The sequence below is a fragment of the Macrobrachium rosenbergii genome, chromosome 55 (assembly GCF_040412425.1).
Source record: "Macrobrachium rosenbergii isolate ZJJX-2024 chromosome 55, ASM4041242v1, whole genome shotgun sequence".
NCBI lineage: Eukaryota > Metazoa > Arthropoda > Malacostraca > Decapoda > Palaemonidae > Macrobrachium > Macrobrachium rosenbergii.
Window position 1 is genome coordinate 65,181,218 of NC_089795.1, and position 67,500 is coordinate 65,248,717.

The window sequence follows — 67,500 nt, forward strand, 5'->3', positions numbered from 1 at the left end:
CGCAGATAGGCAGCATAATGGCCCCAGGGATGGTTCCATGGATCCTTAAAGCTGCCGGTCGCTGGTTTTATGGTAACCCCAGGATTTTCCGCCCTTTGGCCACGAGACCCTCATTTGACTTTACAGAACAGAACCATGAGGATAACGTGTTTACAGGTTTGTATGACACTGGAATGAAATTTTACATATAAGCAACCAATAGATTCGTGAGAATGTCTGCAGAAAATGAATATGCACTATCAAGCTTTTCCTTGTCAGTATACATCTGGAGACAGTCGCTTGCATGACTAATGTAACTAATGCTAATGTTTTTCTCTTTTGAATTTCAGAAGCCAACCGTATTTGAATATACAAATGGAGGGAAAGGATAGACTGGACGAATCTGTTGGTTATGCTAATGATCTTGATGCTCATTGCCAGACATTACTTAAATTTCACAGATGTTTTGGTTCCGAGTGATTGTTTTGGGAACAAGGACAGAAATGGCCAATGGGATGGTATGGTCGGAGTTCTTCAGCGCAAGGTCAGAGTACTGCATTACAATAAAAAGAGATCAGAAGTTCTACGATTCTTGTCGTATTTAATGATGTACATATATACGCAAACATACATTATACACACACACACACACACACACACACACACACACACACACATATTATATATATATATATATATATATATATATATATATATATATATATATATTAGTAAAACATTTTCATCATATTGTATGAATTTTTCTTGACTAATAGATTACATAATTAGTATTCAATTTTTTCTTTTGCCAGTTTCCTGTAACTCACGTAAAATTCTCACAGAAAAGTTGTCATTAAATTACTAACAGCCATGGCAGCCCCATTGCATATAACTCTTCAACTGCGTTTGCATTATGGCCTGGAGAAAGCTTGTCTGGATGGCTACCCTGAACCATTGGTTAGCTTCGACGTCACAAATTATCGCCCGCCTGGCTCACCCCCCAATTTACCTGCGTGTGGGTAGACTCCCACTTTTCTTTTGGACATTTAATATACTGAGACAGTGGACTGATGGATATTAAACGTCATTTTTGGTAGAATATTTGTGATATTAAACTTGGGGTGAGCCAGGCTAGATAATTTCAGACGTCAGGGCTGTCAGCTGGTCTGAAGGGTAGCCATCCAGAGACAAGCATTTTATTTTTCAAGCCAAAATGCAAACGCAGTTAGGGATATATACATTAACAGTGCAGCTAATAGCTGTTAGTGAGTTTTGTGGTTGAGAGAATTAAACTTTCTGTGAATTTTAACATGGTTTATAGGGAACTGGGCAAAGAAAAAGGCGGATATAATTTATGTAATCTGTCGATCAGTAAGAAAATTTGTACAGCATGATGAAAATGTTTACTGATACATTTGTACGAGATGCCATAGAAATATGTCAAATACCCAAATGAGACAGATTAAATTCCTATATATATATATATATATATATATATATATATATATATATATATATATATATATGACTGCAGATTTTTTTCATAACTATACATAAAATATTTAACTACACACATGTACATATTTACATTTCATTATGGTTTACATTTACACTTAAATATACAGTTTTTGCAGCTTATTTGCAATGTTCTTCCTAGAGGAGGTAATTTCTCTGTTCAAAATGCGTAGCCTGGAAAAAGTACGCAACGAACAACATAAGTTATTGCAGATTCAGCAAGGGGATAAAGTGCCCAAAAATAAGAGTATAGCCTTTTTATGATAATCACCACGGTTTAGTCCTTTTCGCCGTGATAACATTGTGACTTATTTTCCATTGTTTAAGATTGTCTCGAAAATGTCTTTAATGGTTTTTTTCTTTTAACTCTCCCTCTTTCTGCGTATTCACTTATCCATGTTTTCTCCCCGTTGGCGAATATATATGTGCTAAGGAACCTTTTTCAGAAAAATTTACGGATAAACCCAGTGTATTCTAGACCTTCTTCTTTCTATAGCCTCCCCAATCACTGGTGACGGTTACAAATCGCAAATTGGCTTCTTACACCTTGGGCGACCAGATTTTCACAGTCTGCTACTTGCGACTTTTTGGGCTACTTTTGATTTGATCTCAACAGATATCTATTGCAACACGCAAGTGAAGTAAAGTTTGGTCCGACCGTCCGACGTGGTATTGCTTTTCCGAGTTTTTTATTCGATTTGATTACCCATTTATTATCATAATAATAATAATAATATAATAATAATAATATAATAATAATCACAACACCACTGCAATACATTGGCAATAGTTTGTTCCACTCGTACGTTACAATCATGTTGATGTTCGTAGTAACTTGCAATTCTCAGCAGTATGTATTGTACCACGCAAGTGAGATAATGTTTTGGTCCAACGTGTATTCTAGCAGTCTCAGCTTTTCCTAGAGTAAACGCTTGTTTGCCCATTACCCGTATCATGTCAATAGCTTGAGCTATCAGTGATCAGTCACGGTGTTTGTGGTTGGCAAGATGGTAGTTGACCAAATATGACAAAGTTTTTCAGCTCATGGCTAAGAGACCCCCATTTTGAGAAATGGCTTGAAGAGGTTAAAAGTGATGCAACTAAAGCCTATTGTAAATCAGCAAAGTGAACTAAGAGTTCACAAAGGTGATTTAAGAAAACATGGTGATATTTGAAAGTAGTCTGAAACAAAGTCGTTTAAAGTTTTCATGGCCTTTTTTCAAAGAAGACAGCTTCACTAAGCTTAAAACCATAGCTGTCGTTTATGTTGGGTGTGTCACTCATCAGTTCATTCAATTGATCATTTATGTGGATATTCTGAAGAAAGATGTGCCTTGTACCTCGAGTTCTGAAAATATAAGGATTACAAAGAAGAAATGCATTAATTAAGAAAAGTTTTGTTCACATTACTTTTAGAGAAATAGTTTCAGACCTTAAGGATTCTTCATTTCCCTAATTATTGATGAGTCAACGGACATTGCATGTATAAAGCATTTGTGTGTTTGTGTTCGTTTTTACAGTTTTCATACAAGAAGGTACTTTCAGTCTAGATCTAATCCCCAGTGGACGAGTACCACAGCAGAAGTTTTTATTTCACACATTAAAAGATTATTTTCGAGAAGCTGAGAATTCGAGTCATTGTTTGCGATTTGAACTGAGGTGTGTTTCAAACTTGTGGGCGTCACCATTCAGTGTATGTGTTGATGAAGAAAGATATTCCAAATCTTAATCTTTTGAAGTGCACCTGCTGTTCTTTCATTTAGCATGCTCTCATGCATCAGAAGAATGCCATCGTGCATTGTTTATTTGCTAAGAGAGACATATAATTGGTTTCAAAGATCAGCTTTGAGAAGAGAGAAGAATATTTGGAAATCTATAGCTGAGTTATGATGGACAGAACTACTGCAGCTGGTACCTCTATCTGGCACACGTTGGCTAGCTAGAAGTAACTGTGTCGGGCAGAGTTTTGATCAGATGGACGCGCTTAAAACTCACTTCCAGAGAGCTCTACTCAATGTACCTGGCCATAAAAATGAACTCCTATTTTCTCTGACGTTTCTAATCCATCTAAATGGATTTTGAGGGGATTAATTTACTTTTTCAGAAAAGAGATGCTGGGCCATTGTAGCCTACTTAATGGAGCTTGAATGCTTTACCCTGACAATGTTAAGAAGAATTTTACACTCTGATTATGTAAAGATTGAAGTCGATATGAATGTATCTTCAATTTTTCTCCTCTAGCTAAGGTTGATTTTGGCTATGAATTTACTTTCCTTGCAACCATCAAGAAATAGGCCAATTTGATTTCGGAGGAAGAATTGCACAATATAGAGTCAAGATGCTACAAATTCTATTAAGAGCATATAAAGAACTACTTTCTAGCATTCCAGAAAATGCTGAAACTTGAAAAATAAAGAACCTTTTCACTGGCTGTTTCTTTTGCCACCACGACCCCATTTTTCTGAATTACCTCTAGAATTAGCTGATGATCAGTCTAAGATCGCAGATATTTGCGAGTCAGTGGCGAAATTTGTTGAACCTAGACTGGAGCAATATTAATGGGAAAGTCCCAACATCAGGAACTGAGTTTTGGACAAAGGCAATTGATGTAACCAACGCAGGAGGTGAATTAGTTTTAAAGGATATATCAGAATTTGTATTAAAAGTCTACAGCCTCCCAGTAAGTAATGCTCTAGTTGAAAGGGTTTTCTAGAGTTACATGCAAGTTAAAACCAAGTTGAGAAATCGAATGGGCTTTAGAGCCTTAACCTCAATATTGAGAATGAAGACCAGCCTGTAATTGAATGCAGAATGCTGTTCAGCATTTGAACCCAAAAGATCCATGCTGAAATATGACTCTTCAATCTATACAAATGAGAAAGATGATGATAATGCGTGGAAAGCCTACTGAATAACTTCTGATACCTAGTTTATTATGCTATAAGTGTGTGCATAGAATATACATATATGGATATGATAAATAGTAATTTGTGTTATGCTATAAATGTTTGTAGGCTATACAATATATATATATATATATATATATATATATATATATATATATATATATATATATATATATCTAGTAATATGATAAACTGGGCTACTTTTACCTGAAATTCGCGACTTTTTGTGAGTGTTTGTGCTGCTTTAGCCAGAGGCATTTGGCAACCCTGCACTGGTCACCTTAGGTCCATGGTGCATGTGATGTCATTTTCTTCCCGACATGTCAAAGCAGTGGTGAGGTGAAAAGTGAGGTTTATTGTCAATACCACCTCAAACTTGAGACTTGTTATTGTCAACTTAGATTGTTTCAGTACTATTGTACAAACTTTCCTTTACGTCTGATGGTTTTGACATTACCGGAATATTGGTCAATAATATTTATCGTCTACTGTACATATTGCTTTCGCCCTCCCATCAGTTCTGTAAGATAAGGTGCTAACTAATATTTTTATTATTAAAACCATAGTGAGGTTTCTAAATTTTGATATATTTTACAATGATCGGACAATATGTATATTTTGGGCCAAACATAATATCAAATGTGCACATATCCTTTTGCATTACACGGCATTCGGTATTATTTACAATAATGCAGTAACAAATTTTACTCGAATAAAGAAATAATTCATTCACACTTCCCTTCATGTTGAAATAACATTGTATAGCTAGACGTTATTACTGTTAAAAGTAATAGTTTTATAATAATAATAATATAGATTACAGCCTCTTTCTACTCACGTTTTCTCGCCAGACCACTATCACTTCCACTTATGATGGACCAAGTTCCTGTATGAGACCAGAGCCAGACGGATGTTCATTTACAAAGTTGATCAGCTGTCGTCATTTGAAATATCTATGAATATTTTACTCTGTTTTTACTACCTTTAATTCACTGCTTGAATTTCTCCATAAAAGAGTTTATTGTCCTGTTCCATCATCGAATAAATTAAAAATCAATTCTGTTTGGAAAATAAAATTCTATTTAATTTGTATAAATTTTATGTGGTCTATGCTTCATATTTACATTATTTCTGTTATGCTTCATATCCCAAATCTGTGTATTTTCAATGTTTTGTTTCCTTATTTTTGTTGAAAAAAAATGCTCTTGAAACAATATTCACTCGACCGAAGAATTTTTGCGCTCAACTGATTCCAGATGACAGTTTTCTGCCCCGAAACGCCTAAAACTCATGGGTAAGTCTCCTCTCGGAATCATTTCAGTTTTATTTTTATCTATATATATAATTTTGTGTCAGTGCCGAACCAGTATTAGTTCATTTTGTTGGCAGATTAGCAATATATCGGCCTCTCATTATTTACAATACTGTGCGTTCATATAGTTCGATTTTATTTATTGTATATATTTTTTCTTTCTTTGACTGTCTTTATGTTGAGTGGTCCTTGGAAAAGGACTGTTACATCGGTTGTCGCCGTATTTACCCCAATTGTGTTCTTAGTATTGTTGTATATATTTTTCTTGTGCATTTGTTTTGACACTTATAACACGGAGTCACATTCACTTCAAATTGCAAATCTAGGTCCGTCACGAGGTTTGAGAGACTTGATGAAAATTATATCCGTAGGGCACGGTAAGCTACAAGGACGAGAAAAAGTGCTTCATGTAAAATTCCTGAAACCCATGATTCGGAAATTGTGGAATTTGGCAAGTCCACAGCCCGAAATTTCACATCGATTTACGAAAATGTTCAGGTAGGTGTTCTCTGGTCATTAGGGCTATCCTGTTGGTTGAGATTTCATACCAAGATGGTAGAACTAAGCAATAGCTCTGCAGGGGTAGCCTATTACTTTGAAGTTGATTTTTCCTATAGTTTTATGGTTGCTTATCAAGAATTTACTGTTATTTTTTGTCGGTCAACAGTAATTAACATGTAATTACTCGAAGCTATATGCTGGCCAGTCTGGAATGCTGTTGCTCATGCACAGTGTGATAGGGGAGCTTTTGCAAAACGTGAAGTTTCGCCAAGTAACACGGGTCTACTAGGTTAGGTTAGGGTTAGGTAATGGAGGTTAGTATAGTTTCTGGTAGAACTAAGCAATAGCTCTCAAGGGGTATTACTTTGGAAATTTATTTTTCCCTAGTATTTTGCTGCATATCAATAATTTATCGTTATTTTTTGTCGGTCGGCTGTATTTAACCTGTAATTAACTTCAGAAGTTGTATGCTTTGCCATCCTGAATTCTGTTGCACATGTGCATTGTTATAGGGGAGGTTTGCAAAAGTGGAGTTTCCTTGGTAGAACTGTGGAACAAACTGTGGTAGGTCTCAGTAGTAGCTCTGCGATGGCGATTTCTTCAACTTGACTTTTTCTACAGTTTTTTGTTGCAAAATGTAATTAACCTGTAATTAACCCTGAAGTCCATCCAACAAGGGGTTTCTGCACGCGATCTTCTTTGAGACAGAGCACGGGCATGTCTGTTTCAAACGGTTCATATCCTGTCCGGCAAGTGCATAACTTGTTAACGTGGGTACTGCCCCGGAGCCAGTACTAAACACGGTGAAGGGATATTCCATTTGGCCGACAACAAAGAAAATGCACTGCCAATATCAGAAGCCCTAAAAGTGTAGAAAACCAGTTTCCCAAGGTAAAAACAGGCGCAGAGCCAATACTTAAAATTACCTAACTGTGCATGGGATTACCCTGGAAATTGATTATGGTAAAACTTTACTATAGGCCCAGTTGCGCTGCCTGATTCCCTGCCAGTCACCGACTCGACAGGTTTCTCATGCATAAAAACATGGTATTCTGGGTTGTTGTCCCGTGAGTTAGACTGTGGCAATTGGCGTTTTTTATGTTATTTTACTTGCTTTACAAGAATTTAAAGTCATATTTGTCGGCCGGCAGTAAATATAGTCAGACTGACCTTGAAGACCACACGACATTTAACGCTGAAAGGTCAGATCACACAAGCCCCCACCCTCCCTCCATACTACACACGGCAAAAATTGCAACCAGTAAAACACCCTAGGTACGTAGGTTGGCATTTTAGGGGCTTACTGTTGCATACTTGCCGATTAGCTAAGTGGAGGTGGGGGGCTTGCCATGAATGTCATTTAGACCCACCCCACGTTAGGTAATACAAGTCGCGGTAGTCTTCAAAGGTCAATGACAGCTTAGTTACAGCCGGCCAACAACATATTACTTTAAATTTTCTAAAGGAAGCAAAATAACATAGAAAACGTCAATTCCCTATAGTCTAGCTCACCGCTGGGACAGCCGGTTTAGAATTACCAATAACATAACCTGCCCTGTAATGCCGGGTCCTGACCTAACCAGATCTTACCTACCTTAACCAACTTAGGCAATGTGCCCTGACCTGGCCAGGGGCAAGGCCATAACCTGCCCCCAGTCAACAACTGACAGGAATCAGGCAGTGCGAGTCAAGCAAAGTTTTACCCTGACTTTTGTATTGTATTTTGCAGAATTTACTGTTATTTTTTGTCAGTCGACTGTAATGAACCTGTAATTAACCCTAGAAATGATAATGTTATTGTATGCTGGCCAGCCTGGAATGTTGCCATGTATGTGTAGGTTATAGGGGAACTTTTGTAAAATGTGGAGTTTTTCTTCACCGAGTGGAGCCCCTGGCTAAGTAACATGACCACTAGGTTAGGTTAGGTTAGGTACTTTTAGTTTAGTATGGTTCCTTTTAATAGACCTTAGCCATTCCTCTCCTTTGAACATATGGCTCTCAATGACTCAGAATGCGTGGAACCGTCTCCATACAACCAACATGACAGTCCAGTTTTCTCCTAGTGTATTTCCCCACCCAAAACCCTGCTCCCACTGGGTCCTCAACATTATTGATAGAATTGTATGTTAATAATAGTTGACTGACAATAAACAACACCACTTACTTCATCAGCAACACTGAAAGCATAGGAAAAATTAATTTCAAGGTAATAGTTGGTGCGAGCTGTTATGTAGAAATACCATTTCCCTTCATGGGGGTTCCATTGGGCTCCACCTCTAGCTAAGTAACATGGCCTGCAGGTTAGGTTAGGTACTTGAGGTTAGTATAGTTCTTTTTATAATAAGTTTCCTTAGCCAATCCCTTCTTAAACATATGGCTCCCAATGACTTGTAATGCACAAACCATTCGTAGCAACAACACAGCAGTCCGGTCTTTCTCCCAACATTTTTCCCCAGCCAAAACCCCGCATTCCCAAAGGCCTCAGCCATGTTGGGTAGATATGAGGTTAATAATAATTGACTGACAATAATCACCATCACGTCCTTCATTGGCAAACACTAAAAAGTATAGGAAAATCAATTTCAAGGTAATAGTCCATGCAGAGCTGTTGCTTAGATTTACCTCAAGGAGAAACTAAGGTTACCAGGTTTAAGGTATTTATCGGTGAAAATGTCGTACAGTGACTGTACCTAAGATGATTCCTCACAATCGTGAAGATTATCAGTAGGCCTATTCTCCCCTGCTTGCTTCATGATCATCGCAAGGATTGATATTTGGGAGAGTTAAGGGGAATAAATTGCTGAATTAGAAGAGAAAGATAGACCTAGGAGAGAGTAAAAGAACAATCTTGAATCTAGGTATTCTTCAGAATTAACATGGTTATTCTATTGATTCATCCGAGCCAGATAACTGATTGCGATCTATTGTGAGTGCAGCCAAGGTGCAAGGCGCCACACCTGCCAGGCACAAGGCACCTCACCTCCCAGGGTGCAAGGTGCCATGCCTCCCAAGGTCCAAGACGCTGTGCCTGCCAACGCAAGGCACCACCATGCTAGCAAAAGGCTTCACTCCTGCAATCCCATGGTGTCGCCCTGCTTCCATCATTAGCATTCCTGAGTCTGTAGGTAGCTCCCTCATTCAGCATTCGCACTAGTTCTCCCTTTATCGCCGATGGTCCAAGTTTGTTTTGACTTAGGCCATTTTTATGTCAGTTCATGTTCTTTTGTGGTTTACAAACTTAGGCTAACTGTGCCAGATATTGCTTTTGCCTGTTAGTCTGTGAGTTTCCGCAAACGGCGAGAGTCCGTGACTGTTGTCTGCAAGTACGCTGGGTGTCTGTACGCATGGCTGGTGGTGAGTCCGAGCGGTTTTGCAAGTCCTCAGGAGTCTGCATGGCTGGGTGGTGAGTCCGACAGGTGTCAGTGAGTTTGCCTCTTTGGCCTACAGTGAATCTGCTCAGGTGTTGGCAAGTCCGCATGGTTGGTTGCGAGTCCAGATGCCTTGCAACAAGTTTGAACGGTTGTGTATGATCCCCACTTTTGTCTGACTCTGCATGGGGAGTTAGTGAGTCGAAAGTCAATGAGTCCACATGACACTTCGGTGAGTCCTGCAAGGAGTCTGCGAGTCCCTATTAGTGAGAAACCTTTGACTTTAATTTCTGTCAGCTTGATTAGAGGAACTTTAGCCTTTGGTCTTGGGAGACCAGAAATAATAATTCTCTGTCAGCTGGATTAGGAGAATTTAGCCCCTGGTCTTTGGAGACCATTTATGTGTTCAAATACCTTTGTTCTTGCCTTCCTGTCAGCATTCTCCCTTTGCCTCCTTTTCAGGAAGGGGAACATTTATTCTATCCTCAGTTTAAAGGAATTAGTACAGTTGTGCTTGGACAAATTCTCAGTCGTTCCTTTAAGTCGTGTTTCTGGTACTTTGGAGATGCCTCAGTGGGAATGTTTGTCTAAAGATTCTCCTTTGAAAGTCCTCTCTCTTGTCTCCCTTGCCATCTGCTAGGAAGACTATGGTGTTTGAGCAGGGATTTTTTTCCTTTCCTGATCCAGCTGTTAGGGTCCATGTTTTTTCCACCAAGAGAGGCGCAATTGTGTCTGCTAAGCCATTTTTCTCATTTCAGGAGCCTGAGATTATTAAATTTGGCTAATGCCATCGATGCTATTCAGTTTGGGGACATCCTCCTTAGGCCAGGATCCTTGATAAGCCCCTGGAAAGTTTTTGTTTCCCAAGGCCTTTTTTGGGATGGGATGGGTGAACTAGCTCATGTGTCAGCTCTTCCTTTGAAAGGAGTAGACAACAAGCTGTGTTGTTGATAGCTATGGGGGTAGGGAAGGAGACACTAAAGACTGAGTTAGTACTTTCCTCCTTTCCCAGTCAACTGAGGACAGTCTCCTCTTCCTCTTCAATAAACATACCTTGGCATTTCTACCGCCTTCTGTCGGCCTTCCTTTTGGGCTCAGCAGGGAAGAATTGCCCTTTTGGCACTAAGGATCTAGTTTTCTTACTAAAGGGGTTGTTCATTTCCTCCACTATATCAAGATTCCTATATCTAATTAGTTCTGTCGAGCCCTCATGGGCCGGTGGTTCCAGATTGATGCCTCACCAGTGAGGGAACACTTGTTGTAGACTTCCTGGTAAAGCAGTTCTTTGGAAGGTTTTTTTGCATTCCTTTCAGGAATTCACCCTCTTGCACCTTTCAGTCATACAGAGCATCCTAGAGAAGAGACAGGTGTTTATCAGGAAGTCTTTCTCCATTAGAGAAGGCAGCATTAGAGGAAGTAACAGCTAACTTGCTGGCCTTTTACACAGGATATTCCTAGTGCCTGCATAGAAGTTTGATGATGTTTGTTCCTAGACATGTACAGGCTCAACCACTGTGGCTCATTGTTTCCCTTTTCCATGCTGTCAACTGCCACAGTCTTTAACCTCCATGGAAAAAGGATGTGAATGTTTACAGTTACATAAATGATGCATACCGCTGCGGTCCCCATTCACCAACTTTCTGGAAGTGCCTACGCTTATCTTTTGGGGAAGATATATCAATGTCGAGCTCCTGGTTTCAGGCTCAGCCTTGCCAAGTATTTGCTGGGCGTTATCCCTTCATGTATGTTTTCTTGTTAGAGTAAAGTTACTTCTGTATTGGGATGACGGGTTAACTTTGTGAAGTCCAGGGGGTTTATGGAAGGTAAGAGAGCCTGTAATGTGAGCTTGGCAAGGCCCTATTCTTACTAAAGGTCTGAGGTCATCTCTCTAACTCTGTGCAAAGAGTGACCTACCTGGGCATGGGGATTGATTCTGTTCTCTTCAAGGTTTTCCGACACAAGCTCGAGTAGACGATGTTATTAATCATGAGAGATTTCCTCCTCCTCAGGGTGCATGCCCCCAATCCTGGCTGTTTCTCAAGCCACTTGTCTTCTGTGGAGTAGTCTGTTCCGAGTACTTGACTTTGCATACTTCAGTTGCATTGGCATTGGGAGAGACTTGGCCAGACCTTGAGTTGCAGCACAGAGCCAAGAGTGGATCCTTCTTCATTGGTCATTGCCTTAGTATTGTCTCGCAGGGGAAGTCCCTGATTCCCTTAACCCAGACCTCTCACTGTATGCAGTTGCCTCAGACGAGAAGTGGGATGTGATTATCGGGAACCAGTTGCTTCAGGGGTGTGGTCACCAGTAGAAACGAGTCTTCATTAACTGCAAGCTGTTGGCTAGCCAGAAGGGATTTAAGTAATTTCTGTCTCCTGAGCATGCCTCTCTAACTTATATTAGAAGGCAGGAGGCATAAATTGGAACCCTGGGAGCCATCATCAGAACTTTAGCCTCTGGACAGTGGAGAGGAATATTGTACATATGTCTGTGTTTCCTGGTTGACTGTATGTTTGATGGACACATTTGTCATCCAGGACAGGTACTCTCGCGCTTGATCTTTCCCCATATGCTGCATGGCAATTAGGAGAGTGTTCTGGTAACCCTCGTTGGTCTCTTTGATGCTAAGTTGAATCACAGTCTCCCAATTCTAGAGCCCTCAAGCCTGGGCAGTAGACATTGGGATTCAGGATTGGACATACCTATTTGTGTAATCCTTCCATGTTTCTGCTGTTGAAGGGGGCCACTCTAGAGTTGAGGACTAGTGGGAACTCCACTATGTTTCTAATTGCTTTTTGGCGGAGGATGCATAGGTTCCCAGTCCTTTCATGTTTCAGTAGAATTCTTAGGCATTACCCATAGTAATCTGCTTCATCAGGCAGGGAAGGAAAAGCCTTACTCCATAGTAATCTGCCTTACAGAAATATTGAAATGCTTTGACTAACCTCATGGAACTGTCGTCTAGCTCCTGAGCTCCAAAGACTTTTCTTAGTCATCTAGGGACTTTTCCTTATGACAAAAAGAAAAGTATATTAATTTTTGTTCAGTATAGCTGGAGCTGTATAGATTTTGATGCAAGTCCAGAGGCAGCCCCTGTCTGCACTCCTATATTAACAAGATTAACAGTGTTTAAAGGTCTGCACTTCTTGAGAAATGACAGGATTGTCTGTTTCTTACATCTGTAAAGTGTAAAGTGCAGTAACTGGAGTCCTTTTCCCTTATTCCCTTAGGAGAAGTATCCAGGCAGAATTACCTGCTAGTCTCAGACAAGTTACATTTTGGGTTTCTGTTCTGTGTTTGGGATAAGGAAGTATATCCTCATCCTCTCCTATAAGGTGGCATGATCGAGTTAAGTCCTGAACCCTTTACAGGCAGTCCCCGGTTTACGACATGGTCCTGCTTTACGACATTCCAAGGTTACAAGCTTTTCAGATATATTCATCAGAAATTATTTCCGGTTTACGACGCATGTTCCGGGATTACGAGCGCGTCATACGCAGATCCGACGGAAGAAATGGCTCCAAAACAGCAGAATAATCAAAAATTTGAGGTGTTTTTGATGAAAACTCAATAAAAATGCAGTTTACATCGTTTTCAATACACCCAAAACATTAAAAGTAAGGTTTTCTTAAGGTTTTGACGAGTTTTCGGTTTATGAAAAACGGAACCCTGTCACAAACCGGGGACTGCCTGTACTTGTAATAGCCAGAATTAAATGTTTTCTGACATGCAGTCTCTTACTGGAGACATGTGGTCCTCCTAAAAATTCCTAACTTGTGTAACCCTTCTTGCTTTAAAAGCAGCACTCTGACCAAGGGCCCTACTACTCCCACCAATTATTTTGCAAGACCAGTAGGAGGTTACAGGAGTCATGTTTCCCTGCTTGCAATACAACAACTATGATCATATCGATTCCATGGTGACTTCAGCTACTAGTCAGTTGTCAGGACTGACCTCCCACCCAAGGGGCAAGTCTCCTCTATAAAAGGCAGTGCCTTGTATTTCCATAGAAGCAAAAACAAATTTAAAAATGTATTTTTCCAGCCTCCTACATAAAATGTGATGCTTTGTATTCCCATAGAAACAAATAAAAATTTAGAATATCAGTTTATATTTTTAGGTATACAAACGAGAACCTTTATACTTAGTTCCACCTGAATTGCCCACTCAGTCCCTACAGCCATAGGAATGATGAAGGCGTCAGTCATTGAGTGAGGATACTCCCAAACTCATCCCCATCTCGATGTGTTAACCACCTGTTTAATTACCTTGTTATCAACTTTCGACTGGCTTGGGCTGAATGATACAGTACTCCTACATAAAAGGTTCTGGGTTTGTATACCTAGGAAAAGTACAAATAGAATTTATCTTAATTTTATTTTTATTCAGCTAGAAATATTTATGCTTGTAAAAATAACATACAGTAAGGTCTTGGGCATTCAATACCATCTGCAGAAATTTTTACACGTATATGGTAACATTTATTATCATGTTATACAATACAGTTTTGTACATATAACTTTACCTGGTAATTTATATATATATAGCTGTAGTCTCTGACGTCACGGCAGAAAATTGAAAACGCTGCAGCGCTAATGAATGGTCACGTGATACCCTTCCCACCGCCCTCTACAGGTGAGTGGAGAGGAACCATAACCCAAACTCTTCATATGTTTCTGTGTGGTACCGGTAAGCCGGTTCAACTTAGCAGAGAATTATCGCTGATTCTTTCGTTGGACATTGTTGGTGATGTACAATTGTTTGATTTGAATCTTTGGCAGACATTGTTTGTACTTAGCTTTTTTCATCCCAATCTTCCTTTATTTAGCATTATGTCGGACACTGGTCCTCGGTGTATAGGTTTTGTAGCAAAGGGCTGCAAAACTAGATTAGGAAAATTACCATTGACCCTCATTCTGTGTGTTCGGGGTGTAGAGGACAGGTTTGTTCGGTATCGTTAACCCAAAGAAGAATGTAAGAATTTGTCAGGGAAGAATGGAAGATTTTAAATGCTTATCTGAGAAGGGCTTCAAAGAAGAGCTAGGAAAGCTTCAGCTAGGACTTCTCTTTATCCTCCCGTGATAGTCAGGATGTATCTTTTTCGGTTATTAACCCTGATATTCCTTCTTCTAACAAATCTCCTATCCCAGACCCGTTATTCCTGAACCCGATACCGTGGCTAGTCTTAAGACGCAGATGGATGCGCGCTTTAGTGTTATGCTTGCTGCCATGGAGCGGATGAGTAAGTCTTTGGTGGTACGAAGTGCAGTGTCTTGTGATAGTGCAGTGGAGGAGCTGGCTGCCTGGCCCACTCATTCTCCCAGGCCTGGACCTCTGTCAAACTCCCCAGCACCAGGAGGAGGCAAGTCGAAAGCCCAAGGGAGGTGAGGACCTGCCCCCGAGCAGTTGGCCCCTCAAGCAGTCCTGTTGCTGCTTCCCAGGATGCAGATGTTAGCCATAGAAAAGGCACATCAAGGAGGTGTATGTCTTCGAGTATGTCGAGTGAGGATTCGCCTAAGAGAGGTTGGCGCCAGAAAGATGTCTCGAGACCATTCAAGAGGTCTAGGTTGGCATCTCCTTGGCAGTTCCCAAGAAAAGAGTGGCGCTTCAAGATCAACCTCCTTCGTGTAGTTTTTGGGAGGAGCCTGAATGTTTTTCGCATTCCGTGGATTGGGAGAGACAGAGGCAGGTGTTGGAAGCGCCGAGACGCTACGTAAGAAGAGAGTGGTGTCGTCTTCGCTTGTTGTTGCTGCTTCTGGCGTGATTGCTGCATCTAGCGCCACGCCGCCATGCGCCATCCTTCGTTTTCGCCTGGCTCATCACGCCATACGCCACCCCACGATCCTCCTGGCGCCATGCGCCATGCGCCAAAAATTGTTTCTCCTGGTGACTCTCGGTCAAGCCCAACACCTGCGGTCTTCGTGCCTCGTTCTATTCTCATTCTCCTTCTTCCGCCTTGCCTCAAGATTTGTTTTTTGGCGGAAATGAATAGGAAGCTTGATAGCATTCTCGGCTTTGTGGAAAAAGTGATCCTTCCGTGAACGAACTGCAAGTTGCTTGATTTCTAAGGATGCCTTCATCGAATGTGCGCTTCCTACGAGCGATCCTGTGCTGCATTCTCCTAGGAAGACGAATCTTCCTCCAACTAGTTCCTTGGCTCTTTCTCCGATTTCTGGTGGTGATGTTGCTTGGAATCGGAGGCGGAGGTACAACCAGAGAAAGAGAAGCCGTTATCGAGCTATAAGCAACTGCTTCAGTATTTTCTGGAGAATTTTCCGGATTCCTTTTCACCAGTATCCCCAGCTTCTCCGGGGAATCTCAATACGCTCGTGATAATAGGACAGACACTTCGCTGGCTACCAAATTAGTTCTTTCTATTTCAGCCAGAAAGGATTGAAGAAAATGGAGGAGTGGCTTGCAGAGAAGAGGGAACAAAGGGAAGACTGTGTTTTGTTTTCCCTTCAAATTGTCGTCTCGTCGTGGTGGTTGGTACGAGACTGGAGAATCTTTCTCGTTGGGAGTACCTCCTCCCAAGGAGATTTCTCTAGTTTGTAGATTCGGGCCAGGAGGTCGGTCTTAATTCAGCCAAAAGAATTCTTTTCTACATCGGAATTTGATCACCTCTGCAAGAATGTTTTTAAGATTTTGGAAGTTATTAGTTTCCTCGATTGGTCGGGTTGGAGCTCTTGGAAGGAAACTAAAAGCTTGCGCCCTTCAGGACGATCAGTTCGCTTCCCTGTCCGGACGGTTAGCTTGCATCGACAGGAGCATTAGAGATGCGGCTATGGAACTCTCTTCCATGGTTAGCGTTAGGTATTCTCAAGAAACGTGAACTATGGTGTTCTTTCACCACTAAAGGTGTGTCTCGGTCCCAGAAGTCAGCTTTGTTGTTCGCTCCTTTGGATAGGGAAACATCTTTTTCCCAAGGGAAATAGTATCTGAGATCGCTTCGACTCTTCAACAGAGGGCAACTCAAGACTTGCTGGCACAGTCCATCAAGAAGCCTAAACCGTTATTTCAACAGTTGCTCGCCCGACAACGTCGACGGAGAAATCTCAAGGTCAGCCCTTTCGTGGAAGAGCCCTGCTAAATCGTTTCCCAGATCGAGAGGGAGAAGTCGTTTTGTTCCTAAAGCGATCAAACCCTCCGACAAGAAGTGAGAGCGCCTCCTTCACTCACCAATAGGAGCCAGACTGTCAGCTTTCTGGACAGTCTGGGAAGAAAGGGGAGCAGAACCTTGACAGTCTCGGTATTAAAGGAAGGCTATTCAATTCCATTCTTGAAGGACCCTCCTTTGTCCAGGGAACCAGTGGTCTTAATGGCTTATTCTCTAGACTCAGAGAAATGTTGTGCTCTAGAGAAAAAGTGTCAGCTTTGCTAGAGAAAGAAGCAATAGAGAAAGTTCTCCCCCTTTCTCCCCAGGATTTTACAATCGTCTCTTTGTTGTACCATTAAAGGCGTCAGGAGGCTGGAGGCCAGTTCTAGATGTGAGTGCTTTGAACCTGTTTTGTAAAGAAGACAAAGTTTGTGATGGAAACCACTCAATCAATGCTGTCATCCCTTCTTCCAGGAGATTGATGGTATCCATCGACCTCCAGGATGTATATTTCCACATCCCAATCCATCCTGCTTGAGGAAGTCCTTCGCTTGTGTTCAAGGGCTAAGTGTTTCAGTTCAGAGCAATGTGCTTCGACCTCTGACGGCCCCCAGGTTTTCACCAGAGTTTTGTCATCAGTGGCGAAGTGGCTGCATCTGTTGGGGATCAGAACAGTTTTTATTTAGACGATTGGCTCCCGCGTGCGAAGACGAAGGAAAGGTGTGTGAAGGATTTGGAAAAGACTCTTCATCTAACCAAGAATTGGGACTTCTGGTAAATTGGCAGAAGTCACATCTGGTGCCATCTCAAGAATTAGTCTATTTGGGAGTTCAGATGAACTCAGTAGTTTTTCAGGCTTCTCTGTCGGTGGAGAGGGTAGAGTCGTGCCTGTTGAAAGTGCGAGATTTTCTGAAGAAGACCCAGTGCTCGGCCAACGAGTGGGATGAGCCTTCTGGGGGAAGTTGTCTCCGCAGAACCATTTGTGAGTTTGGGGAGACTAGCATCTAAGGCCCCTTCAGTTCTTTTTTAAGAGAAGTCTGGGACAGGAAGAAGAGCCTGACTCTGTTTTGTTTTTCAAATCTCAGAGGAGATAAAGGCAGACCTCAGTTGGTGGAACCTCCAGAGAAACTTCAGGAAGGGAATTTCACTGTTCTCTAAAGAACCCCAACCTCATCTTGTGTGCAGACGCCTTAGATCTAGGATGGGGAGCCACGTTAGCAAGTTGGAAACAGCAGGCCGATGGAAGGGAGAACAACTTCGTGGTACATCAATCTGAAGGAATTAAAGGCCATCTATATTTAGCCCTTTAGAATTTGCGAAGGTGGTAAGGAACTACAGGCAGTGATTGTCTAATCAGACAATACAACAGCTCGCATACATAAAAAGCAAGGAGGGATTCCACTGTTCTCGCTATACCTGGTAGCGAGAGATTCTGTTATGGGCGAAAACGAACCAAACGACGTTGATGACAAGGTTCATTCCAGGAAAGCTCAATGTGAGGGCAGACGAGCTAAGCAGGAGCTTTCTGGGCACTCTCAACAGAGTGGATCTTAAATCAAGAAGTTTGCCTCCAACTGTGGAATCTATGGGTCGTCCTCATAGATCTGTTTGCCACCAAGAGGACAACTCAACTGCCTCTTTATTGCTCTCCAGTGCCGGACGAGGGGGCAGTCTTTGATGCAATGCTGATGGACTGGCAGGTCTGACCTTACGCCTTCCTCCGCTCAAGATGTTGAGAGCAGTTCTAATAAAAATGTTGTCCCACAAGGACATGCGCATGACGCTGGTTGCTCCGTTTTGCCAGCAAGGGAATGGTTCCGGACTTGATAAGTCTTCTCGTAGACTTCCCGAGGCTTTTACCACCGAGAGTAGATCTACTCAGACAGCCTCACTTCTGAAGATTTCACGGAGGTCTATCCGCTTCAGCTAACTGCGCTCAGACCGTCGAACGTTGCCCTCAGAGCAGAGGTTTTTTCAAGGAAGGTCTCTAGAGCCATTGCTAGAGCTCGTAGACAGTCCTCCCAGCAGTTTATCAAGCTAAGTGGTCAGTCTTCAGAGAGTGGGTAGGAAGACTGGTACATCATCTTCTAAGACCACTTTAGAAGAGATCGCAGACTTCCTCCTGTATCTGGAGTGGAGAGGAAGCTGTCTTCGCCGTCGATCATCAAGGGCTACAGAGCAATGCTTTCAACAGTCTTTAGGCATAAGGGCCTGATATTTCAAATGACAAGGACTTGTCAGATCTTATCAGATCGTTTGAAACATCCAAGAATTCCAGAGAGAGATTGGTTTCTGGAATTTGGATGTGGTCTTGAAATGGCTTGTGGGGTAAGTTTGAGCCATTATCGTCTTGCTCTTTCAGAGACCTTACGAGGAAGACAATCTTCTGGTAGCTCTGGCTACAGCAAGGAGAGTCAGTGAGTTGCACGCCCTAGATAAGAGAATTGGGTTTAGGGTAAGGCAGTCTGTTCTTCATTGCTGAGTTTTTTGGCAAAGAATGAGACCAGCCTAAGCCTTGGCCGAGATCCTTTTCGATTCCTGGTCTCTCGGATTTGGTGGGACCAGATGAAGAAGAAAGACTTTTATGCCCAGTAAGAGCATTAAAGTATATTTCGAAAGGACTCAAGCAGTGAGAGGTCCTTCTCCTAATCTTTGTGTTCTGTGAGGGATCCGAGTAGGCTCTTTCGAAGAATGCTCTTTCCTTCTTTTGAGAGACCTGATTGTAGAAGCTCAACAACCAGGTAGAAGACAGCTTCAAATTCTAAAGTTAAAGCACATGAGGGAGAGCGGTTTCAACTCGTTGGCATATAGGAGGAATCTTTCCTTAGATTCAATTATTCAAGCTACATTTTGAAAATGTAGGTCAGTGTTCAAGGCCTCATTATTTGAGAGAGATTGAGACAATATATGATGGATGCAGTACGTTGGGGACCGTTTGTGGTGACTGGCACGGTGTTGTAAGGGAATAAAGGAAGTCGATCCTTCCTTTGTGATGCTTTCTTGCTTAAGGTTAGCGCGTTGTTTTCTGGGATGTCTGGGGGTACATTGTGACTAGGAGTACCTAACAGTCTTAGATTTTGGGTAATATTTTTAAGGTACAGGTTATTGGTGACACCCTTTGTTCTATGTGTTTTTTCATGTACTGCGCCCTGGGCAGGGGCATTTATTTGGTTGGTTATCATGCATAGTCCATGGTGAGCTCGACTGGCATGTAGCCCTCTAGCACTTAACCCTCAGGTCTATATACCTAGTTGGTGCTGAGCTGATAGCAGATTAAGAGGCAGTATCCATCAAATCAGCTACCTCAACAGGTAAGGAACCATCATTGTGTTTTTTATTTTCACAATTGTCTCAGACTTCTTTCATATTAGCTGCCATGGCCCACCTCCATCAAGGTGCCAATCAGCTATATATATAATTACCAGGTAAGTTATATGTACAAAAATGTATTTTTATAATAAAATGAGGTTTTGTACATACTTACCTGGTAATTATATAATCAAAGCCCACCCTCCTCCCCCCTCTCATGGGCAGGCATGGCATAAACATATGAAGAGTTTGGGTTATGGTTCCTCTCACCACCTGTAGAGGGCGGTGGGAAGGGTATCACGTGACCATTCATTAGCGCTGCCAGCGATTTTCAATTTTCTGCCGTGACGTCAGAGACTACAGCTATATATATATATAATTACCAGGTAAGTATGTACAAAACCTCATTTTATTATAAAAATACATATTTGTATTTTCAGGAAGCGGACATATCTCCTCTAGACTTTACTCCAAGCTATGACCGCTCAGAAGTTGTAGAGTTTGGTTATCCAATTGGACAGGACATTGTTCTCATTCTTTCTAAAGCACCTGCAAAAATTACCAGACCATTTCTTTTGCTTCAGATATTTTCCTTGGAGGTAATGCAACATTGAAAGTGGAGGTAATATGACAGTGTGTACAATTTTAAAGCTTTGCTTTCAAGTTTAGTCCATTTAAACACACATTATCTAGGCCTTAGGAAATCCTTTTAACCAGTTAATATGTACTTATACATAGTGCTCGAATTTCACGTGCACCATTTAGCACATCAATATAGGAAGAGCTAATGCTTTTTTAGTGGCTCTAAGTGTATACATGTGCTTCTAGCTTTGCTTTCAAGGCTAGTCCATTTAAACACGTATTATCTAGGCCTTAGGAAATCCATTTAACCATTTAACATGTACTTATACATGGGGCTTGAATTTCACGTGCACCATTTAGCACATAATTATGGAAAGAGCTAATGCTTTTTTAGTTGCTCTAAGTGTATACATGTGCTTCTAGCTTTGCTTTCAAGGCTAGTCCATTTAAACACGTAGTATCTAGGCCTTAGGAAATTAAGTGGATCAAGCCAAAAGATAACTGTGCCTTCCTTTCATACCAATATTCCTCATTTTCCTCATCTAATGCATTGCTTATTTTATAAAAATGCATAGATGAGTTTTATAAGAATGAATAGATGAGTGGAAGAGTAAATAGCAAAACTGAAGATAACTGGATAGTAATTAATATGTTTGGCAACAATCACATTTTTTTTTTTATGTTTTAAGTTTAAAAGGAAAAGTTAAGTTCAGTACTTGTGTACAGAAGGTAAAAAATGTTGTGATTAAGATAAATGGAATGAGAGAAAGCAGATACAGTAATGAGAAATAGATGAACATAATCTTGCATTTGAATGATCATGCATTTGTAGAACAATTGCCACATTATATATTTTTTACTTTTTTGCTGACAGTCATTGTACATTAAATGTCTCCTGAGCAAGCTCTTAGCTGACTTCTGGGGCTTCTCAAGTTGTTTAGAGTAAGTAATTATTAAAAGGTTAATAAGCATGACCTGTGTAATGGGCAAGCATATAGTTCTGAGGCAAAAACAAATGTCTAAAAAAAATTAGAATCCTGTATTATTCAAGGATATGAGGTGTTTTATAATAAAGACAGTATAATTTATAATATATTATTAAATGTTTTTATTTCTCATATTTCAGTATTTTTGTTAATATCTGCATGTTAAATGCTGGATACATCCTCTGACATGTGTTTATCTTTTCTGAATTTCTTTTTGTTGAGTTTAGTTGTATATGTATGTTATAGCCTATCAGTATTGTTGATGTTTAAAAAAAATACAGTACTGTATGTACTTTGGTATGTGAGAATCAAAGTATAGGCTAATGTTTTTTTTACATGAAACAAACACTACACTCGCTGAAATGCTTAGAAAATCTTGGCTCAAAATTTCTTGTGAGAATGATTAAATGAAGATTTTTAAGGATGAAAAACCTGTATAATATTAATGATTATTTTTTGTTAATGTACAGAAACTAGTTTGTAACTTAACCATATGTTTACAAAGATGTGTTTCTGTCCCTGACTAGTGTCCAGAGAATTATATATATTATGGCACCTTGTAAATATTAGATTATGTACACATTGATAACAAGTGTAACATTTTGAATTATTTATTTTAATAATAGATGTTTGATATGGGATAAGATTTTATGCTATATAAAATGGCTGTTATACATTGTATGCCACATTGATTTTGGTCAGAATTTAGAACAAGTTAGAGAAATTCTGTTCATATTTCCAAACTTACAATTTATATTAGAGTATAAAAGCACAAAAATTTATTGACTTAGTACAAATTTTAATAAGATTAGTAGAAATATATTGCATATTCTACACTTAGCAGTGCAGGTTCAGGTATCAGAGGCATTTCGACCTAACTTAATATGGCAGACGGAAGAAAAGTGCCTGACTGGCAGATTCAGTACTGAAATTTTCAAAATAAGAGACGTTGCACTGTATATTGTTATTTATCTTATTCCAAGGTTTGGGCGTGCATCATTGGCTCTGCATTGGTATTGGGTATAGCTTTAGAGATTATAGTAAAAATTGAGTCTACAATGAATCACAAGTCCAGCTTGAAAACTTCGTCCATGAAACAGGTTGAAAATTCTCTGAAGATTTTTGTGTATCAGGGTAAGTTTTTATAATTTAGTGTTCTAAAACAGGTTTCGAATTAGAAAATTCCAAAATTAATTGATATAAGTATTGAAGTTACATGTAATGTTTAGATACGGTAATGGAAGAGATGAAAATCTTTGTGAATGATAATGATTAGCTCATTATAGAAAGTTTAATATATCCTAAACAGAACTTGAAATAGCTTCAAATTATATGTCAGTCACAGTCTAGATTAACTGTAACTTTTCAGGTAGTGATTACTGGCCACTTGGAGTTGGAGGCCGTTTAGCTTCAGTCTGTGGGTTTTTAGTGGCTCTGGTTGTGGGTTCCCTGTATACAGGATCAATCACTGCTTTCTTTGCCATACCATTCAGGTAGGTAATGTGGAAAAACATGTGTTTGAAAAGTGTTGGATACCATACAAAGCTATATGAAAATTAAAAGGAGCCAGTAGTATAACAGACCTGAAGATCAAAATTCCATAAATCAGCCCAGGTTCTCTCTAAGAGGTTTTCAACTCATTTTGGGTAATCGATCTTCACTTTGCTGACCTTATGTTATAAATGTTGTGAAACTTATAAAGGATTATTTTTTAACAGTCAATGTTTGGTAGACCCACCATCTTGCATCCTCCCCTGCTCTTTTTTTTTTTTTTTTTTTTTGCATCCTATCGAAGATTTTTTTGATATGGTTGTGAATGCTATTTCTAGTTTTGTATTTCTTTCATTACAGATTTATTTTAGAGGTTTTTGTGCCTCCATTAAATGTTAAACTTATATTTGTTCCTACACGTATACAAACCTTTGGTCTTTACACATGGGATTTACTTCCAGCGCAAGATGGTTATTGGTAGTTGGCTGCTGACAGCAGGGGAGGAACCTTGCCATCCAGTCGGTAGGCATCCACTTTTTCTTTTGGCCACAGTTTTAGACAGACATGTCTCTTCTGCTGCCTGCCGTTTGACTTAATTCTTCATTTTCTTTTCATTTTTTAGTATACATGAGATATTTTGCTTATTTTGGAAATACTGCAACCTTACAGTATGTCTCCTCTTTTTACATTTTGTTTTATTTGCTCCTTCTTGCTGCATAGTTGTTATCTTGTTTTAGCCTATATGAGCATTTCTCTTTAAAATTCTCTCCAAGTTGTTTTGCCCTTTGATATAACACAAGCTTAACTCTTGTCATAGCCTTGGTTTTTGTTCTTTTATTCTGTTATATCTTTTCTATTATGCATCCAAGGAGATGGAGGGATCTCTTGTCTCCAACTGTTTCAATTTTTACACACCCTCTCAACCTCGTTTTATCGAACATCCTTGTTCTGCATCTTTTCTCTGTTTGTTCTGAAACAAGCAGAGGTTTTATTTTGTCTACACTATTACTTGCAATGTTGTAATATTTTAGTCTTTCAGATGTTGTTTAGATTGAGAGGAGTGAGATGGAAGAGGGTTCTCTTGATGCAGTGTGGTGGTATTGTAACACATAATATGAGAACTCTTTCCTTTGAGCATGGATTCCCAGTTTTAGCAAGTTGTCTCCAAGACCAGTAGCTGTTCCTGTTCCTTTCTATGGTTCCTGTCTACAGTTCTTGCTCCATCTTTTGGAGGGAGGGTTGGGCATCTTACTCTCCCTCCTACTCCTCTTGTTCCTGTTTTGGAGGATGAGAAGTCCCGGAGCAGCCTCTTTTTATGATTTTCATCACCGCCTTTGTTTTCTTCGTCATCGTATGCTGTATCACTGTCTCTCCGGCTTCTTCCTTCCCTAGAAGGTTACTCAGTGACCGTAAGGAAGATGACACTCCTTCAAAGAGTCAGCCTATGACCCACGTTTAGCCAGTTGACTTTGGTTTGGGTGTGTGTGTTGTTGCAGTGTGTCATAGCTTCAAGAGCTACTTCACCCCCTTCAGCATTCGATGTTGGATATGCAGTAGAAGTCGAACCGCCTCATTCTTCTTTTACTGTAGGCCATGCCCAAATTTTCCCCGGGTGTTCCTCCTTGACCGTATGTCTGCTGTCAGTGCAACTCCTGCCCAGGTCGTCTTCCTCCCCTTTCTGTTGTCCTTCAGGGCATGGACGAGCATTTCTTCAGTTCCATGGAGTTCGTAGTGTACTTGTGCTTACTCTTCATTTACTCTTCCCTGCAAGTTTCCTTTCAGGAACAGTTTCTGGTTACCGTTTTCAGCAGTGTCACCGCAGTTTTTCTGACATATTAGCCAAATATCTGCTCTCCAAGGAAGGCAGATGAGCAGGGCGGCTACGCATTTGCATGCCCATGTCTTTGCTTCAAGCTATATGACCGAGGACGAAAGAGAAGGGCCTGAGTAGGCAGAAGTAAGCTTTGCCTTTGACACTATGTTGCATGACCATGACATTTTGACTTTGCTACAGTTTGCTGAACGTCTTTAGCCAAAGTCACTCGCCAAGGAAGAGGTGCGGCCGCGCAAATGTTGCACGACTGTGGCCTTTCTACAAATATTACACGACTGACAAACTACTGTTCTTGCTTGTTTTCGCTGATTTTATCTCCTCCTTAGGCTCTCCCCTGTCTATGACCATAGGCTTGTAGCCTCTTAATTAGCTGAGTGACTGTCAAGTACAGGTACATCCCCATTTACGATGGATTCATTTTACGATAGATCGAGTTTGTGATGGGGTTAGCAGTTCCAATGGTATCAAAGTTATGATGTGACACCGATATGACAGTATTTTGAAAATATTTTAAAATTTTGCGCGCAACGGACGCAGGCAGCAGTGTACTATCAGGCAAAGCTGCATGGTAACATATGTTGGCCCGAGGCCAGGATAAGTCTGTTCTCGCCAGATCTGACCTCACCAAGGCTTCTGTCTACAGTTAAACGGTCATGTTCATGTGCAATTTTTGTGCGCTTGTTCACAGATAAACTTTGTGTAAAACTCAAATTAGTGTATACTGTATCGGCATGTTCAAGCAATGCCCAAGTGAGTCTCCTGCTGGTAAAAGCAAGAAGAGGCATTCCATTACTTTTTGAGCAGAAAATGAAAATTATCAGGCCAAAGCATAAAGTTGAGGAAAAAGGCAGTCATGCTGCTTTGTCATCCTCCTCCTTCCGATTTAGTTACATCACCGCACGCCAACAGTCTGACACCGTTCAAGTACGCTGACAACGGACTTAATCTTGGCGAGTACGGTACACATCTGATTCTTGTTTGTATTATTCAGTTTCTCTGTTTGTACTGAATTATCATAAGTCAATCAGTATTGAACCTTCAAAATTGGCTGATATTAATAGGTATACTGTATATGTAGAGTATAGTGCTGTATAGTGTAGGCTAGGCTATCATATATGTATAGATTGTACCCTGTACTGTACATAGAGTATCCTGTTTGTACTGAATTATCATTAGTCAGTCTGCATTGAACCTCCAGAATTAGCTGATATTAATTGGCAGTTATACTGTTTGTATAGAGTATAGTACTGTACAGTGTAGGCTAGGCTACCGTATATGTATATATGTATAGATTGTACTCTGTACTGCACATACAGTACCCTAGTGTAGGCCAAGCTAATTTCAAGATACATTAATTTCATGAAACGATGGGGTTTTTGTAACCTAACCCATCGTAAATGGAACAGTACCTGTATGTGGAGGCTTCTTCATCCCTGCACATTCTCGATCAGGAATGTTGCCATGGCATAGCATGCCTGGGTCCAAGTCCCCCAACCACGTTCTCGTAGTGGATGGATCGCTCTTCACAGAATATTTACTGCCACCACGATTGTATCGACAGTTGGCTGACATCTGTGGGAAGTCTGTTACAGCCCCTCCCCCCGCATTCACTTTGTTGTGAACAAGATCATCAACATCTCCATGGCACTTTGGGGTGGCGCCTCGGTTATTCGTTCTCATGGAGAGCTCTCTTGCGAACAGGATCGCTCTTCTGAGAGTGTTTTTACCTCTACGGTCAGGCGAGGGTCATTGATGACACTTGCATGGACATCTGGGGCACAACTCCCTCCCACGTTTGTGCATTCTCCCCCCGCGCACATTCGTGATTTTACAGCAATCTCCTGGAGTGGTCAATGTCCATTTCCAATAACGATTACATCTGACGAATGGGATCGTTCTACCAGACTTTTAAGGGCCATCATTGCATGAGTGGTGACCTTTCATGGCCACGTTCATCCTCGGGGATTTTGACATTCTACAGGTAGGATAGGAATCTCCTGGAGCAGCCGACATCTGATAATGACTACAGTCAACCCCTGGTGCGTACCACAACCCCCGCGAATAGCTAAAATCCACAAAATACTATAGACTCCTCTAAAAATGCTTATAACTGCCTATTTTGATAGTTTGAACACCAAAGAACTCCTTTAAAAATGCTTGTACCTTGGTGTTTTAATAGTTTATCACAAGAAGTGCATTTAGTTCCAAAAATTACATGAAAATACAGGAATTTGTAAATATTTCTCTCTGAAAAATACTGTGAATAGGCGAATTTTCTACTAATAATATCTGTATATATTCCACAGAGAAATTCACGAATAGGTGAAGTCGCGAATCCGGAACCGCGAATAGGCGGTGGTCTGCCGTATATCCGATGAACGGGATCATTCTACTAGCTCCCCTTGGGGACATGTGGCATCTCCCTTAAGGTGTATAGCTGCAAAAGAGGTGTGTGTGTGGGACTGGCCTTCTGCCATTCTCTTTTTACCCTTTTTCTCCCAGTGGGCAGAGGTACGGTTAGCAAGAAGTCACATGCTGGACAGGCAAGCATGCAGGTGTTATAGGTGACTAAGTATCCTATCTATAATCTAGTTCAGTTGGATTAATAGATGCAAGTCCTACCCTCTCTCTAGCAAGGAGAGAGAGGAACTGACAATGAACAAACCCGTTGGTTATCTTCAGGTTTATCGTCCGCGACAACATGGGGTCATCCAAGCATCCAAGCTTTTCTTTGAATCAGTGGTGCTACATCCCATTAATTCGAAAGGCCTAGAAGTTGGGCAGTTGAACACTTCACATGTTCAACAGATCAGAGATATGGATCTCCTTCCTTTGCTCTTACACGACCAGGAAGAGGGACCGCAGGTGAGGCAAACTACCTGTCAGAGATTTGCTCAGAATCCTCCCACCAAGAAGTAAGTCTCCCATATGTAAAGACCGAAAGTTTGTATATGTTTAGGAATAAATGACAAATTTTTTTTAAGTAATTTGTATTTTTCCTAACATACAAACCTGAGGTCTTTACATAAATGGCCCACCTCCAACCACCCCTCATTCTGCTACCTGGGCCAAAAGGTAAAGTGAATGCGCACTGACTTGATGGCAGGGCTTCCTCCCCAGTAACCGCCTTGTTTTAAGTTAAACAGCCAGTTCCAGCTTGTGCTGACAGCACATCCCATATGTAAAGACCTCAGGTTTGTATGTTAGGAGAAATAAAAATTACTTTAAAAATTTGTCATTTTAGTTTTGTTATGTAGCACATTTCCCTCTTTGGCATACATTTCCTTAGTACTGTATGTATGTTCGCACTGAGGTAATTGCATGATTTGCTTCCCTCATATATGTGCATTACAAATACTGTACAATACAAACCATTAGCAGTCTAGCCTTCTGGGCTTTTACTATAGATTAAAACTAATGTTTTTAACTTTTTTGTTTTCCCAAATGGAAGAGAAACTGAGGTTGTCCTGTAGTCAGGTGCTTATTGCATGTGCTTCATTGTATGCACTGACCACAGTATGTCTACCAGCCATTTACTTTTGTTTTACCCTCCATGTTCCTTTTGCATTTGTTTTACCCTCCACATTCCATGGATAGTAATGCTCAGAAGTGATGCTACATGACTGCATAGGATTTTGTTGAAAATTCACAAAATGGCAACTAATATGTTGCATATTTCTCTCTCATTTCAATGCAAACACACGATTATTTCATAAAATAAGCCCATAATATGTTTCATAAAAGTAAAATCTGTCATATACATAACTGTAGAAAATATTACTTGAAGCCAAATTTTGGAAAAACAGTGACGAAACGTTTCCAGATCTTTCGGTTTTCCAGCACCGATGTGTTCAACAAAGAAAAGTCTTCATCAAACCTGGATTCAAATATTAAAGTAAAAAGATTTTTTCAAAGCTTTTTCATATTGCTTGCCTTGCAACCATAAACTTCTAATTACTGAAGTTCTATTTAGTTATTTTTACCCCCTGAAAAAAAGATAAAGAAAATAAATATGATAGTGTTACTGTAGCTAAAATGCACCCACTGATATCAATGGGTGGGCGTGGCCTGTGTGACACAACCATTTGATTGTCAGCAGCATGAATCACATGAAACATAGGTCTACAATGTGTAGACAATAATTTTGAAAGTATTTATTTTATATTATCAGAATTTTAGTATCATTAAAGATTAAATTATTTGTCATACAGTATTTCTTAACCACTTCAAAAATAATGGTTTACTATTAAATATTCCGTATGCTGTTACATTTTTGTTGAGGTCATAATTTTGTTCCTAGGCCTAGGCTTGTTAGTTATCTTTACTTGCTAAAAATTCATTAAACTTAAGAATCACCTTTCTATATTAACAGTTTCTCACCAGAAAGGATATGAAGTTATCTATACATTCTTGGACATCAAGTTAGCTTATAAATAAATCTATTATACACCAAAAGCAAACAGAAGGACTTTAAATATAATAACATTCCTTGTCAGTTAGAAAAAAGTACTGTATTGCATAATCCTTTTGTGTTATTACTAATAAATATTTACATTAATAGCTATCTTCTCGATATAATTTAAAGAATCACCATCTTTTATTCTTCAGATAACAGGTAATATCTAAAAGTAAATCCTGTAGTAAATGAAATTACATGAAAGGCCTATAAATAATTTTGCAACATAGTTTGAACTTAGCCTAAAACTTCAAAATTCAAAGAAAACTTTGAATTTTGGACTTCAAGTTAGCTTATGAATGAATCACTTTTACACCAAAAGCAAACAGAAGGACTTTAAAGCAAATAACATTCTTCTTCAGAAATAAAAGTATTTATCAAAAAGTAAATCCTTTAGTAAATGAAATTACATGCAAGAAACCTCAGATTATTTTTATTAGTCCTGTAAATGATTTCATAACATAGAGTTTGAACATAGCCTAAAACTTCAAAATTCAAAGAAAACTTTTGATCGAGACGGGCGTTATAAATCCCTTTAATTATTAAACTAAAGGGAAATAAGGAGCCTCAATCGCCTCAACTAAAAACGAAATACTGGTACTCAACTTAGGTGACGAAAGACCTTGTGAGGAAGCCATAATGATGCAAAAAGGCACAAGATTAAAAAGCACAACGAAAAACGTGTGACCGTAGGTGCTTGCTGAAATGGAATCGGCTAGCAGTGTTTTGTGTGCTGTCCGAGTGGTGCATGGGTTTGTAACAGCACCTCCCTGTGGGACTTTTGACTTTGGGATCTCTATAGGATAAGGTTCCGTGTTTTGTAGTTCACCCTTTTCCATACACGACTCCATCTGATGGAGCTCGCTCTGGGGTAGTAACTCAGCATTTCATTTAGCTTTCTCTGGTATCTAGCAACGGAATTACCTAGAAATAAGTGCTGAATGGACTTTTTCACCGGGTGACACGGTCCCCTCTCCAGAAATAGATTTTTCCTTCGTCAAAATCCCTTTTGCAATTCATATCCCTATTTTGACAATTTTGTTATGACTGTTAAGCTTTTTAGGTCTACTATATGTTGTAGAGGTAGCTATGAGGACCACTTCGAGTAGCAAGTTAAGCGTGCTGTCATTGACGAGACTGGTAACCGTATCCCACGTCTCTTGGAGCTAAGCAGTGTAAAAAAAAAGTTGTTCACGTCATAGTTTACAAATTACACCAGTGCATAAAAGAGATCATATTCATATACCCATGAGGAAAATAATGTTAGTGGTGAATTAGCAAGTTTATCAACATGTATGACTTGGAAAATAAAAAAAAAAAAGTTTAACACTACTTGGCAACCATTACACTTAGTTTTAGATATTGGATGATATAGACGATAAGAAAAGAAGCATGTTGTGTCACTTAGGAGTATGGCTATACCTTGCCATTTGTTGGGGCTGTACAAAACTAATTGCTGTACCATATTTTCCCAGCATCAAAGAAGCTTTTTTTTTTCCAAAAAAATTAGTCTCAGAAATTTACTTTGTATCATAGAGGCTGAAGATTGTTTTTCATTGGCCTATCCTAACTCCAGAGGAAGGTTATCTTTGCTATAGTCTGTCAAATACTCCAAGATCATGGGGGTGTGAAAAAGCTGTTCCTGTGATGACAAACATGTCATTGTTATGATAAAAGTATGGGATTAGTGGAGCCTGCTCATGTAAAAGTTTTCTAAATTATTGCCATGAATTTTAAAACTGACATTAAAAACACATTTGACTTCAGATATTATCACTTGAAAACTAATTTTTTCATGAAAGCAAAGATGTGGCAGTATTTTTGACCCGCACTGCCAACTTCAGTTTCTGTAACACATGGTTGGCGTAGGTTATTTAAAGGATCAGTAGTCACTTTAAAGATTATGGGCTACTTTTTAAGCAAGACCCTGTGCTAGCATACTGCTGACTTAATCTAAAACAACGACAAACTTTACTGGTTTAAGCTTAAACCAGCCATCATCATAAAGAACTATCGCACTCGAGCTGATATTGTAATAGGACAGATTGGGCAGCCATAGCAGAAACAATAAGAGTGATTGACTGACTGTAGAGAGTAATCAGAATTCATATAAATGACCTCTGGAATTAAAATAGTAAATGGACATTTTCTAATCTTGCATACCTTGGTGATTTGACAAATGTCCCATTTTTTTCTTTTAATTGTTGCCATAATTGTGTAGAGGATTGTTGATAGAGATGTTTGATATGTGCTTAATATTTCCACAATATTTTCCTTCTTTTCTAAACTTTCCAGAGCAACTTGTATATGTATTGGATTTATTATTACTGGCTATATATTACTGCTATATATTTGGCAAGTCAACTTCTTGTAAAGGTTGTGACTTATCAATTTTGTGAAACTTATGCTTTGATTTTTTAATCGTGTAGACTATATGTATGTGTATGCACACCATTAAAGTAAACTCCTCCTCCTCCTCCTCCTCCTCCTCCTCCTCCTCCTCCTCCTCCTCCTCCTCCTCCTCTCCTCCTCCTCCTCCTCCTCCTCCTCCTCCTCCTCCTCCTCCTCCTCCTCCTCCTCCTCCTCCTCCTCCTCCTCCTCCTCCTCCTCCTCCTCCTCCTCCTCCTCCTCCTCCTCCTCCTCCTCCTCCTCCTCCTCCTCCTCCTCCTCCTCCTCCTCCTCCTCCTCCTCCTCCTCCTCCTCCTCCTCCTCCTCCTCCTCCTCCTCCTCCTCCTCCTCCTCCTCAAAGTTTTAAAAGAATTTTTGTGATATGTTTAAAAATGAACAAAAAATGTTTATAGTCTTTTATTTATTGTAAGCCTAAGTAGATAGAACTACTGCACTGTAGGTGGCTATGTTCCAGGTAAACTGTATATATTGTACATACTTTTAAAAGCAGTCAGTTTTGTAGATACAGTATGTGAAATTGAATGATAAGGAAATTAACACTGAATTGATTGATAATTACAAAAATACTTATTAGGACAGACAATTATTAGGTCTTTTTTTCCTATCTTGGGGTACATTTTACATGTGTGATTTTCTATGATTAAATTTAATCCCTTGGTGATTTCTGTCCCATAGGGGGTTATTGCCATCAGTGTGCCTCATGCAGTGAACTGTAGGCATTTATACTTAAGGTTCTTTGCAGTGTCTCTTTGACCTTTAGCTGCAACCCCTTTCATTCCTTTTACTGTACCTCCATTCATAATCACTTTCTTCCGTCTTACTTTCCACCCTCTCCTAATAATTGACTTATACTGCAATTGCAATTTTTCTCCTGTTACACCTTTCAAACCTTTTTACTGTCAATTTCAGTTTCAGCGCTCAGTGACTTCATTGGTCCTAGCTCTTGGCCTTGGGCCTAAATTCTGTATCATATTCCTAGTGATTTCTGTGTGTTTACTGGTAAATGGTTTAAGATTTACAGTTAGATTTACATTTTTGATTTTACTAAATGTGATGCATTACTGTACATTAATTCAAAGGTGACCAGTGTACAGTAGTTAAAATCAATTTTAGGCTAATTCACTTTGTCATATTATGAAAAAATTTATATATTTTTTTCTGATTGCAGATCTAAGCCTATTGATTCTGTTGATGACTTGTTGCACAGCAATGTACGACTAGCTATCAGAAGCAAAACAAACACATATTCAACCATGGTGGTAAGAAGTATTATTAATGTTGATAAAATCACATTAGAATAGTATTTTATGTTTAGAGAAGCTGGTTTTTCAGCTACACATAGGAGATGTATGATATTCTCTGTCCATATATATAGTAACATTATCTCTGTAAATGATAGTAAGATGTGAATGAAGAGGTCAGGAATAGTCAAATGCCTTTTATTATAGTGACAGTGCTGTACTTTCCCCAGTCTGCTCAAATAAATGGTGTGAATTTTCAAAAGGGTAAACTAACATTGATATGTATACAACAAATAAAAATGAATTAGCCTTTCATTTGGTCTGCAACACTTCCAGAGCAGAGAATGCTATGATAACACTGTTAACAGCATAGCACACTGAGAAGTGGGTATACAGCATGGAGGGGGAGTTACTGGGGTAATCATGTTTGGAAGGGATGGCTGGGAAAGCAGATTGGGGAAGGCTGGGAGATCACTTGTGTGCTTGGCAGTTTTCATGGCTGTTATTGGCTCAAAAGCAATGACATCTTACAGTATGATATTGTTTATTGCCTCTGAGTGGCAGATGGAGATGTGTCATGACTACAACATAGAAGTTTCTTCCTCTTTCAGTATTGGCTGCCTGCGAAGACACCAACACGCTAGTTCTGAGGCACGCTCTGCTACTTTGCCCAGTTGTGTGTCATTTCTCAGTAGTTGCATAGTAAACAATTGTTGTGTGGTAACTTGTGTTGTATTCTGATTTAGTGGCTTTTTTGGGTGTCCCTGCAATATTGCAAATGCTTTTTTATCTGTTTGTGGTGCTGTTCTTCTGGATATGGCCCCACCACCTCCAAAGGGGCCCAGGAAGGTACTGATCCTCCAGAAGCTGGATCAAGGCCAGCTTACCTATGGCCCCGATCATTGGGTCTTTGCAGGGTCCCTTCGGCCCCTAGCTGCAACCTCTTTCGTTCCTTTTACTGCACCTCCGTTCATATTCTCTTTCTTCCATCTGACTTTCCACCCTCTTTAACATCTGTGTCCTAGTGCAACTGTGAGGTTTTCCTCCTGTTACACCTTTGAAACCTTCTTACTGTCACTTTCCATTTCAGCACTGAATGACCTCATAGGTCCCAGTGCTTGGCCTTAGGCCTAAATTCTATGTTCTACTCAACTGATGTTCGACAGTGAAATAACTGCTCCAGTTTCTGCTGGTGAGGAGGAGCAAGCTCCTCAAGACAACAACATTGATGATTCTGATGCTCTGCAACCCCAAACTATAAGGAGTCAGGATGATCTTGGACAACTACATTGAGCTGATGAAGAATCCTCACATTACTGCAGCTGTATTTTAGACCCTTTGTTTCAGCAGAAGAGGCATAAGTTATTTCATAGCTAGTAATTGCAAATTGCCATTCTTTTTTAACAAAAAGAACAAGTTCTTCAGACCCCCACCATCAGGCATCCAAGCCTTTCGCCGTCCACTTTTGTGGTAACTTGGTCATTCAGCTCAGAAACACAAGTAAAACACTTGGCCAAGTGTTGTTGACCTGCTAGAATCTTCCAGCCAGACTGTAAATTGAAAACTTTAGGCAAAAAGCAGTTGTCTACCTTATTTTCCCGTATTTGTAACAAACTCGATAAATACACTTAAAAAAAAGCAAACCCCCTTCTTTTTCTGCTGTACACAACTTGCAGTATGGTAAGCTACATGATTTTTTGAATTTTCCCCAAACACTGTAAAATACTGTATGCAAAAAAAGTAAACTGCTTTTTTTCTCTTATGCAACATGCAATACAATAGGTTACACAATCAGTATTTATAATTCCCCCCCCATACCTCAGACACAAACACACACAAAAAACAAATCTACAAATATAAAAGTCCTATGTCTCTGTCACTAACCTGTGTGCGCTGCCCTTGGTGCTTCTTATGGTGGCCAGACATTTTAAAAACTTTTAAAAATCCACCTCCTCCCCCTCCACCAGTTTGACTTTCTCTTTGAGACTGGCATCATCTTCCTGTGCCTCTTTGATGTCTAGAGGGTCCTGGTCATTGAGAGGCAGCAAATAGACATCAGATTCCTCACTGGATGACCCTGGCACATCAACATCAACAAAGGAAATTTCTGTCAACTAAAGTTCCTCTGTTTCTTCAGAAGCATCCAAAGCTTTGCCAGGAGTCTTCTCATTAGAAAGCTTATGTTGAATCTTACATCGAAACAGCCAGTCTTTGGACACTTTAAAGCCTGCAACCTTATGCAAGCCTGAGAACTTAGTACCTACAGTCTGTAACTCAGCGCCACATATGTTCACACCAGCAGCCCTCTGTTGATGAAACCACATCAAGGTCAACTTGTCAGTGTCCTCATAATGGCCATTTGCCATGACTGTGCAGGCTTGACTCCTGGCTGTCTTCATACTGAAGTCTGTCGCATTCTACCTCAGCTTGTCCTGGGAAGCCTTGATACCATGCAAGGTTGACTGGGCAGTGCCGTAATCCTCCGCAGTACTTGACCTAGACCAGTCTTGCTTCTTTCTCCCAACAATTTCAAGTTTCTATTGAAGGGTAAACACCTTCTTAACCCTCTTATGACATGGTAGGGTCATACACACATTCCACAACACCACACACAACACAAGCAGGACCTGCAGTGCTGCAGGCACAGCAATGAAAGCCACATGCTAGGGAAATAGCATCATGAAAGCAATCTGCTCACGAACAGTTCAGACAGGCAACTAATCAAGCATGACTGTACAAAGAAAGAAAATGCTCTTTGTTACGGAGTGCACTGATATTTTCTGGATTAAGCCAATTGGCTTAAGATATGTTAATGATTCTATGTCTATCAGCCATTAAAAGTAGAATTACAGTGATGTACAGTATACAACTCCCCTAATAGCGAGGAAGTTTACAAAAAATAAGTGCTTGGCCACCTCCTTACCTACCATACACTGTTGAACTGATGACATATCCATATCAACCAGTAGAAAGCAAAAACAAAGTGATGTTTCATGATGTGCTAAGTGATGTCATGCATTTAAGCCAGTAACAAACACAAGCTCACTCCCCCTATCTCTTTCACTTTGTGCATATTTCTTAACGCAGTATCACATCCCCCCCCGCCTTTTTTTCTGCCCAATTTACTGTACAAATACCTTTCATTACAAGTTTAGTTGACTCCAAGTATGGTTATCACACGTATCATAACAGTACAGAAGAGAATATTTTATCACTGTTGATATTCCATCTCTGATTACATAAAAATATTTAATATGTGAATTTGTAGATGATGGCAAAATGTGCTTTTATAACATTTCTTAATGTCATCACCCAAAGTGAAGGAGTGTATGTGTACATATGTACCCTACACACGCAAGAGGATAACGAAGGCATTTATCTTTTGGACTGTATAAATAAAAAATTAGAAAATACAGTAAAAATGAAAATGAGAATAGTGTAAAATAAAATAAAGTGTGTGTTATAGGCTTCAACATTAGTGATATCTCTCTCTCTCTCTCTCTCTCTCTCTCTCTCTCTCTCTCTCTCTCTCTTCTTTTTTTTACTTTCTTACAGTACAGTACTGTACATATCTTTTAGTAAAATGTGGGAGAAGCATAAACATAATAACATAAACAAAAAAGCTCTAGCCAAGTCAGATGCCTGCCTACCTCTATCCACCCATCCCACTCTGCATTCCCACTTCCCTGCTCCAGCCACCTTCCTAAGCAACCCATTCTGTGAGGGAGTTCCTGTTCACAGCCTTACTGCCCCCTTCTCTTCCAGGTCACCCATTTGACACCCCCCCCCCAACCCCTTTCTTAATCTGCATATGAGTGTAAGCTGTGTTACCAACATTCCCTTAGACCACGCAGCATTGCCAACCACTGGAGAATTGTTTTTCAAATTACTTGAAATTTACACATATACCATATATGCCGGCGTTTAAGGTGACTTAGAGATAAGACGACCCCCCATTTTTCATGTAAAAATGTAGGTTTAGAGGTATGTTTACTGTATAAGATGACCCCCAATTTATTAAAGTAAATAACACTGTTAGCTGATGCAAGTTAGTTGGTACATAAATAAAATCAGTAATTATTGGAATTATACAAAAAATGTGTAAAATCAGTATCTTCAAGATTATAAAATGTTTGGCAAAGCTCACCATTATGAAAAAAATACTTTTGTACTCCTTTAGGAAAAATATATGGTAAATATAACAACAAATGCTCGACACCTATGATGTTGCTATCGGTGGAGTAATACCTGTTGGAAGTAGATCCACATGAGTGTATTCCCCTAAAATTGGAAATAACCCCGATATTAAGAATAACTGGGGAACTCTCGATAAAATTCTGCCAAGGAAATATTGGCCTTTAATAAACACAAGGCTTGTAAGTCAAGCACGACTGGGAACTATGAACATGGCTATGTTTAGTAAACAAGAAAGTTAGACTACAGTACCCCGATTTACCCTTTTGGTAACTTCAAATTATCTATCAACGTTAAAAGGCCATTGTATAATAAAGTGTCAATACAGTAACAAAGTTGTCTAATATAGCTTTATAATAATGGTACTCTGGATAGAGCTAGTAACAAAGTGAGAGCTCGCTCATCATAACATCTAATTACCTGTGGTAATTACTGTAATTACAGTTTTTTTGTTTACAGCTTCGATAGTTATGTCGTTAGATTCACTTGAATTACTAACAGTTTTTACCGTTATTACAGTTGTTTTGTTTACAATGTCGATAGTTGTGATGGTAGTTAACTATTGACACAACTATCGACACTTCGGGGTTAGCCTGTCATTAAAAATCTCAGCAGGATTTAAGGTTTGCTTTTTATACTTGGCGTATAGGACGACCCCCCTATTTTGGGGGAGATTTTTTTTAAGGTTAAAAGGTCGTCTTATACACAGGCATACAGGCAGTCGCCGGTTTACAATGGGGTTTCCGTTTTTACGCCTCGTCGTAAACCCAAAAATCGTCGAAAATCGTAAAAAATCATAAGAAAACCTTACTTTTAATGCTTTGGGTGCATTGAAAACGATGTAAACTGCATTTTCATTGAGTTTTTCATAAAAAAAACTCCAAATTATGATTGTTCTGCCGTTTTGGAGCCATATGTCTTCCGTTGGATCGGCGTACGACGCGTCGTAACCCCGGAACATGCGTTGTAAACCGGGAAATAATTTCTGATGAATATATTTGAAAAGCGTCGTACTTCAGAATGTTGTAAGCTGGACCTGTCGTAAACCGGGGACTGCCTTATAAGGTATATGTTTTTGGTCCATGGTCCCTGGTCTGGGTGTGTCTAATAATGTTGAGTTCCAGATAATGGATATCCAGATATTTTAGGGAATACTGTGTTATGGTACTGTGCTTTCCCATTGTATAAAGTTGTCAAGGATATTGCGACTGGATGGTGTGGAGAAATGAGTTATTCTATAAAGTTTTCAGATCACAATATGATCCTCAGCTCAGGTTTGCATGCATCTGTGAAATTGTGACAGCTTTGCCTATTTTTAAGTTTGTCCAATAGCTATTATGATATTTTGTGTGTGCTTTTATAAAAATGAAATTTTCTTGCTACTTGTTTTCTCCCCTGTTCTATTTTCTTCCCCACTTATTCGACTGTTTAAATATGGTGATATAAAAATGTATGCTGTATTGACTGTTAGCTTTCCAGAGTTTTTACCTCAGAAATTTTTTAACCACAAAATAAAAATACTGTATTAATTAATAGTAAGCATAGTAACTTTTAACCTAACTTTTGTTATGTCATTTGTTGTCTAGCATTCAAGAGATAAGAGATCTTGCCAGTAGGTAAATGTACATTATATGATATTTGCAATCGTATATTTGCAATCATTTTATTTATCTCAGTAGTAGAAATTAAGAAAGAATTTAAAATGCTTTGGTTAATTTGCAGCAAGAGGAGCTCTACACTGAAAAGTATGTATGATAAATTATATTTTTCAGCTTAATGAAAATGGAATCTTGTATAAGGGACGAGATCGAGTCAGCCTTTTCTCAGGGACTGAAATTAGTACATGGGAATTTTTCCAGATTATTGCAGATGGCACATTTGCCCTAGTTGGTAAGTCCTGAATTATTATTATTATTATTATTATTATTATTATTGTTATTATTATTATTATTATTATTATTGTTATTATTATTATTATTATTATTATTATTATTATTATTATTATTATTATTATTACAGTAATCTGTCAATTATCTGGATTATTAGAGCCAAGGTCCTGTTGGATAAGGTCAAATTAACCTATGGGAGTAAAACAGCAATGCTGTACCCTTACCCCACCTTATCAATACTGCATAAGTGTGAACACTTACTGTGCTTATAAACAAGAACTGCACACATTAAACTGAAAACTTGATGTAGAAAGGCAATTATCTAGCTTATTTTCCCTTATTTGCAACAAAATATACTGTATAAATATACTTTCCAAAAATAACTTTTTTTTTTCTCTTGTACACAACACACAATATGGTAGGATACACTGACAAACAAAAATGAGTACTGTGCACTAATTTTTTTTCATTTTGCCCAAACCCATTACCAGAGTCCCCGGTTAACGGTGATCTAGTTTCATGGGGCTTGTCTAGCGATGAAAATCGGCAATTTTTGGCGCCAAAAATTGCTTATTTCCGTTTGTTGGCGCTGATAATAGGTGTTGGCACCGATACAAACCTAACAGAGGTGCCAATAACTGAAAATCGGTGCTCTTTGGTGCCAATAAGCCCCAGAAATCGCTGAAAAGGCGCAGAAAATCACCAATTTTCGGTTATCGGCGACTTTCGGTTATCATCACACCCTCAGAACGAAAGCCCCGCCGATGACCGAGGACTGCCTGTATACAACACAGTCTTTGAAATATATTGTACACAAAAGAGCAAACACTTTTTTTTGTTTTTCCCAAACCCATTACATGTGCAACAGTCTTTGAAATACATTGTACACAAAAATAAAAGCAAACCCTTAATGTAGGAATACTTTTTCTTTGTCACTTACCTATGTGCACTGCCCTTGATATTTAAGATGGCTGGACTTTTAAAAAACTTATGAGGAGGTTTACAAGTCACCCTCTCCCTCCCTAAATCAACTTTGTCATCAAGACCATCATCATCATCATCTTCATGTGATTCCCAGGAGACATTAGTAAGTGGCTGCAGATTTGGTCACTAGCAGTTCCAAGCTGAAAGACCAAGATACTGAAGATGTGGATGCAATAGATTGGGATCTGAAGAAGTTGTTGGGGGTACTCTCACAATACAAATGACAATTGTGCTTTGCAATGATATTCCACTGAAACCCTTGAACTTTTGCAACCATGCCCAAAGCTCCGGGGCAGTTGTTAGGATCAACACTGGGGTTCTCCATGTACTTGACAGCATATTGCAGACTATCCACAAGTTCTTGTATGAAGGTGCTCATTGTGGAGCAGCCTTGTCCCCATTGTCCTCTTAGGGCTTCCCCTTCTCCGGCAGCAACTGCAGCAGCTATCTTGCTGTTTGACAAAAGTTGGAACCCGGGGTCGCCATCGTTATCATCCAGCCACTCTCATAAATCATCATCTGGATCTTGTTGCCTCCCTTTGAAAGTGGCATGGAAGCCGTTGTCTTTGAACCCCTGGAAGTCCATCAGGAACTTAGATGATGTGATGCCAGTTATAGTGAACATCAATCAATAAACTTACATAGTTTTAGTGCAGGTAGTGTTCAGGTTCTTAGTTCAGAGTACCAGCTCCTCTTCGTCTTAGGCTAGCATAGGAGGAGGTGTCCAGGAACATTCTTTCTTCGCTGTCCTTTGTGAGTTTGACTCCTTAGCCCTTTGAGATTAACTATGTGGTGCTTTTTTTCATTCCATGAGAGGGACAGCACCATCAAAGGCTCCTAGGTATTTTCTAGGGACCCTGTGGATTTTGCTCAACAGGTGTGTAGGCACCCAGCTCAGCTTGGATAGACGTGTCTTGCCTGAGTACTTTACTTAGTGTAAACCTGGTGGATGAAGGGTGATTACAGTGACTTAAAAAATTTTTTCTTCCTAATTCAGTTGTGGATCAGCATCCAGGCTGAAGTATAAGCTGGGTTGTGCTAGATACAGGTACCTTCACTTAAAGCTCCCAATCTTGGCATAGTGTTTAAGTTGTGTTTCCCTCTGCACTCCCTGTCTTCAATTCCCATAGGGATTTCATGGTTCTCAGATGTTTTTTCCTTACATTTTTGGAATACCCTCCTGTCACGTAGTGTCAGTAGGTGAGTGAGGGTATTCCCCCATTCAGCCCCTTTAAATACCAGTACATACCTTATTTCCAAGTCCAACAACTGATCCAGCCTGTACAGAAGGAAGAGTACAAATTACTTTTAAAATTGAAGTTTGTGGGCATTTCAACTGCAATTTGGGCACCATATGGTTGATGGGCATTCTGTGAACAACTTGGTATTGCATAAGCAAACAGTTTTTATATCTTTAGCAAAACTAATAATAGGCAGTTTCACAATACATGTTCTTTTAAGTATAGTTGTATATCCTTGTTTTAGATTTTAAAGATTTGTTGCAAATGGATATTAGTTAAAAGTTGAAATTATTTCATTTTTAGATGTGTATAGCTCAGCAGTTGGAAGTGCCAATTCATTTGAGAAGCGTAATGAGAAATGTAAATTCTACATTGGCAAAGAAGCTGTTAGGACCGATGCTGATGTCTTTGCTTTCATGAAGAATAGTCCAGTATTTTACCAGTTTGACAACATGTAAGTATGTGTATTATTTTTTACATCATGTACTGTACATATATAATGCAGTTCCTATCACTTCTGCATCTGTATTTATATAGAATTGGCTTTTGAAAAAGCTGTAGCAGTACCCAGGAATTTTATACTCAAGGTATGCTAGATGTAATGCCAAAATTTGGAAATTTGTTTTTCATATCAAAGCTCTAAGATAATTGGAATAGTGAGCATTTGATGCATACTCTCTCTCTGAGAGAATGCCTTGTTGAAGTTATGTGGCTTCATCGGAAAATGTATTTTATGTAAAATAATTTGATAAGTAAGAGGCCCATGAACTGGAGGAATATCTTTCCCTGCCGAGGTTTAAATATGTCTATACTGTACTAATTTTTTCTCAGTATTGCGTCAGCTTCTTTCAGATTTTATCAGTTTTCTCCCATCTTAATATCCAACCACTCCAAATTTATTTCCACTGTCTTATCATCAAGGAGAGATGCCATTTTTGAGGTTATAGTTCATTTTCAAAGACAATAGTGGGAGCTATGATGGTCTCGCCAACCACTCAATCATGTTTTCTTTACATGAAGTCAATATGTAAGTCTAGATTTAGGCTAGCTTGCATGTGTGTATGTACACACATATCATGTTCAGTAATCTGTGCACATACCGTGCCCCCCCTCTTTTTGGTACATTATTTTTATTGACATATTAAATGCAGTACAGTAAAGTAATTAGTGCAGTAATTTAGTGTTAAATGCACATATATTTTAGTAGCACATGTGTACATGTACATACATCATGTGAAAATGTGTTTGCGCACACCTTTTTTTCTCTATCTCTCTCAATAGCTGTAGGTGATCATAGAAAAATGTTCAGTTAATATGTTAGGAAGTATTTTATAGTAAGGCTGTGACAAATATACAACGTAAATTGAAAGGGAATGACAGTGACAGTGCCAAGTACGGTATTTTCAAAGGATATTTTTCATGCAGTTAGCAAACTCAGATATCAGGCAACCTTTTGCTTCTAAGGTGCTGGTTTTGAGTGATTTTACTGTGATAATAATATTTGTTATAGTTACGGTAGAACCCGGACCTCAACACTAAACTGTTCCAGAAGAAGCGTTGAGATGCAATTTACTCGAGATCTGAATTGATTTTTTCCATAAGAAATAAGTGAAAATGGATTAATCCATTCTTGACCACCAGTTATTACCCTAACTTGCCTTTTTATATAAAACATTATACATAAATTACAATTAAATAAGTTCAGAGCTAAATAACATACCGTATTAGATGTCCAATGCGGCCGTATTAGGCTACAACAAAAGTTATTACTAATAATAAAACATTAAAAAACAAGTCTAATTATTACAAGTAAGTTAATAAAATATTGAAAACAAGCCGAATTATGTCTTATCACACACTTAGGAAGATTGTTTAGATATGTCAGCAGTTTGCCTTTCAGCCACTTGCCATGAGTGGATGTAAGCAAACCATTACATCGCCCTAGTGGCCTGTCGTGATAATGTAAACATTGTTTATGTATTTGTGATAAATTTCATACAGTCTACTGGAATACTGTACATGTATTACTTTCACAGTAAGGTACACAATTCATTATTCGAAATCCTTCAGGCCAGATGTGTTTCGGTATTTGGAATTGTTCGGATTTCGGAACTGTTGGGTCAGGAGCATAATCAGACATCACTACTGCATTAAAAACATATTTTTTTCCTTTCATGTTTTTTCATAGTTATTTATTTATTATCATTTTTATTATTTATATTAATATACTATTAAATGAATATGAGATAATTAAGCTCATCAACAATAAAATAGTGGGACAGTTAAGGCCATATGTACAATAACACGTTTTTTCAACAAAAACATGTTACTTAATGTCGTCATTAGTTTGCAGTCGTAAATCTGAGGATAGTCCGGGAACAGGAGTCGCAAGTGATGACACATCATTATGACCTACTTTGTGGAATTTTTCATCCCACTATTAAAGTTAAAATTATTGTTAAATTCTTGTTTTCATGATTTATTTTACGTGGCTAAGGACCAACAGGTTACTTAGCAACGGGACCTACAGCTTATTGTAGAATCCAAACCACATTATGGTGAGAAATGAATTTCTATCACCAGAAATAAATTCCTCTAATGATGACAGTTTGATGACAGGTTTTGATGAAACCCTGTCAGGGCCAGATAGTGGGCTGGGAGGCTTTAACCAGTTTATTGGTGTTAAACGTTGACTCCTGAAACGGCCCAATGGGGTTCTCTTTTAACCTCTCTGTAACCAGCAGCTTTGACGTGGAATGGTGTATCCCTAAGGGAAGGCTCAGCCTAAAAGGATAGTCCACAAAAAGTCTTAATTACAGGGCTGTACCTAATATGGAGATGTGGTCATATGGCTGTCGCCCAAACTATTAGGAGATTTATTGGTCATGGTCACACTGTGGATGTTCAGTTATGGTGCATATCACCAGACTGATCTAGGGATATGCAACGTTAGGCAACGTGGCTCATACCAGTGTGATCTAAAGGCACACATCGCCTGAATGACTTTACTATAAGTATGTACGACATGTGGTCAACTGAAAATGTAGAATTTCAATATATTGTTATTTTATAACTCATTTGTTTTGTAGACACACCAGCATGTATGTACATGCACACACACACACACACACAGTTTTTTCAGTCCTCTACACACATAAAGGATATATATAAACATCTATCAAGAATATATATAAACATACAAAGTACAGGTACAGGCCAATATAAATTTGTATTTTCATAAAAAAGTATTTATAGTAAATTATTTAGGTCTTTGCAGTTCTTATTCATATAGAAGACATAATATCATTTTTTCGTCTCTTATAGACATGCATTACATACATGCATTAATACACACATACATATATAGACTGATATACAAATTACCCATTGCAATATGATGAAATACTTACCTCATTGTATTGATGAAAAGTTAATTTGTTTTTCCTCAAAACAGAAAGAATATTAATTTTATACTTGTACTCTAAATACTACATGATCTCATCATACTCTACCATTAGATTTTGAGGATCTATGCTCATTAATAAAATTATAGACTGTACTTGCCTTCCATATACGGCAAAACTGTAATCAGTAAACACACGCATTAGCTATGGAGGTCTATTCTGACAAGTCGTAATTTTATTAATTTTGTATCATCATTTGCCAAGATTCATTTCTTGGACCTCATTAAATCTTTTACAACGGAAAAACTCCTCCAAACCCTATTAATTTTTTCAGCAGTAAAACCAACAGTTTCTAGGTTAAAAGGGATCTTGACAAATGTTTTCTATTTTTTTTTACTGAAAGAAGGAAAGAATTTAAAAAAATATATGCCTTTTGCCAGCATATGAAGATTATTTTCAGTAATAAATAAAGTGTTTAGGTTCTATTAATTTAATTAACCACAATAATATTTTGAACCATTTTGGATTAAATTCCTTGGAAAAAGATATAATTTTTAATCTTCCATTCAGAGGACTTAACCAGCAGTCAACGTGTTAAATGCTAACTTTTCTTATTTTCAAAGGCACTATTGCCAGCAGCAGACGTGACACAGCTCAAGCAAAGTGGTCCAAGACTTGGTGCAGAAGACATAATATCTCGTCCTTGGACAAAGCTGGGACTTCCTCCTGTAGGTTTCTCCAGAGGCATCTCCTCCTCTACCACACAGGGATCTGCTCAGCTCTGTATATTGTCACAAGGGCACGTCAGACCAAGACATCTTGACCCTCATTAAATCTTTGGGTTTTCCTTGACAAAGTTCTTAAGTGGATCGAGGGACCAAATGAACCCCTCTTAATCTTCCCAGGGACCCTGCTACTTTACTGCGACAGCTAAAGGGTCAGCGAAACTTGGGCAATTTTAGGCCACAGTCTGCTCTAACTTTGGGTTTCCTTGCCAAAATGAAATACTTCAAAACCCTGGCCCTGAACTTTTGTAAAGAACTTGGAGATTTTGAAAGCTTGTCCTTTTAGATATTATCTTCACAGGACTGAGAAGATCAGAGGCCAGGCAAGCAATTTATGATATGGTGTGGTATGCATCCCCCGTGAATACGGGGGGTTACTGTAGTTAATGTAGCAGATGTATAGAGTGACAGGGGTCTCAGAGTTCTAGCTGATAATTTTAATTCTTTTCAGATCTATCAGAAGTGGACCAATTGTGGTAATAGCATTTAAACTCAAATGACATTCATAATTATATTATGAATCTAGTTGACATATTCTGTTTTGAAGTCCATGACTTGGGTTTTCATTATTTGGGACTGGTAGAGAGCTTAGACTTTCGAGTTTGTAACAAGTTTTTGGATATAGAGAGAGCTTTGATTCTGAGATGCAATTACTCAGTTGACAACTCCTGCATTTTTTTGTTCATTCTTTGTCCCCCATTTCGTGATTGAAATCGAGGTAGCATTTTGTTAGTATGTTTCAAGTTAAATATATCTTAGTTTAACCAGACCACTGAGCTGATTAACAGCTCTCCTAGGGCTGGCCCGAAGGATTAGATTTATTTTTACGTGGCTAAGAACCAATTGGTTACCAAGCAACGGGACCTACAGCTTATTGTGGAATCCGAACCACATTATAGCGAGAAATGAATTTCTATCACCAAAAACAAATTCCTCTTGTTCCTCACTGGCCGGTCTAGTATGTTTCAACTCCCATCCCACTAGATTTGTAATTTAGCCACTACCGATCATTTTGGGAGAAAATTATTGGAGGATTTAGCCATAATGGTGTCTTCTCTAACTTCTTATCAATTGGACTGCTCTTAAAGAAAAGTTGGTTTGGATGTGTAATGCTTTAACAGTACTATCAGAATGCTTGTTTGTGTGTGTTTTTTTATGACAATGCTTTATTTTTTATTTTGAAATCCTTATTTTTCACAGTATGCAGTGGCTTCGATACTTTGGCATCATTGAACACATCAAGAAAAGGTATTATTCTGCAGCTTGTGAGGTCAAGGATTCCTCAGATACTATCAAACCGATGTCTGTCATTCAGGTGAGCTGTATTGCATGCAAATATAATTTGTAATCATATTTAAGTATTTCCTCTATTGAAATCATATACTGTACTTTACCTATGAACAGAAAATTCTTTAGCTGTCACTTTGTAATGTATTGGAATTTGGAACATTTACCTAGTTGTTTTTGTTAACTGTTACTTTATGGTGTGTGTTTAAGTTTTTGTAGACGTGAATATAAATATTTTAGATTGTTATGGCAACAATCTTGTTCCATTTCCAAAAATTAGGTCAAGTTTAAGAATTTGTAGTCACAGTAAACTGAAAATATCATGCACTACACTAGAAAGGCATAGTTACTTGATTAAAATCCAGGTGTGAACAGATAGAAACATTGTAGTTTGTTGAAATTTGAATATTTATAAGTTTGAGGGTACTCTTGTTGTAAGAAACATTCATGATCCTATATGTATCCATATAAGTACATGCAAGCATTTAAAAAATGAACATATTTCTGTCTTCAACATTTGTTTGAAATTAAGCTAACCATTTCAGACTGAAAAAATATGCAATGTAATGCTTCATTGTATATAGTTATGGTTGTGTCTCCTTTGGAGGAAACAAATATAGATTTATATAGATTTTCATTCTTTAGTGGTGTATTCAATTCATTATTTATTACAGTGTTACCATAGATTGCCATTACTGATGAAAATATCATTCTTTATATTATAGGTTCAGGGCTCCTTCTACATACTTGGTATTGGACTATTGTTTGGGTTCTTCATCTTCTTGGTTGAAATCATGTGGTCAAATGTTCTGTAATATATCTGTCTGTAGTAGCATCTGAAATAACATCTGACTTGCTTACATCATCAGTAACTCTTGATCTACATACTCTATATCCATTTAGCAGGTCTTTTGTAACATGATGTATAAGTTATCTAACATTAGTCTTATAAAGATTAGTAGGCACCCCCTGGTTAATGGCGGGCTTGGTTATTGGCGATCTGGTTTTACGGCTCTTGTCTAGCTACAAAAATTGGCAATTTTCAGTGCTGAAAATAATCGACGCCGATAATTGGGTATTGGTGCCAATACTTACCTAACAGAGGCACCGATAACCAAAAATCGGTGATTTTTGGCACTTTTCTGTGCTGATAAGCCCCGAAAATCGCTAATTTTTAGTATCGGCAATTTTCGGTTATCATCACAGTGTCAGGACGGAACCCCCGCCAATAACTGGGGAATGCCTTTAATTGGCAGTATTTCAGTACTGCAGAGCTTTCTCTATTAACATGATATGATTTTTTACCCATGTTGTAGTTGTGAACTGAAATGTCAATAAATATTAACCAATGAGCTGCGTTATTGATAGTTTTGCAGCTCTAACCCAAAGGCATTGACTTCAAGATAATTTTAATTCTTGGACTCCTAGCTTTTTGCAAAGGGTAGGGGCTTCAGAAATTAGTTTCTCGAACTTAAATTAGCCAGGCCTTTTCACCTTTTAACCTATTTTTTTGCTTGATACCTAGTAGGATTGACCTTTAGGCAAGAGCCCCTGTATGGCATTGAATATGCTTATGCTCACTCCTATATTAAGAATTTGAGCAGTCAGTGTGTCTAAACAAGGCAAAAGAATTATGTAGGATTTTGCCCTTAATGCTGGGTTTGATTTTGATGTACTGATGACCTTTAAGCCACTGAAAGCAAGGAGTATATTTATGAAGTTCTCATAAGGTGGTCACCATTAGAAAAATCTAACTGCAGTAACAGAAAAACAAAAAAGGAAAGGAAAGTACCTTAGAGCTGACCCAGCTTTGATTTTTATACCATACCGTATAGTATGTGGAACAAATAATTGTTAGAGATTCCTTGTTCTTAAGCTGAGAGAAAATAACCTCCCTCAGTATTTGAGAACCCATGTTATATATCCCTCAGTATTTGAGAACCCATGTTATATGTACTAAGTTTATGTCCAACACGGGGAAATGTGTGTCAGACTGAAAAAACAAATTAAAGGTTGATTGAATCTTCTACTAAAGCTTAATTGCCTATTTTTCAAAATATCAAAGAAATACAAGGAACCAAAGTACTAGCTTTGGTATGCTTAATTATATCCAAGGGGCTTAATTTTGCCTCACTTTGAAGAGCAAGAAGAGGCTCCAGAGAAAAATTAGTACAGTACCAGAGTAATTAAAATTAAGATATAAGTGGCTTAGAAATAAATCATATCCCTAGTAAAAAAAAAACACTAAACAATAGAAATAGAAAAATTTAACTCGTGGCAAAAATAACCACAAAAAAGTCAGAATAAGAAGTACACCCATTGATATCTAAGCTAATGGAGTTCAAGCCTTTCTGTAAATTTGGGTAGACGTCCAAGAAATATTGTAGTAAAGAGGTAGGTGCGATTTGTGGATGTGAAGGTAATACCAAAAACTGGACCAACACTGTCCTTAAATACATAACTTTGGCCTTTGATGTTGTGCAAGTCAAAAAAATTTTGTTTACATACATAATAGAAAACGTATTAATAATTAAAACAAGCATAGCAGCAAAAGAAGGTAAATTGGAGTTCAAAATACAAGAGATAATTAGTCCTGGGTTTTAGTCCTTAAAAGCCAGGTATCCAAAATCTGGAGTAACAAAGGGACAATGCAAACACATTCAAAAAAACCAAAAGCATGCTGAAACCAATATTGCATGATGCCATGTCAAGTACAGTACTGTATAATAATCCACTATCCACAACTGCATGATAATGTTAAACAAATTAAAAAACCCAAAGTTAGAAATATACCACCACCAAAAGCAAATTGAAATACTGATAATGACGATAGCTATACAAATCAGTATTTCAGATCAGTAATGCTGTTCAGTATCAATACTCGTGTAACATCAAAGAAAAATAAAAGAAATTGGTCATCCTCAAGCTGGAAATAAATTAGAATACCAATTTATAGCAATTATTCCTGTAACCATATCAGTAAAGAACACTTACAGAAGAAAGGTGCATAACTGGTGAAAAAATTACCCAATTACCAGGTTTGAAGCCACAGCAGAACTCCAGCAAATACAACCCCAAGCTAAAAATCATGGCCAACACTATGGCAGGTGTGTGAACTTTATAGAACTATGCAGCTCAATGGAAAATATAACAGGAAGCATTAATTAATACAACAATGAATTTCATCAAATTCAAATAGACCACTAAGTTATGCATGTTCATAAAGCAGTTAATGGTTTACAGAGTTGCATACCCATTGTAGACAAGTTCTTTAAAATAAATTGCATTAACTCATTAAAATTGAAATTCATCAAAATGGGAAGTAAAATGCTAAAAGAAAAAAGATGAGCTGTACAAGCCATGACAAACAGAAAAAATTTGCATTTGTACATCTCCAAGATTTGTCTACTCTCTCATATGTCCACTCATTAACTACTACATCATTCAGTATGATATTAACCCTTAAATGCCTACTGGACGTATCATACATCGACTAAAATTGTCTGTTGGGTGCCAAGTGGACGTACTGTACGTCGACTACAAAAAATTTCAACCTTTGGTCAACTTTGACTCGTCCGAAATGGTTGAAAAACGCAATTGTAAGCTAAAACTCTTACATTCTAGTAATATTCAATCATTTACCTTCATTTTACAACAAATTGGAAGTCTCTAGCACAATATTTCGATTTATGGTGAATTTTTGAAAAAAATTTTCCCTTACGTCCTTGTGATAATTCGGCCCGAAAATTTCAGAAATTCTTTCGTCATTTTGTCGTAATTTTTGCACTGTTTTATATTAGCCGTTACGTAAAGTTTTATATATGAAAATGTGCGCAATTTCATCAAAATACAACAAAAAATACAACCCATGGTTGTAGCTTTTATCAGTTTGGAAATATTTTCATATAAATCTCGATAACTGCCAAAATTTCAACCTTCAGTCAACTTTGACTCGACCGAAATGGTAAAAAAACGCAATTGTAAGCTAAAACTCTTACATTCTAGTAATATTCAATCATTAACCTTCATTTGCAACAAATTGGAAGTCTCTAGCACAATATTTCGATTTATGATGAATTTTTGAAAAAACTTTTCCTTACGTCCCGCCAAAAATTCTTTCGTCACGTTGTCGTAATGTTTGCACCGTTTTATATTAGTCGTTACATAAAGTTTATATATGAAAATGTGTGCAATTTCATGTAGAATACAACAGAAAATAACTCATGGTTGTAGCTTTTATCAGTTTGGAAATATTTTCATATAAATCACGATAACTGCCAAAATTTCAACGTTCGGTCAACTTTAACTCGACCGAAATGGTCAAAAAACGCAATTGTAAACTAAAACTCTTACATTTTAGTAATATTCAATCATTTACCTTCATTTTGCAACAAATTGGAAGTCTCTAGCACAATATTTCGATTTATGATGAATTTTTAAAAAACTTTTTCCCTTACGTCCGCGCCAGAAATTCTTTCATCGCGTTGTCGTAATGTTTGCACCGTTTTATATTATTCGTTACATAAAGTTTTATATATGAAAATGTGTGCAATTTCATGTAGAATACAACAGAAAATAACTCATGGTTGTAGCTTTTATCAGTTATGAAATATTTTCATATAAATCACGATAACTGCCAAAATTTCAACCTTCGGTCAACTTTAACTCAACCGAAATGGTCAAAAAAGGCAATTGTAAGCTAAAACTCTTACATTCTAGTAATATTCAATCATTTACCTTCATTTTGCAACAAATTGGAAGTCTCTAGCACAATATTTCGATTTATGATGAATAATTGAAAAAACTTTTTCCTTATGTCCACGCCAGAAATTCTTTCATCACGTTGTCGTAATGTTTGCACCGTTTTATATTAGTCGTTACATAAAGTTTTATATATGAAAATGCATGCAATTTCATTTAGAATACAACAGAAAATAACTCATGGTTGTAGCTTTTATCAGTTTTGAAAAATTTTCATATAAATCACGATAACTGCCAAAATTTCAACCTTCGGTCAACTTTAACTCGACCAAAATGGTAAAAAAACGCAATTGTAAGCTAAAACGCTTACATTCTAGTAATATTCAATCATGTACCTTCATTTTGCAACAAACTGGAAGTCTCTAGCACAATATTTCGATTTATGGTGAATTTCTGAAAAAAACATTTTCCTTACGTCCGCGCGGTAACTCGGCCAAACATCTCAGAAATTCTTTCGTCATGTTGTCGTAATGTTTGCATCGTTTACATTAGTCGTTACATAAACTTTTATATATGAAAATGTGCGCAATTTCATGTAGAATACAACAGAAAATAATTCATGGTTGTAGCTTTTATCAGTTTTGAAATATTTTCACATAAATCTCGATAACTGCCAAAATTTCAACCTTCAGTCAACTTTAACTCGACCGAAATGGTCGAAAAACTCAATTGTAAGCTAAAACTCTTACATTCTAGTAATATACAATCATTTACCTTTATTTTGCAATAAATTGGAAGTCTCGAGCACAATATTTCGATTTATGGTGAATTTTTTGAAAAACATTTTCCTTACGTCCGCGGTAACTTTCGGCCGAACATCTCAGAAATTCTTTCATCACGTTGTCATAATGTTTGCACCGTTTTATATTAGTCGTTACGCAAACTTTTATATATGAAAATGTGTGCAATTTCATGTAGAATACAACAGAAAATAACTCATGGTTGTAGCTTTTATCAGTTTTGAAATATTTTCATATAAATTGCGATAAATAGAAAAATTTGACCTTCGGTCAACTTTAACTCGACCGAAATGGTCGAAAACTGCAATTATAGCTAAAACACTTACAGTCTAGTAATATTCAATCAATTAGCTTCATTTTTCAACAAACAGAAAGTCTCTAGCACAATATTTCGATTTATGGTGAATTTTAAAAAAACATTTTTTTATGTCCGTGCGTTATGGATTCATGTATCATATTGTGATAATATTTTCTCTGTGTTGCTTTGATTGTTTTACAATTTGTTATATACCAAAATCATCGCAATTTAGTGTACAATACAAAGAAAAAAAAATAATCCGTTAGCTTTAACCGTTTTGCTCACAGTGCGATTTGTATAAAATTATATATGAAAATTTCTTTTTGCGCTGTCATATATTTCAATATTTATATATGATAATGATATTTTTTTCATTTCTGATGGTTGCATACTAAACTTCAGGCAGTGACAAAAAAAGGAGCCTAAAATGAACTCTTAATCTTAAAAACTAAGTGTGCTGTGATTTTTTGAAAAAAAAACTTTTTTTCCGCTTCGGCGCTAGCTCCGAACGCCGCCGGCATATGAGAGACGTTTTTGTAAATAGAGGCTCAGCGTTTAAGGGTTAAAGGACTTAATAACTGAAGACACCTTGGGGATATCCAAAATCTTAAAGAACATCATCCAATTGCAATGTGTTTACAATTGAAAGATCACATTTTCCTTCAGTTGGAGATGTGCTGGCATCTTCAAATCAAGAAAGGGATCCAGGAACTGCAAAATTCATATATTAAAAGTAACCAGTAACAAAATAAAGCAATACCTCAAAATGAGTAATTCTTCCAAAATTGTTAATCTATTACCAACCAAGCAAGAATTATAACTTAAGCAACCGATAAGCTTACTTGGTAATTTACAGCAACCATTATTAACAACAGGAGAGATTTATGCACTCAGTCCAGTTTAGGACGACAATTGCTATACAGCAGATAATACAGGGTAGCATATTGAAAAATTAATATGAATAGCCTTAAACTGGTTTAATGTGAATACAGTACATGTGATGATCTATATAGCAGTGATCACTTCCAGATAATCATGTGTCAGCAAAACAGCATAACTGCACATACTCATATTCTCCATGAGTTAACAGGAATCTGTATCAGTTCGGAACTAGAGAAATTCCTCCATATCAGTACTAAAGGGAGCATATTAAAGCTTAACAAATTCATCACAGCATGTTTTACTAATGCCATGACTCAAGGTATTCTTTGTTCATTTACCACCCTTTTAAACACAAAGTCCTATGGTAATTCAACACAGCAGAATTAATAACAATCAAATTTTCATTAAGCAGACTACTAGATTCACTAAATGGGAGATACAAAAAGCTGAACAATATAAGCTAAACATTATGGTCACCATTGCTATAGTTATAGATACACTCATATCAACAAATAAGGTTTCTGGTAAATTTAGAAATGAAGCAGTAAGAGGATGAATCATATCTTAAGAGGTGATGTGTCCTGAATATATAACACTCTATAACAAAGAGAAAGTATTTTTGCTCTTTTTCAGAAATAAAGTAAAATATATTAACCACATTCACAAGATTTATGGGAATACAGTACCTACTGTATGTGTGAACTGCAAACTAATACACATATTAGGCAGTCTGCTTAGCTCCCTTTCTTTAGTGACAGGAGTAACTATATAAAATACAATGTGGAGGAAGGCAGGTGATATACCATATAAAAAGCTTTTTTGACCTGAGATGTATTTATAAATAATCATGAAATATGATCCCCAAATAAACCAGTAGAACTAGAACTCCCTCTCTTCTTGGATTATGCATAAAGTAGGCCTGTGCAGCTTTGTCCAAAAACTGTACATACCCTTGAACATAGTAGGTAACACACAACAGAACATAAAAGAAATGAAAGCTCACATTACCCAGGTTTTACCAGTAGCCCCCAATCTTTTATCAGTGGAGAATTTACTGCGTTATGTAATGAAACAGACTAATTCTGTATGCCCAGTGACAGTTCCTTTTCATCGCAGAACTGTCTACAATTTAAAGTAGGTAATCAGAAGTTTAGTATATTTGTAATGAACTAAAGTTTGTAATTTTCAGTAGCAAGGAGCATGTTACATGCCCTTCAAAATTGTCCTAAATATCCATTTGTCAAACAGATTCATTCCACAGATTCAGTGAAGCTGACATAAATATTGAAATATGTTGAGTCCCTGTACATGTAGCATTAAAGGAAATGGAGATGCTGATAAAGAAGCCAAAGCATCAATCACTATAGTAAATCAAATATTCCTTTTCCTAAAAGTGAAAACTCATGAAAACCACTATCTTTAGTAAGTGGCAAGCATTATGGAATAATGCCTCTGACACTTAACCAATTAAAATAGATTAAAGTAGCTGTTAGAGTGTTGTATTCTTCATTAAAAAAAAAAGCCTCCATGAAGTGATATTATCCTGTCTTTGAGATGGTCACACTTGTCTGACCTGTGGATGGGTATTTGATGAATAACCCTTATGATTGAATCTCAGAATGCAGAGTAAACAAAACAACACAAATAGTTGAGCCTTAGTATATTAGGTTGTTCAGTTTTCAATCAACAGCTAATGTAGAGTTTAGGAACAAATCGCTGAAAGGAATTTTGTCAGAATTTTCAAGTTTTCGTGATCCCAGTCATTAAATTTTTAAGGATTTGCAATTTAACAGATAAGATTTAAGATATTTGTTAAGAAAAGCCATTTTGCCTAGGCCTGTGAGAGTTAAAAATCATTTAGTGGTCTGGTTGAGCTGTGTACTGTAATGAATTCATAACTTTTTGCCTTTATACTTTTCAGTACAGTGTCCATTGAAAATCTTGTAAATGCAAAAGAGAAATAAAATGGAAAAATATTGTATGTCCATCTCCTTACAAAGCTTCTAATCCAACTAGGAGGAGATTTATTGCTTATCCACCTTGAGAGAGCAGTAAATGAAGGAATGCTTATTCTGCAATTCTTTAGTTGCTTATCCACATAGAGAGAACAGTAAATGAAGGCATGGTTATCAGCAGTACATTAAATTGCTTATCCACCTTGAGAGATAACAGTAAATTAAGAAATTGTTATCTGCAGTGCATTGAATTGCTTATCCACCTTGAAAGATGAAAGTAAATGAAGAAGCAGTTATCTGCAGTGTAATGAGTTGCATACCCACCGTGAGAGATGACAGTATATTAAGAAGTGGTTATCTGCAGTGCTTTGAATTTCTTATCCACCTTGAGAGATAACAGTAAATGAAGGAATGGTTATCTGCAGTGCTCTGAATTGCTTCTCCACCCTGAGAGATAATAGTAAAAGAAACGGGTATGTTCAGTGCTTTGAAATTCTTATCCACCTTTGGAGATACTGTAAATAAAGTGGGTATCTGCTGTGTTTTGAGTTGCTTATCCACCTTGAGAGATAACAGTAAATAAAAGTGCATTGAATTGCTTATCCACCTTGAGAGATATAATAGTAAATGAAGAAATGGTTGTCTGTAGTGCATTGAATTGCTTGTCCACCTTGAAAAAACACTAAATGTAGAAATGGTTATGTGCGGGGCATTGAATTGCTTATCTATCTAGAGAAATAACAGTAAATGAAGAAATGTTTATCTGCAGTGCTTTGAATTGATTATCCACCTTGAGAGAGAACAGTAAATGAAGAAATGTTATCTGCAGTGCATCGAATTGTTTATACTCCTTGGAGAGATAACAGTAACTGAAGGTACATGGAATTGCTTATCCACCTTGAAAAATAACAGTAAATGAAGAAACGGTTATCTGTAGGACATTGAATTCCTTATCCACCTTGAGAGAAGTCCCAATAAGGAAGTTTAAGATCTCTCGGGAACAGGACCGTTCAAAACTCTTGAGAAGCATAGAAATCTCCCATGAAGAAGATCGGTTAATGTCTTTCAGACGCAGAACCAAACCTTGGGCAGCCCTGTATCCCTTGATTGCTGATACGGAGGAAAATGAGGAAGTCTACTACTTGTTGAATAGTAGTTCTGATTGGAGAGATGACACCAGTGCCCTGATCCAATCTTTCACTTGGGCTAACCAGTATTCATCCACATTTCTCATTCATTCATTCATTCATTCCTTCTCGCTACATGCTTGCCAGTAGTTTTTCTCAACAACTGTACCCTGCATGCACTCTGCTACCCGTTTTTCAGTTCAACATTTGTGCGATTCACTTGTTCTCTGATCTTGCCATAATCTATTACACTTACTCCCAGATACCTGTATGAATGAATACTTAATATTGTTTCACCATCTGTAATGACTTTATTTGCTCCCCAATTCCTGTTTCCCATTAACCTTTATAACTTTGCTTCAGCTTTTATTTGCTTTCAAATTTGTAATTTTACAAACACTTGAAAAATGCCTTTTCTATATTTTGCAGTTTTTCATTCTTCTTATCAACAATCTCTTCTGCAAGTATTTACCATTCCACACTGCATTCATAAGCCATTCTAACCTTGCACCTGTATAAAATGTCCTGTCTCCAATTTGTCACATCATCCTATTCAGAAAGATGATAAATAGTCATGGAGACAAGCCACATACTAAAACACTCACCCATTTGTTTATATATTCCAACAAGCTACTTTCTTCATAAAAAATGTGAATATCCACAGATTACCTTGCATATTATTTGCATATATATCAGTTTTGTCAAGTTTCCTCTAGGTCCCTGTATGCCATATGTAGTTTTTAACCTTACTCGCAAACTTCTCATACAAATGCTTTATAACCAAAAGTTAATCTCCACTCATATTTTGGTTTAAACCCATACTGCTCCTCCCTAGTCAGTCCTGTCTTCAGTCTAACATTCTCAAGGAATAGTTTCCTCTCACTCATTTCATTAGAACTAGTCTTTTATCTACACATTGCTAAAGTTTGTTTTTATGTGAGAAAAGGGAATTGGCCAATGATAAAGGAGGAGGATAGGATTCCATACCTATTAAAACTTTTGGGAACTTGTTTAAGAGAATTGTGATAACAACTAGGTCTGGTTGTCACAGCGATGCCAAGAACACATTTGGCAATGTAATAGAATAAGTGCCAGTGTATGCTTGAATAAACCATATTTATTTTGGTTGCTGATAGAGGAGGTTAGTTACTATATATAGCAAATGGAATAACAGAAAATGATGATAAAATTAGATATGTACTGTATTAATCTTTTCAAATTTTTCAGTATTCTCATATTATTTTTAGTGTATTACAGTATAGATAACAATTATACAAGAACTTGAGCCTATAAGATTAGATGAGTAGTACTCATTAGAATGGGTACTTCATCGAACAATAAATTTAAATTATAAAATGAAGAGTACAGTACATGTACTTATATATGTTCTTTCCATTAGCAATATTATGTCTTCTAATATTAGGCAATTTGAATAACAAAAATTACACAATTCTGTGCCTCTCCATCACATTTTCTTAAGCATATTTGTATCTGATGATGATGTGCTAATCTTCTAACATTCCCTTTATTGCTCAAACCTTGTAGAAGTTAAGACAGTAAATTAAGGATAATGACAAAGATAACAGCATTTCAGACTTTTATGCCTTTGAAACTTGATCAAAAACGTTTCTGAAGTTAATGCATAAAATGAAAATTCCCATGGGTTGGGGTTAATTTTTTAGATTTAGGTTGAATGAGAATACAGTGCATTAAAATCAGATTCCCTTTTCCTGATTATAGCCATACCCCTGCATTAGACAGTCTGGTAAAAGAACACTGAAATGCCTTGTTTACACTGTGAAATGAAGGTAAAGTATCTAAGCAAATTGAATGATTTTAAGTTTTTAAAAAATTATAGGAAAATCTACTCCTGCAGAGCATCAGACTAGAAACCATTAAATTTCTGTAATTCATTACCTAATGTCAAGAAACATATATAACCTAACTTAATACTGTACTGTATGTTCTCAGACAACTGTAATCATATACTGCCTTGGTCAGTGTACAGTACAGCATATGATTTGTCTTATTATACACCTTTATATTTAGCTTGCTTTTTTTGTCTGTTTGTTTGTCTGGGTCAAATCTTGTAAATCAATTTTTGACCTGTTCCCTTCATCTGATGGACTTGAAATTTTGCATGTTACTCAATCCTGGTGACAATACAACCTTACATGATCAGTAGGTCAGCATGACCTCGAGTGACCCTACAGTGACCTCTCCCAGTATCACAGGATTTGTATGAAATGAATAACTCTATTGATTTTTCAAACCCTCTTTGGCTTGACAGGGTATTATAGAATATCACGTTCAATTTCTTTAGGTACAATCATTAATTGGTTACAGTTTCTGTCAAGACTAAAACATATAAAATAGATATAAAAAAATTTTTAATTGCTTTTATTAAAATGCACTAAAAAGTAAAAATAATATTGCAATACACTCCCTGAACACCTGAATTCGCCCTTAATCCCACTAGCCTGAACAGCCTCAATTACCAATCCCACTATTAGGAATTTTAACAGCCAGCATTACCAATGCTGTATGTAAAATCTTGTCACTGAACTACCACAACAAACAGTTGGTAACACTGACACAGGTGTGTTCCAACATGCCCACTTTCTCCAATTGCGTTTTGTTCGCACTGCTGAACGGCTGTTCCCTTTGGTATTTGGGATCTCTGGACTGGATTTACTGGATTTTCTTCTGGATTTACAACCTTCTGCTTGGATTTTTCAGCCTTTTCTGGATATTTCGTTGTGGAATGTCTTTGGACTTGGATTCACCAGTTCTTGAAACTTGATTGGTCATCATGGACAAGTCTTCCTCTTCTCCTGTCACTACCACGCCTTCGGCCTCGACTTCGTCTGCCGCTACGACTGTGGATGCTAGCACTCATCATTCATGTTCGTCCTGCAAGATACGGATGAGTACTTTGAGACATGATAGACACTCTGTTTGTCAGGCATGTAAGAAGGTTCAATGTAATGTACAAACGCGTTGTGATGAATGCTCCGATTGGATGGTAGAATAGATGGAGGATTACATTCGCCATCGCAAGTCGTTGGCTAGCAAGGGCAGCAAACGGTGGTCAGATTCTTCATTGCCTCAAGGACCTCAGGCTTCGGTTTCAGATTTAGCGAGCTCAGAGATAGTTAAACAGACAGAAGATAGGATTACAAGTAGTATGACAAATTTAGTAGCTAGTCTTTTCCAACATTTTTCAAGTAAAGATAGTAGTAGTGTTAGGATGTCTAATCTTTCTTCTTTTTCAGCTCCCCTGTCTGTTCCAGAACCAGCCCTAACGGGTGCTGAGAGTAATGGAGAACCGCAAGCCTCCGAGTGGGATTTCTATCTTGGTCATCTTCCCCCGCATTATCCGGACGTCCATAAGAGGGTTCTCCTCAGAGCTCCTTTAGCCTTAGCCAATTCCTTGTTCAGGGCTGAGGATGTGGCCAGTATGGTAAATTTCGTCGCCACCAACTCAGCTGTAGAATCACAGCAGGCTATGATAAGGGTAGCAGCCCAGGGTTCACTTTCCCCTAGAGGTGTTCGCAAGTCTTTTCCTTCCAAGAGAACATCTTCGAAGTCTCCCCCTAGAACACCCAAAAGGGTGTGTTTTGCAAACAAGGCTGCATTGGTGTCTGCTTCTAGGTCCTCGTCGTCTCGAGATTTTACCAAGTAGGAGATATGTCCCTTGTCCGTTCTGGTGGGAGGTTGTCTCGCTCCGTTCTGGCAAGTCTGGAAGGAGTTGGGGGGGGGGCAGAGGATTGGGTTGTAGAGGTCCTGAGGATGGGGTATTGAATTCCTTTCCATTCCCTACCCCCTCTATCCTCCTCCCATGTCAACCTTCAAGCCCTTCGTTGGCTGAGTCGGTTGAGCTTCACACTGTCACTCGATAGGCCGGAGTTCAATTCCCGTGGCCAGCTGATGAAGAGTTAGAGGAATTTATTTCTGGTGATAGAAATTCAGTTCTCGCTATACTGTGGTTCGGATTCCACAATAAGCTGTAGGTCCCGTTGCTAAGTAACCAATTGGTTCTTAGCCACGTAAAATAAGTCTAATCCTTCGGGCCAGCCCTAGGAGAGCTGTTAATCAGCTCAGTGGTCTGGTAAAAGTAAGGTATACTTAACTTTTTTTAACCTGTCAACCTTCCGAGTTATTCCCCGTCTTCCGTCAGGGGGATGGCTCTAGAGAAGGAGATTCGGGCCATGTTGGAGAAGGGTGCATTAGAACCAGCTCCTCCCTCTCCAGGATTTTACAGCAGAATCTTTGTCACATCAAAAGCCGGAGGTGCATGGAGGCCCATTATAGACCTTTCGAGCCTCAACCGTCAGGTGGTTTCAGTGAAGTTTCGTATGGAGACTTCTGGTCGGTCTTCGGTTAGTCAGGAGGGGATTGGATGGTCTCGGTGGATCTGAAGGGCGTGCCTCCAGATTCGGTTCATCAGGATTCTGGGAGGTACCTCATGTTCGTGTCTTCCTCCGGCACCTTCCAGTTCAAAGTTCTCCCCTTCGGGCTGACCACATCACCACAGGTGTTTACAAGGTCGTGTCTCCAGTGTCGGCAATTATGCATCGTCGGGGATACAGGGTGTTGAGGTATCTGGATGATTGGCTGATCCTTCCCTCCTGTCTAGAGGAGTTAGTAAGGGCAAAGGACTTCTTTTTAAAACTATGCAAACTATGCAGGGTACTAGGAATTCGACTAAACCTTGCCAAGAGCTGTCTAGTGCCAACACAATCCATGTCTTATTTAGGGATGAGGATTCTCTCTCTTCCTTTGAGGGTTTTCCCAACCCTGCAGAGGACCCAGTCAGTCCTGCAACAGGTAAAGATGTTCCTGTCCAGCAGGGAACAGCCGGTATCAGCTGGGAGAATGTCTTCTCTCTCTCTCTCTCTCTCTCTCTCTCTCTCTCTCTCTCTCTCTCTCTCTCTCTCTCTCTCTCTCTCTCTCTCTTAATTCCAGGGTCCCGTCTCTGGATGCGCTCTCTGCAGGTATGTCTCAGGAATTGCTGGACTTCCGCAACAAGAACGTGTTCATAGTCTGGAACGATTCTTGCCTGTCGGATCTTCTGTGGTGGTCAGAAGAAGGGAATCTGACACCCGGAAGGTCTGTCAACACCCCTCTTCCCGACGTTCATCTGTACACATATGGCTCAGATCAAGGTTGGGGAGCAACCTTGGAGGAAACCCAGGCTTCGGGCCTCGGGGGGGATGGGGAACAAGAGGAATCGATCAGTCTTTGGGAACTCGGCAGTAGAAGAAGCCCTCAGGTGTTTTTCAGATCTAGTGCGTAACAGAGTAGTGGCCCTGTTTTGCGACAACTTAACTGCTTTGTCGTATCTGAAGAACTCATGGGGGGGGGGATGAGATCAACAGAACTCGATATTATAGCTCAGAGAGTCCTGAGATGTCTTCCTCAATTCGTATCAGGAAGTCTCAACGTCCTGGCCAGTTCGTTAAGTCGCTCTCGTCAGGTAGTGGGGAGAGTGGACTTTGGCTCAGGACATAGTATGTCAGATTCTCCGGAAGTGGCCAGCAACAGTAGATTTATTCACGACAAGATTGAACCATCATCTTCCAGTTTACTTCTCACCAGTGGTGACCCCATGTCAATAGGCACCGATGCGATGCTACAAAATTGGAATCGAATGTAGGGGTATGCCTTTCCTCCATTCGGGCTCATTCATCAAGTAATCAGGAAATTATGGGAGAGTGTCAAGACGGATATGACTCTGATAGCTCCTTGTTGGCCCCAACGACCTTGGTTTCCGGAACTCCTAAAGCTCCTCACGGAAGTTCTGATGTTCCTACCCATGCGGAAAGATCTTCTCAGACAACTGCATTTCCACCATTATCACCCAAACCCTTGCATGCTGAACCTGGTTGCATGGCGACTATTGAGCGAGCAGCTAGACAGACCGGACTCTCTAAAGCTGTAGCTAGACAGCTTTTCTTCAGCTTGAGAAAGTCAACCAGCAAGCTTTACCAGGTCAGATGGACAATGTATAGAAGTTGGTGTAGTAAGGAAGGTCACTCCATCTCTAGACCTTCTATTGCTAAGATAGTTGATTTTGTGTTAGTCCTTAGGAAAGTCAAGGGACTTTTGTATTTGGTTGTTGCTGGCTACCGCTCAATGCTCAGCAGTACATTTAGCGTCCATTTCCCAGAGATTTCTAGTAGCAAAGTCATCCATGATTTATTATGTTCTTTTGAGACTGAACGTCCTGTCTTGCCGACTTGGGCCCCTCCTTGGGATTTGTCGGAAGTTCTTCATTTTTTGCGTTCCCTTGCCTTTGAACCCATTGAAGCTCTAACGTTAAGACAGCTGACTAAGACGGTGCTTTTCTTACAGCTTTAGCTACAGCGAAAAGGTGGGTGAGCTTCAGGTGGTTTCTAGGCTGGTCTCCTATGCAGGAAATGGTATGCATTTGTCTTTTCTTCTGGAATTCATGGCGAAGACGAAATCAGAAGTTAATCCTCTTCCTCGTTCGTTTAGAGTTCTTTCTCTGCATGAGTTTGTTGCTGGTGATCCAGCGGAGATGTCTTCATGTCTGGTGCAAGCATTAAAAGTCTGTTTGTCAAAGGTTGAGAAACTCCGTCCTCGTCTGCATACACTTTTTGTCTCTCCACGGAATCCTTCCCGTCTGCTGTCAAAGAATGCGATCAGTTACTTTCTGGAGGAGGTGATTTCCCAGGCCTCTCAGGGTTCTTCTTCTTTGTCATCTTCAAGCCCTGTCTTGCCCCGCGCAAACAGCATTCGGAGTATTGCTACTTCATCTTCCTTTCTTAAGAATTATTCAATGTCTTCTGTTGTGGAAGCGGCTACTTGGAAATCCGTCCTCAGTATTTACTTCCTTTTACTTAAGAGACTTTAAGTTCGCCTCGTCGGAGGGGTATTCGCTTAGCCCCGTGTGTAGCGACTAACTCTATTATATAGGGTGCATTCATTTTAACTGAGGGGATATTCTCTTAGTCCGTATGTGTGGCTAACTGTATTATCTAAGGTGCGTTCAGTTTAACCGAGGGGGTATTCTCATAGCTCGTTGGTTTGTAGGTTAACCAGATAGAAGAATTCCTTCTTTTAGGCATCAGTGATAGTATAATCACAGGAAATTAGGTTAGTTCGTCTCTCTAACTATCGTAGTCTTCGATAGTTTTCCCTACGAGAGTCCAAGGGGGTGCTCTAGTAGGCTAGGCTTTCTCGTCGACGCCGAGATACTTTGTCACTGGTCAGTCGTTTGACCCTTTCCTCAACCCAGTCGGGTTACCCGGAGGGACAACGGCTCTACACACTGCAGCACTTCCTCCATACTTGAGAGGCTCTGAATAGCCACATGGGAGGTCGATGGACGGAGACAATACTGACCTGACTGATGACCAAAGTACTCTCCAGTATGTCTCTTCACCGAAAGCATTGATCGTTATGGTGATTGTAGGAATAAACAAATATCCTATGCAGAGCAGATTGGTGAGCTACCATCTCTGCGTTTGATAAAAAGGGGGGTGCAATAGAATTGATCCCTCCTGCTCTAAATGTTGTTAATCGGACGAATTCAGGTGTTCAGGGAGTGTATTGCAATATGATGTTTTCATAATAAAACTAATATTGTAATACCTACCTGAACACCTGAATGATTCCCACCCTCCTTTCCCTACATCAATTTGACCTTGAATAAAGCAATTGACAAAAGTGGGCGTGTCGGCACACACCTGTGTCAGTGTTACCAACCATTTGTTGTGGTAGCTCAGTGACAAGATTTTACATGCAATGTCAGTAACACTGGCTATTAAAATTCCCAATAGTGGGATTGGTAATTGAGGTTGTTCGGGCTAGTGGGATTAAGGGTGTATTCAGGTGTTCAGGTAGGTATTACAATATTAGTTTTATTATGAAGACTTCATTTTTTGAGACACACTAGGTTTTCCTTATAATCATGTCTACAAAAATGAAAGCATGGGTGCCAAACATGGAGGGAAATAACTCCTAGCGGAATCTATCAGTGCAAAGTTATGCCATTTGGGTTAAAATATGCTCCCAGCTGTTTCCGTCTGGTGAACAAGGTACTGGCAGGCATAAAGAACTGTGTGGTATAATTGGAAGACATCGCCACCTACGCCAGCACCTGGGAAGAGCACTTAACGATCTTAGAACAAATTTTAACTGTCCTAGGAAAAGCCAGTTTGTTAATAAATCTTAAAAAGTGCCAATTCGGAGTCGGGGATATTACATACTTGGGCCATCAAGTCGGAAATGGACAGTTAGCGCCAAAGGAGGCAAACATAGAAGCCATAAGGAATATAGCCTACCCGCGAACAAAATGGGATGCCCAACACTTCCTCGGGATGGTACAGTACTTCCGCAGGTTCATCCCAAACTTCATGGATGCTGCTGCTCCCATCACAAACCTTCTCTGGGGAAAGCAGCCCTTCAGGTGCACAGAAGAATGCAAAAGGGCTTATGATAATTTAAAAGCCATATTAATGATGAAACCAGTCCTACATACCTCTGACTACGAATGGCCTTTTTGCCTAGCAGTAGCTGCCAGCGACGTCGGTATCGGAGCAATGATGTTCCAGGAGAAAGAGGGAGTTAGGCACCCAGTGGCATATTATGCTAAGAAATTGAAACTAGCTGAAACTCGTTATAGTACCATCAAAAAGGAACTGCTAGGAATGGTGCTGGCGATGAAACACTTTGAGTCCTACCATGCTGACCACACTTTCCCGCTAATACTGTATACTGATCATAACCCCCTACGATACTTAACTACATTTAGGAACCAGAATAAACTTTTAATGCGATAGTGCCTCGATCTCCAGGACAATAACTGGAGAATTGAGCACATCAAAGGCACTGATAACAAGATAGCCGATGTCCTATCTCGGCAGCATAGCGAGTAACACCCCGGGGCCTTACTAGTGCCCAGAACTCCATCTCAGGGCAAGAAAACCCAAAGTGGTTCTGAGCCAGTACTTTTAATCCAGAGTTTGTGGCCCACCAGCCAGATGGTGGTGGCACGTTCCCTGCCTTCTTGTAATTCAAGGAACTTCATTCCAACCCCCCTCTTCCACCTCTCTTTTCATTGTATCAATTTTGTCCAAATATGTGTAATGTAGAAGCCCTTTGATACCTTTGATTGAATTTAAGATATCAGTTGAGACTGAGTTGTTTCCCCTGATCATTCTTTAGGCACTCAGTACCACCAAGGCAGTGCCATGTTAGACACCGCCCATCAGTACTCGAAGGAGAAATAACACGAGCAGTGTATCGTAATGTTAAGAAGCCTCTTAAAGTCAAACTAACTGCATGCTGCGATTTCATTAGAATTAAGGAACTTTTATGTAAATTAATTCTTAAATTTTGTCACCCGCCTCAAATTACCTTGACCTTGTAATCCTAAAGTAGCGTATACCTTAGAATTGAAGGAAATTAATGTGCCATGTTAAAGTAGATTAATATTAATGTGTGTTGGGAATAAAGTAAAATAAAGAATCTTTTCATATTGTGTTGGGAGAATATCAACATGCGCACCTGAATGAAGGTGCGTATGTTTTCTTCTGAGGGGAGCTATTATAACTAACAAGAAGTCGCCGTGGAGCTGACCCTTAGTTTGCCCTTAGTTTATTGAGAGTAGAATCGTCGCACATAGCCAACCCCAGTTGACCTAGATACCAACACAAAAAATTATCAACATTCCGATCTGTCCCCTTCCTTTACCTGGGACAGACATTTAGGTGGCATGGTCAAAAGGGGCAAGGATAAGAGGCTGAGTGTCACTCCCATAAGCAGCTTACCCCAACTAAGCTGCTTAAAACAACCATTCTAAAGGCAGATTGGGCTGGCTGAATTGTCTTTCCACAGGATACCTGGGGAGATACAAACAGATGGTCGGAACACCTGGAAAATGACATCTTCAGTCCGGTCACCACATGGGCCCAACATTGGGGCCCCTACCCTTGGCGGTTGCCTTAAAAGTAGCTTGGACAGGAAGATCTTTGCAGTTAGCTGTGCATGCGCAGGAGGATGCTGAGTTGCTGAGATGCCCCCTCCCCCCTACCCCCCTGTCCACACCAGACTCCAGACTTGAATCCATTTCTACAGTCATCCTCGAATGGACCGTCCATGTGATTAGTGTACATTGCCACGCGTGTGATTGCCCCTCATCATTCTTCGCCAGAGACCTGCCTCCTCTAAGGTAAAGTATGAGTAAAGACCTTTCAGTCATGACAGTTTGCCATTAGAAGTATTTATTGAGTGCCAGTATTACTCTTTATATATATATGACATTTTTTATCACACCGTGATTTATATACAATCATGAAGCTACAAATGTTGCTTCATATCAAATCCATGCTGCCTCAGGAATATCTCCGATGGGGAATTATCATCGAAGGGGAATTTATAAGTGATAAATGGACGGGCACTGCCGAGTCTCGATCCCGCGATACGATACGCATCCAGCAACTCCAATCGACGTTACCACTGAGCTATCAACTGGAGTTGCTGGACGCATATCTGTCGCGGGATCCTTTTCGTGCCTGTCCATTTATCACTTACATATTCCCCCTTTTTGGTGATAATTCCCCATCGTGTTATGTTGACATTTGTGGCTTAATGTTTATATATATATATATATTTAATATATAGCGACATTTATATATATAATGTTTATATATATATATATATATATATATATATATATATATATATATATATATATATATATATATATATATATATATATATATATATATATATATATATATATATATATATATATATATATTATATATATATATAAATATATATATATATATATATATATATATATATATATATATATATATATATATATATATATATATATATATATATATAAATATGATATACATATATATATATATATATATATATATATATATATATATATATATATATAATATATATATATATATATATATA

General features: G+C 38.6%; 1 protein-coding gene across 1 annotated transcript; it reads left to right on the plus strand.

Moving 5' to 3' along the window:
* The first annotated feature begins 6,113 nt into the window (after positions 1 to 6,113).
* On the plus strand, positions 6,114 to 48,130 carry LOC136835350 (glutamate receptor 2-like). Its single transcript, XM_067098734.1, has 9 exons — positions 6,114 to 6,210; positions 20,427 to 20,585; positions 22,538 to 22,688; positions 22,924 to 23,047; positions 32,913 to 33,003; positions 38,952 to 39,069; positions 41,597 to 41,747; positions 46,683 to 46,797; positions 47,495 to 48,130. Exons 3-9 carry the CDS (start codon positions 22,613 to 22,615, stop codon positions 47,582 to 47,584), a joined length of 765 nt encoding a protein of 254 aa, XP_066954835.1. The 5' UTR covers positions 6,114 to 6,210; positions 20,427 to 20,585; positions 22,538 to 22,612; the 3' UTR covers positions 47,585 to 48,130.
* The last annotated feature ends 19,370 nt before the right edge of the window (positions 48,131 to 67,500 follow it).

Coding starts and splice junctions, on each gene's coding strand:
- LOC136835350 (XM_067098734.1), top strand. CDS start 22,613: ATGAATCACAAGTCCAGCTTGAAAACTTCGTCCATGAAACAGGTTGAA. Junction 23,048..32,912: donor TTCTTTGCCATACCATTCAG/GTAGGTAATGTG, acceptor TTCTGATTGCAG/ATCTAAGCCTATTGATTCTG. Junction 33,004..38,951: donor ACACATATTCAACCATGGTG/GTAAGAAGTATT, acceptor TATATTTTTCAG/CTTAATGAAAATGGAATCTT.